Raw genomic sequence first — 57,749 nt, 5'->3', positions numbered from 1 at the left:
AGAGAGTGAATGATAAAACTTCTGTAAAAGCTTCTAAAACTTGAAAACCAAGATTAAATTAAATTTTAATTTAACTTTTCATTTTAAACCATGCAGATAAGATTTGACCTTTCATCTAATGATTAAATTAATAGTTTTACTATTAGGAGGACCTTATTGATATAACCTCACTAGTTTGGGATGTAATTAGAATGTTTTAAAGTTTAGAGACCAATTTAGGATGAAGGTTATAATTTGAGGATATATGTTACAATTAACTCAAAATAAAAATGTAATTAGCGTTTTTCAATTCGGTGAATTCTAATTATGCAACAAATGATGATATTTTTTCCAACAATCATGTAACATTTTAATTTTGGATCAAATGAGTGATGGAACTTCTTTCTTTCAACTCTCAGTAGCCTCAAACACAATATAAATTTAATTGGTTAATTAATGATTCAAGCCCCAACCTAATACTCGGTGAAGAATATAATCCTCAATATAGTAATTTTAATTGAGAGCTAATGAAAGCCAAAGCCATGTTAATCCAAGTAATAACAAGTTTAAATTGATATTTTTTTTTTCATTAAAATTACAGCATAGGGCCCATAAAGGAGGATATCAGCCTACTTTTGTTGGTCGTAAGATTTTACTAATATTAAGCTCAAAGTAATTAACTTTTTTTTAACCAAGTGGGATATAAGCCTCAATGAGAGAGCCTGTTTTCCTTGTAGTAAGATTCTACTAATAATATTAAGCTTCAGTTAATTGTTACAAGAGAATGATGATCTCTATCAATGGTGAGAGACTTCAATTTACTTTAAACTAACAAGTGAGATTCTAAAGTTACATGCACCCAAAAAAAAAAAAAAAAGATACATCATTGGAGGCTGCCCTTTTCAAGCCAGCAATAAGCTGAAGATAGCAAAAATTTAACCAGCAAGTGATATTTTACTGTGCAAACCCCTAACCTAATAAGTTGAACACCATTCAATTAGTATGCTATGCATTATTGAAGATTTCATCATCTATTGGTGTTTCGGTTCTCTTGGATCGGTCAATAGGGCGCCCGTGTTTACTCGATCTGTTATAGATGGAGCAGAATGCATTTTATCTGGACCAAGGGATGGGTTTTCCTTCTTATCTGTTGCCAAAACGGGAGAATCTGTTTGAGCTGCTGCAGACGGGGTAGAGTACATCGGATCTATAACGGGATGTGATGTAGTTGGTGGAGATGGTGATTTTTGGTCTAGATTGTTTTCAATGCTTTCATATTCTGAGAGTAGATCCATGAACTCATTGAGTAAACGCTGAACTTTTCTATTGGATGCCATTGCAGGAAGAATGTCTTCTCTTAAAAGTTTGTGCTTTCTCATTCCCTGCAAACATCCAAATAGGTCAAGAGAAAAGAAACATTGAAAATATTTCAATGCCCTTGGTAAAGCAAAAGCATCCAACTATGATGTCAGATACTGGGGATTCAGGGAGGGGAAAAAAAGTTTACACCTAACAACTTTCGACACAATTTGAGTACAAAACACAAATACGACATGTGAAAATATATGAACATGACATGTATACAGGGATTGTCGAGTCCAGAAATAATATGCAGTCAGGAGTAGTACGAATCAAAAGCCATGCCGGTTTTGTTTACCGGAAATCAGGACCACAAGGATTACAGGTGCTTAAAACAGAAATACCTTGTGAGGACGTCAACAGTCAACCCTCTACAAAGACTTTTAAACTAAGTGAACAAAAAAAGTTATGGAAAATTGCACGTGATATATTTTCAGAGAAGTGATCCTCCAGAGGTATTTCTAGGATTTGATGAAAAAGAATGCAGTAAAATAAATGGAGAGAGTCCCACAAAATGTTATACTTAATGGTAAGGCGCATAACACTTCCATGGAGAGAACTCAGGTTCGAACCCTTGAGATGGCATTGTTGGGAGGGGCAGCCACTAACCCCGAAAGGGTCTTCATGAACCGTAAAACGGACATGAAGAATAACTTAATTATACGAAAAGAAAAAATAAATAGAGACAGTATACATACTTTAAGAGGTTGGGATGAAAGACTTACAAGTACATAGGGATCCCAAGCAGGAATCTTGGAATCTGAAGCCATCCCAGTTGGTGGCCCGAGAAAACTTTCACAGACTTCTCGCAAACGAGACTCATCTGCTTCTCTGCAAACACAAGTATGTATAATTTGTAAATGACTGATTTATTATAATACTTGGATCCAATAGCCTGATGGAGAACATTATTCTGCAGGAATACATAGATACCAGATTCTATTACAAAGCACTGACTACAAACTTTGGTTTGGGGAGTAACACGTTTTTTCTGCTATCATCACTCATAAATGCAGAAGGTTTGGGAAGAGACGAACCTTGCTAGGAAGCGTATGTAGGAAAGAAGGCCCTGGCGATATTCATTGGGGGATTTCAAAGCCAAAGATGATGCCAGCTGAGCTTCTAAATGAGCACGTGTCTGCACTCCATCATCAGTTACTCTGTTGCAAAACAAGATTACTGGTGAAACTCTAGGACCAACACAGCTACTTTGTCAAAGGAATTTTAGTGGGACAAGAATATAATTGAAATTCATGTCACATCTGACTTAGATAAACTGTCAAAAATATAGTGGGTATAAATCTGAAATACGGTTTCATTATTTTAGGAAAAATAGTAATAGTGACAAACCTGGTCCAGCCTGGCTTTCGGGCTAAATATTTCCGTACATCCACTTGCAAGGCGGCCAGCTCACCAGTATGAATTGAACCCAAACTCCAAGAACTAGCAAAATTTGATGCTGGGAAGCAGTCATCTGCAACCCTCAGCCAACACATGAGACTCATGTCAAAGAGAAACGCATGCCGAGTAGCCAAGACAACGAGAGGAAAACCAGATTTTGATAACTTCACAGATATAACCTTGATTATGCCTGAAAAGAGTTATAGAAGTCTCAGGAAATATTATGTCATCTAATATCATAAAAGGGCTCAAATTAGATTTGATTATGCATACCTTTTGCAGATGAGCTAAGGTCCAAACTGACTAGAGATGCCAATGAATCATGAAGGAGACAGTTCCTATTGAAGAGATCCCATAAATACAAAGATCCTTTCTTTGTGACCAATAACAATTTCCAGCTCTCATCACAATCAATAAATGTTGCTGCAGATCCCATCATCATGGTAGGTAATGCGCGTCTTCCACACTTTGTATAAACCTTAAAAAACACGAGGAAAAAAGACTGGTAAATTTGCTGAATAATTAATAAAACCTCACTGTAACCATTTCCAGGTATAATATCATTCAAACATAGCAAAGCCCAAGCCTAGAGCCCACCATTGAATGGAGAAATGCCTACAGAAACCTCATAACACTTGAACCCCCAGAAAAATGAAAGAAGGTGGGGAAGTCATGAACTTGATAATAGAACATGATATCGCACGAGAAGAGGGGCAAAAAAGTCATACAACCATCTTCACATATAAGAGAGGAAAATTCAAAATTTTCCAGGCTAGGATAAAGTGTTTCTTGCTTTACCTGTAGGCACCCATCTTCACATCCCACAGCCCAGAAGTTTGCATTTCCAGCTAAAACAGAAACTTTTCCAGAGATACGATCAGACCAAAGAGTTTGAGACCCTTTTGTGCAAATAATTTCTGTTTCTTTCATCATACATGCATGTCCAACACCAGCAATGTCATTCATGGCATGTTCCCTTAGACAAGCTTCCAAGCAAACTGGAGTCATGTCCTCGCCTTCTTTCTTATCAAAAACACTAATTGAAAGAGATGTGGAAGAGGAAGCAGTGGAACTTGAAGGTCTCATGCTTCCAGACTTTTCTACATTGATGCTATGATCTTGAGCAGCAGAGACTGGAACTTTCTCAATAACCAGGCTGTCAGTAACAGTAGCCCTGGCAGTGACCCCTGAGCGCTCCTTTAAGTCAGAGCTCCTACCAACGGTACCCCTGACAGAAGCTTCTCTCAAACCAACATCAGAAGGAACTGCACCATTATCATTTTTTCTGTGATCAGAAGATCTGATAGGGAAGTCTAGTGCAGGAGATTGAGCATTGCTGCTAATATTTTTCTGCTGAATAGGGACACCAACTACTTCAGGAATGATCCTCTTTCTGCCATCAGCACGTCTGTATTCTCTTTGTTTCACAGGACTAGAAATCCGTGCAGAACTCATTGCTTTATTTAATCCATCACTAGCAGCAAGCCCACTTTTCTTCCCATCATTATTCTGAGGCTCGGAACTTTTGTTTGCGAGCCCCAACTCAACAGGAGGTTTTGCAGGTATCTGACTCTGCTGAACATCCAAAGCTACTTTTTTGCTAGTAGTTTGCTTTGCTGAAGCAGCTTCAAGCAATAACTGTGCTGGGCTCTCTGCCAAATTTGACTGTCGGCCTCTAACGTCACCATAACGACTTCTCTTTAACTCATCAAGTTCAGCATCACTAAGCCTATGGCCAAGTTCTTTAGCTTCAAAATGAAAAGTAGCCACAGTTCCATCCAATGAGCAGGCAAAGAGAGAATAGCCATCAGGGCTCCTGTTATGGAAAGAGATTATTAAGATGAAAAAGCTACCAGAATGCAAAAAAAAAGTGCAAATTGCTCACTAGAATGAAAAGCTTTACCAGGATAAATCCACAACACTTTGACCAAAGAAATGCTTGGCTACAAAGAGAGGTCGAGGACTTGCAGTTGTCCACACGGTTATAGTGCGGTCCTGACTTCCAATAGCAATAACATTATATGGCTGTGATTCTTTACCCCCGATCTTAGCAGCAGCTCCATTTGCCCAGCCAACAGTTGTAGCTTTCACTTCCTGTGAATTGGCAAAATTCCTTCTGAACATTGAGTGATTAAACTTCACTACAATAATTGGGGCATTGTGGCCTAAGAAGTCAAATGTGGCAGCCCATTCTCCTCTCTCTAGAACGGGTGCAGAATGCCTTGGCTTTTGGTAACCATGAGTGGTAGTTATGAAATGACCACAAGGTGACCATCCAAGCCGCCTGAAAAATGTTGATCCCAACTGAAAAGAACATAATTCCATCAGCAAAATGAAACACAATTTATGACAAAAGAAACTTCGAACATCACAGATTAACATACCGATTTCGCCCAGTGGCCCTCTGTTTTATGAGCAAGACTCCAGTCACTCGTGCGCCATATTATGACCGTCTTGTCATCAGACTGACTTGCTATGAAGGACCCAATGGGATCCCAGGCAACTCCTTTAACGAGACTGGAATGACCCCTCAGCACCGCTGTACAGATGCCATTGCTCATATTCCATATATGGACAGTGTTGTCCAAACTCCCACTGGCCAATATTGAGTCATCAGGAGACCAGTTAAGATCCACCTACTTCAAGCGAGAACAAATGAAACTTCCAAGTTAGACTATAGGCAGTGCTTATAAGAAACCACTAACTTAAACTAAGGGCTTACAGTAGATAATTTCAACCATCCATTCTTTCTCCTCTACTTTCTCTCCTACCCAAACCCCTCAGTTCTCAACAAATTGAAGTAAACACAAAATCAAAAGGGTAGTCATTAGCAATTTCTGTAGAGACAAAAAAGGATATAGTAAAACCTGAATTTCTAGGTAAAATACGAAACTTTTCCAAGCATGAAAAATCAATCAACAAGCAGCAGAGCAAACCTAACTACAGGTTAGAGAATTCAGCTCTTATTGCTGGTAATACGACCTAACATGAAATACAATATGATTACCACATCTGCAGTGTGCCCCCTCAGTGTCATTGCAACTTTCCAATTTTCAACATCAGGAGGCTCTCCACTGCCAAACTCAGTGGTTCCAGAACCAGGCTTTCTCTCATGAATTAGAATCACTTGATCATCGGACCCAGATGCAACAAATCGTCCATGCTTAGCCCACCTAACACAGTTAACAGACCCAAAGTGATCACGAAAAGTTGCTAGAAGCCTCTGTGTAGATTCATCATTTTCCAAGTCCCTGCCAACAGATTTCAAGTTCCATATTCGAACCTGCATTTTCCAGATGGTATAAGAACATTGATATTTAAAGATAAAAAAGGTAACATACAATCTAACATACACAGCAAGGAAAGATTCTATCTGACAGCACTCAGCATACCAAAATAGCATCTGCACATATCATTGTAGTATATAAATGCTAACTATGCAACAATGATCACCTCCAACGGTAGAAAACCAAAGCCAAAAGGAAATATAAAGTGCTAAGAAGGAAAGTTTTACCTTGTGGTCACCTCCACCAGTGGCAAACCTAAGACCACCAGGCTGAACATCAACCGAGAATATCTGCATTCCCTCATGCCTAACCCAACTTGGTTTCTCAGCAATCATCTTTCTCTCCTTTTGCTGCTTTGCATAATCCTCTAAATTTCTGCTTCTGGTTTCATTATGTTTGGTTAAAACTCGGGCAAAGACTAGTAAAGTTCGTAGCGTTTCAACGAGAAAAAAGAACCAACCCAAAGCTAAGAATGAGAATTAAAGGTAAAAAAGTTCATGGCACTCAAAACCCAGAGAAGTTTATATATATATAAATAAAAGCCAATTGCGGAAAATGACCAAATCCCAAAGAAAGGGAAACTCTACCTTGTTTTCTAGAAACCCAAGAAAGGGGAAATATGAAAATTTAGGGTTTTGGAGTGCATACAAGCGAAGAAGAAGCTATAGGTCGAGGTACGGTTAATGGCATGAGGAAGCAGAGATAATTTATTTTTTTTTAAAAATTGATTTTTTACCGAATCTTAAACTTAACTAAAAATACTTATAAAGGGGTTTTTGTTTTTGGTAAGAAGGAGTGCCCTAGTTTCGATTAAGAAAAGCCAAAACAAAAAATCTAAAGAAAAAGAAGAGTTAACTAAAAGGATAAATCTCGGTCTTCTTTAACGGTCAAATATTTTTTTTCTTTAATCTTTATAAGCGAGTGAGAAGGGTCACGAAAAGGACTGCAAAAGAAACAGAGACTATTATTAAATTTTCCAAGAAAAAGAAACTAGGGTTTATATACATGAAAAACTTTGAAATCCTTATCAGATCTAATTTTAATATAATTGGTTGACGATTTTCTTAAATCTAAATAATTAAACTAAACTCTATTTTATATAAGGGAAAAGCTAATATTTTATTTTTACATTAAAATAAAAACTTAGAAGACACTTGTCATATCAAACTCATTTGTGGGAGAATAAATTTCAAGACATAAAACAGTAACATGGGAGCGAATTGACATAACAACGATTCAATTGTAAAATGTCTAAAAAGTAATATATTTTTACATTAAATACTTATTACCTACATCCACATGAAAAAAGTTAAATTAAATAGTTTTTCCAACTAAAATTTATTCACCCTCAACCATATAACTAATATTTAAGTACGAAACGTAAGGTTAAATAAATATTTAAAAAAAAAAAGCATCGCTTCAACTTAAAGTAAATTAGCAAAGACATAATCAAACTTAATGAGAAATTAGTTTTATTTCAATTGATTAAATATGATTTGGGAACTTTCTTGAATATATGGCATCAGATTTATTCAAAGGTAATTAAGATTCCATATATTATGCAATTATAGTTCCACCAGATAAACGAAAGATACATCCGTGCCCTTCTTTATGTAATTTTGTATCCCAGAAAAGCATTCCTGATTTAAGTCAGAAAAATAATCAAGCATAAAGCTATGAAGGGGGAATTTTGGGAATTCAGTTATAGAATAAAACACTATACATATTCTGCACCGAATGCCAGACTAGAGGAATTGGGCAATTTTAGACGTCACCCAATTACACCACAGAAAAAGAATATAGTCAAAATCTTTATGCAAGTAATAATATACCTTAAACCTTATTATGACACATTTATAACAATATATATACAAATCATCAAATCCACCCCCCCCCCCCGGCCCGCCCCGTCCCTCTACTTTTCCTCCAAACGACCCATCCAACCATACTACTCCTAACTGCTAGGCAGCAATAGCCAATGCTCCAAATGAAACCTGAAAGTTCAAAAGCATTTAAAAAACAAAGGCCATCAAGTTTAGGTGAAAAAGGGCACAACATATATTCAAGTATTTGAAGTCAAAGTTTTCTTAGCAATCTTCTTTACACAGTAAAAAAGACAAGCAATTAACTTCATTGCGTCCGAATACAGGAAAAGGGAAGTCAAGTCACCTTCCCCGCTTGACGAAGCTAAATTGAGATGATTCCTTGGATGATCAAGCGGTTATTAATAAAAATACAAATTACAGTGATTGCACTCACAACTGGAGAGTAGATCAATGTGACGGTTTCATCAAAGCCGTCAGCCTTCTTCTCCAAACTCATTTGTAAATCTCTCATGGACCTCAAGATCAGCTTTGCTCACTGTTGGCCTCTGTCTCGCAAGCACCTTATCAAAATCTGATCTTGAAATAGGAGGCGGAAGAACCTGCATGATTATTAATCGATGAAAACAAAACTTTAATTACCTCAATCCTCACAAATGACTTGATTATATTTATTGCACAACAAATCGATTTCTCTATTCTGATTTTTGTTTTCCGTGATTATACAGAATTGGTAAATCTCAAGCAAAAGAGGGACCGAGAGACTCATACGTAAGAATTCATATGCATTGTATCTCAAGAAACTCCATACCTGTGCTGCAAGTCCTTTGGCTGCCAATTCCTGCATAGTGATTTGGACAACACCTGCTTGCTTGGGTCCACATGGCATCCACATGTCATTAGGCGTCTTGTAGAAAAACATTGCATCTTGGGTTTTACGAACAGGTTCAAAAAGAACATCCTTAACCTGTCAAGACATAAAGAAAAATAGGGCACAAATGAGTTACTCGATATAAGCCCTACATATTAAGATTCACTGTTAAAACAGAAATTGGAGAAAGAAGATGAGAGAATAATCAAGCATCTCAGACGGATGTTGCGCACTTACACAAACAGATATATCTGACCCAGAAAACCCCTCCGTCCGCCGAGCTAAGCTTTCAAATTCACTTTCAGTCAAGTTGTCAGGAGTATCACCTAAATGCACCTGTTGCAATTTATTGTTTCAAATCAACGCAAACATGTCAACGAAACAAAAATAATGAACGATTTTATAGTGAAAAGGGAGACAAATGAACCAAGCATTTTTCTTTCTTTTTTCCCAATACAAAGCAAAATATCAGGGATAAGATCTAGTACTTTGAACATATGTTGTCGAGCCTTCAAATCAGGGAGAGGAATGTAAATACGCTTATCAAAACGGCGGCGGATGGCCTGTAAGAACAATTTATTAGTAAAAGAAATCCCTCAGCTGATTCAAGATGAATATATGCAAAATATATGATAATATTATCCTTTACCTGATCAAGAGCATAGGGAGTATTCGTTGCTGCAAGCACTAAGACTTTCTGATCACTATGTCCAACACCCTAAAACATAAAAATAACTAGGTATAAAATTCATTCATTAAGCTTGAAAACTTGGAAGGAATCATGTATCTATTTGTCACAATCTAACATAGATTAATAGATATATTTTAATAACCTTTCAACAGTAGACACTTGAAAAGTCTTTCTAAACATACAAGATTATTAAGAAAATTTGGGTCACAACCCCCAAGGTAATTTGCTTATCTTGCATGTCTTTGTAAATGGGTTGAATAATGAGTGTTCTTCAATTTTTTGTTTTCGTGTTATGACTTGTATTATTATATCAACAAAATGATTTTATCAAAAAGAAAAAAAAAGGTCTTAAGACTTAAACATATTTTACAATAGAAAAAACCTGTAGGAGCTAGTGTTAAATATTTATGAAGTGCAAACTATACTTTAGACAGTGTCAAACTTAAAACAAAGATCGTAGAATAGCAGCAAGTCCTTAAGATAAAAATGAAATCTGTTTGGTGATTGTAAGAATGTAAATCATGAGAAAATAATATTTTGAAAACCCTTGGACAAAGAAAATTTATTATTAGCACATTCACCACCCTGATAAATACCTGCATCTGCACAAGAAGTTCAGTTTTGATACGTCTTGATGCTTCACTCTCGTTGCCCTCACCTCGCTGACCACACAAGGAATCTATTTCATCAATGAATATGATGGAAGGAGCACTATCACGAGCCATCTGAAAAAGGTTTGAAACCAGTTTTTCACTTTCACCCATCCACTTTGAGACAAGGTCTGATGAAGAAACACTAGCACAAAAAAGAAGGGGAAATGAATTTTAGAAGAGAAGCAAGCAGACACCTAGTAAACATGCACATAAACAGAACAAAGGCATATAAAAGATTAACTGCCACAAAATCGTTTGAAAAGATATCCAAACATGATTCAAAAGGCAAATTTATTATAGTATATTAATGTATTTTGCTAATGAGTGTCCTTGGGGCAGGCACTCTTTAAGATCATTTAATATTCTAATTATCATATTACTTAATCTGTGGTCAACAGTTAACATGTTGATTCTCTATGCATCAAAAGAAAAGATTGCTTAATATGGCAACCTTAAACTGTAATCTTAAGGTTCTCATTAGCAAAATCTTGTATTAGAATCAATAATATTAACAAATGAAAGCCGAGGTACCCAATATCAAAACCAAGCAACTTGAAGAAAACGCAATTTTCATGTCTTTGAGCTGGCAAAGGGACAGCAACAGTACATCGCACTAAATTATGGAATGAGAAGTATGACAAGAATTGACAGGTAGTGACTACATCCTAGCTCAATGACACAGAAATTGGAATAATTGCTAACATATCTTCAAGGTTACATTAGATTTCCAGAAAACCATCCTTTCTCCCTGACATAAACTGTTTTACAGGGAATCACAAATCAAATAATGCATCTTTTGGCACATGCCAAAATCGAATAATGTAATAGCAGGATACAGCCACAGAGAAACTTCTAACTCCCAGTTACTCAGCACTATACAAACTATGCCCTAGCACCATGAAACCTTAGATTCCAAACACTGAAATCATAATAAAAGACCTTCACATCAATGGATTTTATACATTTTAATTGTATGGCTATAATTATCATACAAGCCAAGGCCCATTCTCAAACACTGAAAAATCCTTATGATTGTTATCTCAATCGTTGCTACTTTTATTGTTGTACTTCGTATAACTGGTTTTACCACTTGACATAATAAAATTTTAGGGGTAATTTGTCAAAACCATTATTTTGTTGGACTTGCGGTAGGAAATAAGGAAAACCTAGTTCCTAGAATACGAGAAAGCAAACTAAGGTAAGTGGATGACATAGCACTCAATGTGATCAGAGTTACAAATAGAAGAATCACTGGAACTAGTAAATCCGGTTGCCAAAATTCTCAGCAGCAGCAAAATTAGTATTTATCAGTTAATTACCTAAAAAATGTAGAGTCTGCTTCAGTAGCAACAGCCTTGGCTAAGTATGACTTCCCGGTCCCAGGTGGTCCATACAAAAGAAAAGCTCTCCATGGCCTTCTCTTTCCTAAAGAGAACAAGCAATGTCGAAATGAGAATGAATAGAACGGTTGGAAAAGCAACTAAAAGGGAAGTGTAGATTAGATTCAGCAAGTTTCTCTCCACCAAATTACATAGTTCCAACAAACATAAGACTTGCTATTCTAGCAAGCCAAGAGGATATCCAGAACATCAATAGGATCAAGGGTGAAAATACATGGACAGGTTAAAGATAGAATTTTGTCCTACTAGTTCACAGAACTTCAACTAATCCCATACATATATCTTAACCCAGCATTTCGCATGAGTAAATTTCAGCCTATAAGGAACATGAGACGAGTTTAAAAATTATAACAAACCATAAAAAAAAAAAAAAACATTAAAAAGCTTTTCCAAAACAAAATAAATTTCATATCATGTAAAATGGAAACAGCTTCAGATGCAAAGGATGCGGACTCTATATTATTGCAAACAATAGTTTCTTACAAGAAAATGTCACTAACAAAGCCAACAAGATCTTAGTAACAGGATGTCAGAGGTTGTTCCTCACATTTTGTGTTACAAGAAGTAAAGCATTAGGATAATGATGATAAGTAGTATTACCAAGATTGACAACTATGATCATCAGAATAACAACAGAAGAAAAAGAGTAATTTCAGATGTCACTATATAGTCTCGTATTAACTCCTTCAGTTTCACAAAGTTTCAGCAGTAGGTAAAATCTTGCTTTGTTGTTAGTAGACTAGTACTAGTCTAGGAATCAATTCAAGCGCTTCCACAAGAATGACAGCAAGGTACGCCACAAGTAGCCATAAAACCTATATGCGAAAGGTTAAACATGAACGGTCCAACAGATAAATAAGAGGAGCTATATTGTTTTGCACAAAACAACACAGAAAGCATGCAGTGTACCTCGCAGATAATTAGAAATAAAAACACAACCTACCATCAGCAGTTAACATTTAGGACTAAAACTCTCAAGCAACAGAATATTCAATAATTTACAGTTGCAACAAAAATAGGGACGTCCATTACGACAATCAGCTTAAACAAACAAGCATGATTACCTTAACTATATCAAATACCAACACCAAAATCATACCTTTCCCAATTCAAGTTAAAACTACCAACTAGCTGCTTTTCTGAATAATATCACAAGCGAGAAACAATAAAATTATTAACAGTTCCATAATCAACATTCAACCCTTTTCACTATGCACTGCGAACTGCCTAAATTAAGCTAAGTCACTGACTTTATAGCTTAAAATAAAAAATCAGCCGTAACAAAGCCTATAAGGAAAACCGCACAATACCATTAAATTCCTTGATAGTTCAACAATAAACAATTAGCAAATTCCTTTACACACCAGAAATTTCTAACGCCACGAATTTCATAGACATAACCTGAAGTCCTCATAAAAAAACCAATAACAGAAGCCCATAAATTAAAAATAAAAATAAATAAACTAACCAGTAAAAAACTGAGGAAACTTGACAGGCAAAATAACAGCTTCTTGTAAAGCCTGCTTAGCGCTTTCTAACCCGGCCACATCATTCCACTTAACATTAGGTTTTTCCCTAATAATAGCAGAATTAAGCCCAGCTCTCAACTTGGCCTGTTCCGGATCCTCCCCGTCACCGCCTTCTCCTCCGCCGCCACCATTCTTGGGCTTATTTTTGGGGCGCGTGGCAACAGCAGCATCCCCGTTAGAAGCCGGCCCTGGCCCACCTTCATCGAGAACTGCACGGATCTCCTCGGCACGTCGTAAATACTCGGTGAATTTCTGGGTAATTGCTTCCCTGATTTTGGGGTTCTTCTCGTATTTCAAATGGGTCTTGAAATACTCGAGCGCGTTCATGTACAAAGGGAACGCTTTGCTGTAATTCCCTGCATTATCTTCTTGTACCGCTTGCTTCACGTACTCTATCGCTTGTTCTTTGAAATTGCTATACATACTTTTATCCTTTTCCTGGAATTTATTTTTCAATGGAATTGCATGGAGATCAATTACAGAATGAACTCTTCTTTTTTAATTTTTCTGCAAACGGGTTTTTGTAGCTTTTGAGACGGAAGAAAGATAAAGAAAGATTCGATTTTTGATCGTCAAAACAGACATCAAAACCGAGCGTGTTGAATATTAATTAGTTTAGAAAGCCTTTAATTATTTTATTTTGTGTTTTATTTATATGGGAATTAAAAGTTAAAATTGAATATAAATTAAAATTAGGAAAAAAAAGAATTATTTGAAATAAATTAAAACGTAATGGTTTATTAAAGTTAATTAAAGTAACGAAATTACAGGTATTTTTGTTTATTAAGAAAAATGTTGTCTTTTCGCTCGTTTTTCTATTTGTCTAGTATGACAGAAAATATCAATTGTATAGTTGTCAACTTGTTTGAGAATTTTTAATGGGAAGCTTCCTTCAGTATAACTTATTACTAGTAAGAATGCCAATTTTCGAATAATTTTGAATTAATTTCTTTTATATGGAGTGGTTTTTTTAAAAGTCGATGTGGGTGGTTCGGAGATGGAATTTTTACACGGGAGTGGTTACAATAATTATTTATTTTCGTTATATTGTATAAATTTATTTTTTATTTTTTATATATATAATAAGAGTAAAAATATAATAATATATTATAAAAATTATTATATTTTATGTTGAAATACTTTTTGAATAATTATATTTAAATATTTATTTGATTTTAAAAATATTAAAATAAGCAATAAAATTTACATTGAAATAGAGTGAAATTTGAAGCAATAATAGATACATCCAACATCCACGAAGATAGTAGTGAATTTTAATATTATACATCTACTGTAAAGTGGAATAAGTAAAGCGGAATAAGTAGTAGAGCAAAACGTGTCAACTGTAAATATTATTATTTATTTTCTAAAACATTTTATGTTATCTCCTACTATATGCAGTTCTCAACACCTACTATATCATTAAATTTGATAAAAAAATCAATAATAAATGGATTGTAGTTCTTCAGATCGCGAGTCATCCCATTCCATAGGATGAGATTGGTGAGGATAACTTAGCTTGGAAATGGTCCCAGACAAGTAGGTATTTGATGGCTACTCCTTATAAGAACCAATTGTGCTTGTGTGTAGATAGGGCCTGATTCCCTAAAATTTTTAGGTATTTTAAAATTTTAAATTAGTAAAGATAAAATTATATAATTACACTTTAACTCCCTTAAAAATGATAAAAATTTAATTTAATATTTTAAAAATTATAAAAATATAAACTATTAAAATAATAAAATTATATTTTTAGCCTCAGAAAAATTACAATTTAATTTTTGCACAAAAATGTGCTTGGGTGGAAGGATGCGCGTTGGTCTATTATAGGGAAGAATGGGAGTCCGTAAAAGGGTTAAACAATTTATGTGGCTGCTTTATAGGAATCGAATTCTGACAAATGAGGAACGACCTCGGCGGTTGATGACCCATGTCGACCTTTGCCCCCTATGTAGAGTTGAACCAGAGAGTAGCATACATGTGGTACGTTATTGCCACTTTGCCAAGAGCATCTGGGTTTGTTGTTGTTCCTCAGGCGATGCAAGCTCGTTTTTTTCTCTTTACCCATTGCCGATTGGATTACATGGAATTTAGAGAAGGCCGATACCGTGTGTACAGGTGAAGGTGATTGGAGTATCTTTTATGCAATCGTATGCTGGCTATTGTGGAAAAGTCGGAATAATTTTGTGTTCAGCTATCATTATTGCTACTAGCAAAGCTTGGACAGCATCAGTTTTAGCTGCTAAACAGCAACAAGCGGCTAGTGCAACAAGGAGGTTAAGGAAGTATAATTCGGAAGAACCCTTGGATGGATGGATGGATGGATTACCATAAACACTGATGGTGCAGGCTCTTTTAAGTTGGGTCGGACTGCTGCAGGGAGGCTGTTGCGAAATGCTCAAGGAGAATGGCTTGGTGGCTTTGCTGGGAGCTTTGCTCAATGTTTCAAGCGGAGGCTTGGGCAGTCTTTGAGGGCTTGTCTTTTGCAGGCAGTAAAGGATACGATAAGGTGCAGGTGGAGAGTGATAACGCTGATCTAATTTCGGTGCTTTGCCAGCGAGTAGCTGAACCCAACGATGAAGTTCTTACAAGGCACATCAGGTTTTAGATGCAACTCGATTGGGAAGTTTGCTTCAAACACATTAACCGAGGGGCTAACGGAGTGGCAGATGCTTTAGCAAACATAGGGATTGGTCTTGGTTTCGAAACAGCTTATTTCGAAGAACCACCTCATGAAGTAGTTAGTGCTTTTATGACTAAGCGTGATACAGTTGGATGTCTCGACTTATTAGTACTTGGGCTTTTTTTGGAGCCCCTTTTATACCCCCAAAAAATATTTTTTGGAAAAATCGAAGATAAGACTACTTTATAATGTGAAGGATAATTTGGGGATGTTAAATAGAGTTAACCCTTATTACAAGTCTTAAACGTCTCTAAAGCCCTTTTTTTTTTTTCCTTCAAGCTCTTCAAGGGGAAAAAGGTGAGTGGAGAGGGCGCGGGGATTTAAGCTGTTTAGTTGGCGGCGGGCAAAGTAAGGGTGAAAAATTGAAAAGAATGGGAAAACGAGACAAGAAACGAAGGCACCAACAAAGATCATCTCTTAGAGGAGCAGCCTCTTATTACTCTGTCCAACACGATGATGATTATGAAGATGAGAGCTCCAGTTTTCAACAACCATCTCAAGATTCTGAAGAAGAACAACAAGAAGAAGAACCAGAACAAGAGGAAGAAGAAGATGACCCAAACCCATCACCGGAAATGCCATCAAAATTCATTCTTTACCAACAATCTGTACAGGTTATAGTCACCCCTCACCCTCCAAATGTTTGATCTTTTTCCCCTTTATGTTGCTGAGAGAAGTTCGGGTAGATAAGCAAAGTTTTGATTTTTGTCTTGCCAGCTTGGTATAAAAAATGCCGCAGTTAATTGCTTTGTTAGCGTCTTGATTAAAAGTCGATGTGTTAGGTAATGTAAAGACGGGTTCTTTCTAATTGTCTGATGTTAATTAATAACTATATATATATATTAATGGAAGTAATTATGTGTTGAATGCAGTCACCGAAAGGAGATATAAGCTATTTGCAGAAGTTCTTTTTGATGTATGTGGGTGGAAGGTTGCCTCTGCATCTTCAAGAAGATTTCTGTGGCACTGCACTTCTTAGGTATGTTCCCACTTATTCGCATCATTTTTTTAGCTAGTGCTGCAAATTAACCGCATAAATTGATAGCATGTGAATAAGTCGAGGCCGCCATCAAATTCTTCATACATTTCACTCCTAGTTTTGTTGTTGGGATTTCGGTTGTGATTTTGTAAATGTTGCTTGCTTCGTGGCTTGTTGAATCTATGGTTAAATTGCTTGAATGCCATCAAACATGTATGCTAGCAAATATGATAATGAAACAGGTCACTTTCTATGTAGTTTATGTTCAGATGTCAGGCAACGGCAAAGGTCTTTACTTTATATAGTTGTCAGTAATTAAATCACACTCTCCTTTTACCCTGTCTAAGAAGTTGCGATATATGGATGCTGTATTTCAGTTAATGAATAAAATGGTAATTTCGATTGTGGATATATTTGATAATCCATCAGGTCATTGGTTCCAAGTCTAAACTGATGTTGTCTACTCTCTTAACTTTCTCTATATTATACTTAGCAATTCACATTGCAAAGGGCAAACTAATAAGTACTAAGAACTTACACTGTTTAACAGTACAGAATGGCTCCGAAGTGATCCAAGGCGGACAGCTTTTGGATTGGATCTTGATCTCGAGGCATTGCAGTGGTGCCTGGAGAACAACATCAACAAAGTTGGGGCTGATGGGTATTCGAGAATATCTCTCTTTCACGGGAATGTATTAAATCCGCATGAGGCAAAATTAGTCAGCTTCAAGCCTCAAGAGCTGATAAGGAACATTCAGTTGGAGGAAAGTGATTATAATTCTGAGATGACTGCAACAGAACCTAACATAAACGAGGGTTCTATCACTTTGTCAAATGAAGAGTCTGTTAAGGCAGATTCCAAAATATCTGCAAGAGACATTATATGTGCTTTTAATTACAGCTGCTGCTGTCTCCATAAACGTGCAGAACTGGTTTTGTATTTCAAGCATGTTCTTGAAGCCTTGTCTAAAAAGGGTGGTATATTTGTGATGGATTTATACGGTGGCACGTCATCCGAGCAGCCCTTAAGACTTCAAAGGAGATTTCCCAATTTTACGGTATAATCTCTCTGCCCATACACCCGTGTTAATGCAAAGTACATAACATATGAAGTTTATTTGGTTTATCTTTCTGTGGCATATTCTGGTTTAGAGGATTTAACTTCTGTCAGGCATAAGTGAAGTTTCATCTTATTTCAATATATGGTTTATGTTCATTTTGGCAAAAGTGATAAGTCATCAATAAGGTGTGAGTCAAAGGTTTTAACTTGCGTAGAAGAAATTAATATTTCTTTCCCGTTTAAAATCTTTATTCCATAACGTTTGAGGTAATATGTGCAGTATACTTGGGAGCAAGCTGAATTCAACATCATTGAACGCAAAACAAGGATTAGTCTCCATTTCCATCTTCAAAAGCAGCAGAAGAAACTTCGCCATGCATTTTCTTACAGTTGGAGGCTGTTAGTTCTGTTAAATTCCTGTTGCATTTTCTTGTTTATAATGGAACATCACTGTTAGGTTTCTCCTTTCAGTTTGATAACATGGTGGCTTAAATGTCCAGGTGGTCATTGCCGGAGATTAGAGACTGCTTAGAAGAGGCTGGATTTCAATCTGTCCATTTCTGGCTTCGGAAGATGCCAGACACTAGTGAAAACAGAAGCACAGAGGGATTCGGCAGCGGGCGAGATGTGAAGTATGAAGAGGTAAAAACTTTCCAACAAGAAGATGCTTGGAATGCATATATTGTCGCGGTAACGAACTAGGGCCTTCAGTTCTATCTTTTTCAACTTACCAACCTTAAAGCTGCTTCCGCCACAAGTTAGTGGCAAACGGCAATGGATATCATGAAACAGCTTGCTTTCATGGTTGAAAAACTGGCATTTTCTCTGATAATTACACTTCCAATCTTTCGTGGCAGCGCATTGTTTGATGAATTATTCTATCGTGTTATATGAATTAGAATCTTTTAGCATTCCAGTGAATGAGTAAGCCATTAATTTTCGCAACAAGCTGTTGAAAAAAATTAGGTAAACTACCTAGTTGGTCATCCAAATAAAAAATATTTATAATTTAATAGCTGTCATTACAATAATTAAACATCTTAGTCGCCCAACTGTTAACCAACTGACAGAGTCTGATGTGGCGTTTTCACATTATCATTTTTGACTCTTTTTTTTTCCTCAGTTATTGTTCATCATCTTCTTTCTCTCCACACCACCCCTGCGTCCACCATTCGTTCTTCTTCTTCCTTTGCTCCCTGCTTCTGGTCATTGCACCATCTCTTCGTTTTACTCACTACTTCCATCATCACCGCACCATCAAGAAGAAATAGAATCTTGGCACGTGCAATTGTAAGCTTATTCTACTGTATGTCCCTCCATCGTTTATCTTTTATCTTCTATACCCATTTTCACCGTCTTATTTTGTCGTCTACTTCAGATTCTGATGAAACTAAACTCATGAGCATTCCACGCGCGTGCTCTTTAGTAATTTTTTGAGGGTTATGGCCTATGAGAGCAAGTTGAATGGGCTGTCATCGATGCCTCAAATGACTTTAGTTTCTTCTTCTTCTTACTCACCGGCCATACAAATACAAAAATAAAATAAAAAATGGGTTTTCTTTCTTTCATTTATTTTAAAGAGCAAAGGAATGAATCTATGAAGAGATGGGATATAAAGAGGTTGAGTTGTTTGGCAAAGTTCACATTCCTCTTTTTTATTTCTTTATAACTTCTGTATTAAAATGAAGTTGCAATCAATACTTAATGCATCCTCTGTTTAAATATCTGCTTTGTATACAAAATCAATTCTACCCAAAAGTTGTGTAAAAAATTGTCAAAATAATTGTATTTTGTTGTTTAGCTGAAACTCTAAACATTGTTGGGAAACTCTTTCTTCTTAACTTTTGGGTGCACAAATGTTGTTTAGGAATACTGTTTTGCGAAGGTGACAATGGAAGTGCTCTTAGTCCTATGGTTGCTTTGTTTCTGGCAGAAGGTCTCCTTCACTATTTTTTTTTTTTTTGAGCATAGATCTCCCCCTCCGCTAGGCTTTGGTGGCTTGAGCTTAAATACTTAGCATTTCCCAAACTATTAAAATTGTAAGGATTGATATGTTTTACATTTTTGGGTCAAGCATACAACTATTAATAGTTTCTACATAAAAACATATTTTTAATATATATACAAAATTTAGAAAGGGAACTACAAGATAAGCATAGGGTAGCAGTGGGTAAAGGAAGAGTCGATGTGGTGGCCAAAAGCATGGAGTAAAGGTAAAAGAAGAAAGAATGGTGGAAGCAAGGGGGGTGTGGAGGAAAAGAAGATGATAAACAATATGGGGTCAAAAAATAGTAAATAAATAATATGGAATGCCACATCAGATTTCATTAGTGGATTAGCTGTTGCGGTTAGATGATTAAAATAATTAATTATAATAATAATAATAATTAAATTACGAGTATTTTTATTTAAGTTACCATAATGAAAGGATTAAAAAATTTTAGTAATCAATTAAATAATTTACTTAAAGAATTGTTTAACTTTTATTTATACATATTCGAAATCGCGTCAGCTTTAAATTTATTTCATATTTTGGCCCCAATTCTGAATTCAGCAATGAATAAGCTGTCACGTTCTAGGGTTCGACCCCCAAAAAAAAAACCCCAAAATTATTGCTTGCATAATTGCAGTTGTATTGAAAATCTTAAAGCTTAAGGGTTAGTGGTTCTTTTTTTTTTTTTTTCATTTAGAGGTACGTGTTGATACTCTGGAAACTGTTCTTGTAAAGGATTTAGCCAATCCTGATATTTCTTGCTGACCAAGATAGAGGCGGATCGGATGTTTATGAGTCGTCCATTCATGTTGTTTTGTTCATATGATTAAAATTTTAGTTCTTGTATTATTTGAAATATTTATATATATACATAGTTTTTATTTTATTTTATGAGTTATTGATAGAATGATAAATTTGAAGTTTTAAAATTTTGATATTTTAAATTTGAGATATATAATTTTTATAAGATTTTTTTTTCATTTTACAAATTATGTTATGGGATTTGTAATTATTTTTCTAATTATATTATTTTCAATATTTATATTTTTTGGGTGCAATAAACATTATATAAATACAGACTTTTATATTAATTTTATTTTGATTAGTTAATTAATTTAATTAAAATTTAAATTATCTTTCCATTTAATTTGATTTGTTAGTTATTAAATTGGTTGCAATGATTCTATGGTAGTATTTTGAAGAGGTGTAAGCGTTGGACACCACTGCATCCAAACACGTGTCTGGAGGAGAAATGGGAATTTTATTTCTAAAATTAGAAAAGTTGCACTTGTTCTTTGCTAGTTCCTTTGTCTATTCTAAAAATATAAATATAAATATAATATAGAAAAATATTTAAAATATATAATAAAATAATGGTTAGCATTTGATAAGTAATGTATTTTTATTTTACAAGTAATTTTAGAATGTGTTTTTAATATTTATTTTTAAATATTTTATTTTGATAAAACACTTATTAATTTTTAATTTATTGTGAAATCTAAAAATCCTATTGACAATATATCAAATATTTTCCTCATAAAATAATTTATAACTTATAAGTGTTTAATATTTTAAAACTCGATTTATTTTAATTATATTAAATAATCTCTATAATAAAGTTTTAAGATTAAATTAGTCTCTCTTTCTTTTATACATAATTTAAAACTATCTATTAGTTTTTTATATACAAAATCTAGATTTATTTATAGTCTCTCTCAATTCATAATCTCTTTCAATTCTCAAATAAGAATATAAATGTATTTCAGCACATTTAAATTCACTTTTTTTGTACTAATAATCAATCGAGCTAAAACTTAGTTAGCATAAAGTAGTCTTTTATTATGGAAAATAATTTAATTACTATGTATATATTTAATATTAAAGTAAATAAGAAAAATTCTAAAAAAAAGCAATAAGATTAGATATTAAAAATTATCATTTTGTATAAAAATATTATTTGATACACAATGGTATAATTTTTAATTTCATAAGTAGATAAAAAATATTAACTTGTCCTTAGTTGATATTTTAAAACTAAACTAAGTATGAATAAAATAAATAGTAATTTCTTAATTTTATTTATAAATTTTAAAAGTTAATTTAATGTAAGAATTAATCATGTAATTTAACCAACAAAAATTATTATATCGAGCGGATGAAAATAGGTATTAACTAAGATTGAATTTTGAAACTTTAAATATCATTTTATTCTGAATAAGATCATTCTCATATAATAGGCACCTATAATTATATAAAGAAGCATATGTTAAATTTAAATTTTAATGCTTACATTTTTCTTTATCAATTTAGCCTTAAATATTTTTTAGGTTAAAATTGATCATTAATTTTAAAAAGGAAAAAGTCTTTTAACAAAAAAATGTTAATAAAAATATTATTTTTTCAACAATGTTTACGTGGTAACTCGCCTAGTAATTCATATGTATTTCATGCTGATATGACATTATTTGTTTTATTACGTCATGTCAGCAAGTAATTGAAAATTGATAAAAAAATTAAAAAAAAAAACCTTACAAGTTCAAAAAATATAAAAAGTTCTTAAAAAAATATAAAGTATACATGTATTGTCATGTGGACTACCATCTTTAAAATTTTGACGTTTTACTTAATATTTTCATTACAAAAAAATAACAATTTAACCATTTTTAAAAATTAATCATTAAATTCAAACTTTTTTAAAAGGTTAAGGGGAGACTTGTCTAATGGCTAAGTAGCTCACCCAACTCGATAGACATGGCACAACTTGATTCGAGCTTGAACAAGGTTTTTTTGCACATCAGGTTGACCCGAATTAAATTCAATTTAAATATATAAAATATTAATTAAAGTTTTTTTTTTTATAATTTAATATTTTTTAATAGTAGAACAGAATTTTGGAGTGGGTCTAATCCAAAACAGGTATGATTTTGAAAGATTGTTGAAATTGATTCCCGACCGGTTTAATTCATGAATATCTCTTATTGAAGTGTAATTTAACTAAAAAATAATAACTATTAACAAAAAAAATTTGATATCATATAAGAAAAATTAGAATAACAATTACAGACATACTGTACTCGTAAAAACTACAACGGTTTAAGAATTATCAGTTGTCATTATCATAACAATTATGAGAAAAAGGGACCCCACTTCCACGGCAACGTTTCGTCATGATTTTCGATTCTGCCGTCCTAACTTTGGTCAAAATTGGAGTTTTAACTTAACTCTCAATTTAAAACAACAATATTAATAAAAAGCCAAACATTTAAACAACAAAAACAAACCTAAAGGGCAGATTTAACGTAGCTTAACGGCTAAGTAGTATATATTATTATATTTATATAATCTATATATAAAGTAGCCTGAGAAGCCCATAGCCACTCGAAATTGTGGCTATTTTAGTTAATATTTTTATTTGGTAAAATTCAATTTACACCGTTTATTTAAGGACGCGTAGTATTTATTTTATTTATTAGACCCAAAATAAAGAAGCCCCAAGAGAAAAGAAAAAGGAGGTGTGTGGAATCTTCAAAGAAGACCAGGAGGAAGAATCCTTCCCTTTCTTTCTTTTTTTCCCCAGAAAGAGCGATTCCTTTCCCTTCCCTTCTAGTTCCTCGTTTACTTTTTCTTCTTCTTTCCCTTCTGATTATAATAAGATTTGGGTTTCGTTATCCTCTGAAACTCTCGTCTCTGGTAAATTTTCCCTCGATTTTTTTTCGGGTTTATTTTTCTTTGTCATGAATCTATGGCTTTTTATTTGATTTCTGTTAAACGGGTTTTTTTTTTCTTTATAGGTTTGAAAGGAGATTGAAAAAATATGGCTGAAGAACATAGATGTCAAGCACCACAGTTATGTGCCAACAACTGTGGATTTTTCGGAAGCCCGACGACTCAAAATCTCTGCTCTAAATGTTATCGCGATCTTCAACTTAAAGAACAACAATCTTCCTCTGCCAAACAAGCCTTTAATCACACTTTCGTTCCTTCGTCGTCTTCATTGCCATCGTCATCATCGGCCCGATCTTCGTTTTCGGCATCCTTGCCGGTGGAGGATGAACCATCGGCGGGAACGAAGGAAACGAAGGTGGTGGAGGGGGAGGAAGTTCAGGTTACGCCAAACAGATGCTTGAGTTGCAAGAAACGCGTGGGGCTCACGGGGTTCAAGTGCAGGTGCGGGATGGTTTTTTGTGGGATCCATAGGTACCCTGAACAACATGCTTGTACTTTTGATTTCAAAGGGATGGGAAAACAACAAATCGCCAAAGCTAATCCTCTTGTTAAGGGTGAGAAGCTTCAAAAAATATAAATAAAATTGACTGAAGGAAAAAAAAAAGGGGGGGGGGATGGGTTCTTTCTGATTGTGTCTGTCAAATTTAAGAATCTGGGTCATCGGAAAACTGATGAAATTTAGATTGATGATGGGATCTAGCCGGTCGATGGCCGGGCAAGCAGTAGGAAGTGTTTTAGATGGTTGTCGTTGTTGCCTATAAATGGTATATTTCTCGTTTTCTTAAATTATATCGTCAATGTTGGTTTTCCATTGAGTCGTCTGTTTGTGGTGTTACAAGGGATTAATCCTTTAATTCCACAAATTTAGAAAGAAAATAAGGAAATTAATTCTATGTCGAGATAAAATGCAGATCCAATATTTCGCAATTCAAATACACAGAGTGTTTATTTTTCTCAAGTCTGGATTCAGTTATTGTTGTAAAAAAATTATATAATAAGATTTATAAAATGAAAATTTTAATATAAAAATATATTCAATAATTTTTATCAAAGATTTATTCAATAATCTAATCATAAACAATTGGTTAATATGGTAAGGTAATATCAGTAATTTTTATTAGTCTTAAGTTAAAGTGGTAAAGATTTGAATTTTAGTTATATAAAAAGTAAAAATTATTATATTAATATTTGTGGGTAAATTAATTTTAATTTAATTTAATGTGAAATTATATATATAAATTTTAATTTAGTGTAGTTATATATGTTGAATTTTGAACACAATTTAAATATATATTTAAAATTTTAATTTTAATTTAATCATATAAATTAAAAAATTTAATTTAATTTTATATTAAATAAATATAATTATTTATATGTGTAATATATAAACATAAAATGATATTATATTAATAGTTGTATTAATAATTTAAAAAATTAAAATTAAATCAAAATTTCATGAAAAATTATATAAAAAGTTTTATTATCTAATATAGATTGTATATTAAAACACTTATTTTTTGCTGTCCGTAATTATTTTGATTAAATGTTATTTTGTTAAATATTAACGTCAATTAAATTAAAATTTGATTGAGATAATAAATTTAGAGAAGTGATATAGCACTGATTTAATTAATGTAATGTGAATTGAAGACTAGAATAATCAATTTTAATTAGATAATACATATATTTATTATTATATAAAATCTGGTTTTAACTTTTAATTAAATCTTGATAGACTATTTTATAATTAAATTAAACTTTTTTAATCTAATATCTGTATTTTCTTCGTTAGATGTAATATTTGTATTTAAAAAATCTATATTTTAGTGTTTAAAAGTATATTTTTTCAAAAATAAAACTTAAAATATTAATTTTTTCTCGCTTTTTTTACAACACTAACTAATAAGAACTTGATAGTGTATTTTTTTGAGTAAAATAAGATGGAAATTTTTTTATTAAAAGATCCAGATATCCAAATAGAAAAAGAGGAATAGTTTGAACAGCAATTCTGTAATTAAACCTTCATATAAAATTGGAATGAATTTAATGAACCTGATTTAACTGATGTTTAACTAATCAAATATGAGTCGGGTCGGGTAAGTTAGTTGCAACCTGCAAACACAATGCTTTCTAAATGGGCTAAGAAGAGAAGCAGAAGATTTTCCCCTCACCTAACCTTTGCTTTTTTATTCCACAAAAACATCTAATCCACTGTCTGCAATTTCTTAAAACTTTGCCCTTTCTTCTTTTGTCTTATAAATTCCTTTGCTTAATAACAAAATTATCTCATATTGGAATAATGGATTTCAAGTTATCAAACAATGCACCCTTCCTATTTTAGCTTTCATCTGCAAATTGCATTTCACTTTGTTGTGAGATTTCCCACTTCAAGATTTCATCTTTCCCTCTTTCTGTTTCTGGTTTTATTCAAAAATAAGAAATTATTTGTTCTTTCATGAGGTAGATCTGATATTTTTTCTTCGTTTCCTGTAAAACCCAATCCTGAGATGAGATGGTTTCTTTTTTGTGCTTAAACCCCTCTTCTCTATTTGGGATGCCAAAATCTACTGAACCTGAAGATGGATCTGAATCCGATACAGATTTATTCAGGATCCGTACTTTTTTCTTATTTTGGCCATACCTCGCAAACCCCATTTATCGTCCCCCCAATGTGATTCTTCTCATGAAGAGGTCGTTCAGACCCTTGATAAGCATTCTAATGCTTGTTGCATTGACCGCAACCTTAAGCTGTCGGATTGCCAGTCCCCGTCGCGGTGTCTTTACTGTTTCAGCTGAGTTGGAGTCAACCACGGTCCTTAGCCAACCCCCACAAATCCAAATTTTTAACTCCACTTTGCTCAAGTTTGCATCTATTGATATAGGTGAAGCAAAATCCAAGCTTGAAATAAAGCAGCTGCTGGAAAGGGACTTTCCTAGTCAAGGAAGGCAAAGGAACTTTGCAACTTCGAGGAGCTTCAGTCATCATGATGCCAAATCCAAAAATTCTAATGGATTACCGGTATTACTCAGGTCCCCAAAATTTTATCGGTATTGGTTAGATTTTAGGAGGAATTTACAGCTTTGGGCAAGAAAAAAGACGTTCCAGTCTGATATCATGATGGATTTAGTTAGCTTAGTGAAGACCCCTATTGATAGACACAATGGCTTGATGAGTTCAGCTAGAAAGTATAAATCTTGTGCTGTTGTGGGGAACAGTGGGATATTGCTGAACCGTGATTATGGGGAACTGATTGATGGTCATGAGATTGTGATTAGACTGAATAATGCTAGAACTGAGAAGTTTGAAGAGAATGTGGGATCAAAAACAAGCATTTCCTTTGTAAATAGCAATATACTGCATCTTTGTGCTAGGAGGGAAGGTTGCTTTTGTCATCCTTATGGAAGGAATGTTCCTATGATTATGTACATTTGTCAACCAGTTCATTTCATGGACTATACAGTCTGCAATTCGTCTCACAAGGCACCTTTGTTGATTACAGATCCTCGTTTTGATGTGTTATGTGCTAGGATTGTGAAGTATTATTCGGCTAAACGATTTGTGGAGGAGACCAGGAAGGCATTGGGAGAATGGGCTTCTACACATGATGGTTCTATGTTTCATTACTCCTCTGGGATGCAAGCTGTTATGCTGGCATTGGGAATTTGTGACAAAGTCAGTATATTTGGCTTTGGCAAATCAACTTCTGCAAAGCATCACTACCATACTAATCAGAAGTCTGAGCTCCGGTTACATGACTACAAAGCGGAGTATGCATTCTACCATGATCTGTTGAAGAATCCACAGGCAATACCCTTCATTTCGGATAGGTTCAGGTTCCCACCTGTGGTAATCTATCTATGATTTCGGCTGTGGTAATCTTATCTCTGATTTCGCCTGAATATGCATCGTATCACGACCAAGTAAAGCATCCGTTTTCAAGGGTCCATCCTGCGATTGTTTCTTGCTGATTCGAATCCATTTTTATTTTGTACTTGTTCTTTGGTCAAAGATTAAATTGTTGTATTCATGTTGTATCTGTAGTTATCCACAAAAGAGCACAAATGATGAAGATCTTTGCTTCATATTCCGGCCTTAAACTATCGAAGGTAGGTTGTGGTCATTTCAAGTGTAAAAATGGAACTGAAAATGTGAAGCTTTGAATTCTTCATTTGCTTTTTGTTTAAACTGATTTTCCCCTCTTTTGAAAGTTTTCGTTTCCGGAGCATATATCTATGTAGAAAAAATTCACCTTGAATCACTTCATACATTTATATTTGTCTATGTTATAAATAGGAGTCTCTTAAACATACCTTCCTTGAGATAATCACACTTTCTTTTTGTTGCATATAATGAGTGATAGCAGGTAATTAATGTCGAGAAGTAACATCTGATTTTTAGGATTTTTTAGCATGATTTTCTATCTACTTCGCTTTCAAGACAACTCTGTCCTTTTATCTGCTCTATAGAACTAACCCTATATTGCTTGCTGCTTCCCATCTACTATCAGACCACATTTGCTTCTTGTTTGTACGATTTTGTCGGATCCTTGTTATTATAAGACCAGCAAAGTAAATGCAACAAAAAAAAAAAGAAAAGGTTTTGATGTCTAGAAGGGATTTAAACTTGAATTGTAAGCAATCATCTGTTTCTTGATTGTAGGCACAAAAGTGGTTTAACTGTGAAAACAGATTCAAATATAGGGGAAGTTTTTACTGTATCTTTATCTGCCTCTTATCATCAGAGATGTTTGAGATGATTATGTACAACAAAAGACATGAACATCCCTTTACATGACCACGTCCCCCCATACTTTAACAACCATCTTCCCCACCATCCCATATTCCAAAAGTCCAGTGAAACTATACAAAAACGATCAGAAAACCCTATCTCGAATTCCCCTCCTTCAATCCTGGGCGTCCATCACTGTATCCTTCTCTTCAAACTTCACTCCGACCAAGAACCTCATGCTCACCTGTTGTCAGGAAAACATAATTTTAGCGGGGTTCCAAACAGTTTTCACTGATAAAAAAGAATCTCCCGAGACACACCTGTTTGGGATCATAGACTGTGTATTCATTATACTCGAGAGGGCTATCCTGGTGTTCTGAGGGGATCAAACGGCCACAAGGGACTTTGATATCATCTTTCCAATCTATATATTCTGATTCATCTGGTTTCTTTCTCCCCAGTCCCTTCACACACACTTTCTTCTCTTCCAATGGCTTAGTATCCTGTGTTGTTTAGTGAGGGTTAACAAATTCAGGATTTCATGACTAAAGTAGTAATGGAATGAAGTGGAATCAGAAACATAGAATGGGAGTTATACCTCCGGTGGGTTCTTGAGCTCCATAATTTCTTCACCTTGTGAAAACACAGCGAGAACCAAGAACCCTTCAGGCCTGTCTACAGCAGTGAAGCCATACCTGGCAGCTTCTGCTGCAGCATCAGAACAAACTATGCCCTTCCCGAACTGTCACAGAAACTTGGAGTTTCAATCGTGTGAATAGCATTTAAAACCTAAATATCAGGAGAAACCGGCTGTTCATTTTACCATATATCCTGGAACTGGTAGAGAACAGCTTGCTGGCAGGAAGCCTTTATGCAAATGCCTTAACAGGTTCGAGCTCCGAGTACCTGGAAGAATACATCAAATGAGAGCATGATCACTCACTCAGAGACTTACTGAAGAGAACTTTCGGAAGGATAAGAGGATTGAAGGCCAGGCTTTCCTTACCGCACCACAGGAGTCTCTTGTTTGGCAGCTTTTTTACTTCATCAAACGAGGGGCCTTCCTTAGTTTCCACATTGAAGATGTTCTCAACTGAGATCCCATATTCCTGACCAAAATTTTACAAGTATATAAGGCTTTGCTAGCGGGTAAAAATGAAAAATCAAATTTGAGCTAAAATATGCAAATCCTGAGGATGTGACTTACAATGTCTGCAAGCTTGACAGGTTCATAAGTTTTTTCCACATAATTGAGGATCATCTTGTAGTCCTCGGAATCTTTATCCAGTGGAGAAATTGAGCATCCTATTTTCTTGTATCTATCAGACAATGGGTCATCAAGAGTATCATCACCCATATGTCCAATCATATGGGATGCCACAACAATGTCTCGAACACACTCGAATGATGCTGCAGCCTACAAAATTCAAGCCCTGGTTTAGTAATAAGTCTTAAAAAAGGGCTGGTATTTAGGTTGAACTACGAGGTTCTACATGATCTGCAAGCTCTTGATAGTCCCTGAAGATGAAGGGCCTGGAAGAATGCATCAGAGTGAACCATCTTTGGCTAAAGTCTGACCAAACTGCCTCTGCTTTAGGTCCAGATTCTTTCATTGATTTCACTTTTTCTATAAACTCTTGTAGAACCTCTTCACCTGGTTTAATTCATGACATTATAGATATGGAAGTATATAAAAAGAAAAAAGAAAAAGATGAAGAGCAAAATAATGGGCTCTTACATCTTTCCAAATGAACATTAGAGAGCATCCCCATTGGTAAATCAGGGGCATCTAAATCCATCTCCATCAGCGCATACCTGTCCAGCGTGGCCGATTAACTCAGATATTGGTAAAGAACACAGATTAATGGCCATAGTTGAAAGAAGCATACTTGTAAATCTCCTGACTGCAAAGAACCTTCATGAAGTTCGCAACCATCGGTTCAAGTTTACAATGTGCTGCTGCAACACCTAGCTGTCTCAGGCCAAGTCCTCCACATCTCACATCAACCCCATCATCCTTATCAATACAGGGAAACTGATTAGGAACAAAAATCATGTGAAAAGAAAAAAAAATACTCCAATACAATTGGAGAGGAACAAGAGTTTTTTTTTTTTTACCATGTCTATGGGATAAAATTTCAGTGGCTTCTTCTGAAACTTCTTCTCCCTTTCCCATGGCTCAAATTCGTTTCCTGTTACTTCCTCAAACAGCCTAACAAACTCCTTCACAGCACCAACTACGTCCTTCCATTCCTCGAGCCGCTCCTGGGCATTAGGATCATCCCCTACTCTCCCTTTCTTGTAGTACAAGTGGAGGTTACTATCTGGTACTTTGACCAGTTGCATAATGCAATACCTATACAAATGAAACTTGGAAATCAGTAACTGCAATAGAGCTACTGATTGGTAGTATCAATCCAGACTCGATAAAAGAACTCATTGGATTACTCATTAATGGCTCCTCCTTGGTCGCAAAGCGAAAAGACACAGTTGTATAATATCCCATCTTCCTCAAATATTTGGCCACCTTGCTCTTGCAATCTGGTATCCTTGTAGACTCCTCTTTTTCCATACAACTTGAGCTGCAAGCAATTAAATCACGGAAAAACAATTTATTTGGTTTGATCTTTTTTTTTTTTTAAAGTATCCTCAAATTTCTTAGAGGAAAGGGCATACTTCAGCTGAAAGTGATTCGATTGCATGTTCTTCAGGAACTTGTTTATCCCATGGAATTCCTTTGCCATCAACAGCAAGATCTGTAACTATGTCATAAGCTTCTAATGGCTGTGCTTCTTGCTTCTCAATGCTGTCAAGTAACCAAGCTTCACTCACCACTCGTACCCCTCTTTCCCTGAAATGTTCCATCCATAGCCATTTAACTAAAGACTTCAATGCTTAAAATCTTCTCAGCTAATAGAATGTCAGATTTTTGTGCCATTAAAAAGAGCTTCTTACATATAAGAGAGGATCAACTGAGTATCAAGATATGTCTATGTATTTATGTCTACTCACATTGCTTCTACCAGTTTGGATGAGCCCCCACGCTCTCGTTCAGCAGGAGAAGCAACCAAGCAAGTTACACCTGCCCCCAGAGTTTTACAAAAGCATTTTATCAAAGCAATAAACAAGAGAACAAGAGAAGGAACCATAAGATCTGAAACTCTGCAATGATGTAAACAACTACCAATGACTGAGTTGGAGACTGTCCCTCCATGTTTCTCTATCTTGGTTTTCCAGTATTGCTGCATCAGAAGAGTTGCAACATGAAGGGTCTTAGCCCATTCAGTCAAAGAACAAAGACTATAAGGTTCAGCAATATATAGAACTGAAGACATTTTCACATACATGTGTGCGACTAAGCCGGCCCATCAGGGAAATCATCATTCCCAAGAAAGGTTTGTCAGTGACCCCTACATATCGGTGAGGCCGGAGTTTTGGATCCTCGTACTTCTTTACCAACTATAGGAAGAAAAAAAAGATAAAGCTTAGTAGACTTGGACTAAAATTTGTATCATACAAACCAAGGAGAATCATTCAGTAAAATTTACTCCAGCAACAGGTGAATTCAGGACAGAATCAGGCAATTTGAATGGTTCTTGCTTCCTTGCTGGACTTCTTGTTTTGTATACACAAGAGGACCACTCACTGTAAGTTCCCTTGCATGAATAGCGGTTGCCATCAAACTCCAAATCCCCATTGCAGATTTGGCACTTCTCCAATGGTCCATAGAACAGCATATCGAGGCTGCCAATAGGAATGCATGTGATTTGATTGCTGAAACTGTTCGCATGTAATGAAAGCAAAAACAGTGATAGAATAGAGACTAACCATTTGATGACAACAGAAGCATCAGAACCAGATGAATCCTGGCCATTAGCTTCAAGGATTTCCCTCATTTGTGCAACAGATAAGTGCTCCCTCACAGATTTACAAAACTCCTCAAACTCTTTAGCCACCTCAGTTGTAGCTTTTCCATTATGTTGATCATTATCAGCCTCCACCTTGGGTTTCTTTGGAGATTCATTTCCTTCATTGCTTTTCAACTGGTCTGCTTTCTGCTTTCTTGTCATGATTTTCTCTTCATCACCAGTTCCGTGTGCATGAGAATGAGACCTCTTTTCATGAAGCTTCACAAATTTTTAGAAGAAAAACAAAAAAGGTTAAAACATCTATTAGACCTATCATTATGACACTTCAAAACAATAAAATCTGCTACAAACCTTCATGATTTTCCTTCCTTTTTACCCTCAATACCAAAGCTACAGATTCTAAACAAAGACGAGTGAAGATTCAAATGTGAAAGAAACTAGAGGCTTAGCAACGGCAGCCTGTATGGGTTTTCCTACAAAACATGAGAAGCAAAATCCATTAATTTGGCACTCTTTTCTAAGACTAGGAAGTCTTGTACTATATAATGACACAATGACATACATGGAATTCTTGCAAGTCTCTAAGATGTTCTGTCTTCCCCAGAACAAAACATCTGTTTTCATGCAAAGGATATCAAGCCACGTGTCTAAATGGGTATTTTTCACAGCCTAAACCGTCGACAGGTGGTAGTCCAATACTCTAATCTTTACATGATTCAACAAGTACTTTCTGGCTTTTGCTTCATTCTCTTTATTACATGCAATAACTGACGTATACAGTCTAATCGTTTCAGATCCAATGTTTTTTGCCTTGTACTACTTGGCACCTCCTAATCTTCCTGGACTGACACCTGGAATTTGAGAGCTGGGAGACCCAAAATGCTACATCTAGGTTTCAACCTTCTTACCTGATTCATTCTTAACCTGCAATATGGATACAGACATAAAAGAGGCCTCAGATTTATGTCCCAAATAATTAAAATTCAACATATATAGGAAAACAAATTTTCTTGGAATTGTGTTTATTGAACTCTCCTTAGTTCTGCAATATAATGAATATGAAGCCATTGATTTTGCAGACTTGTAACTAAACAGAATTAGATACAATGGAAAACTTTGGTGGTTCCAATGAACTTGGGGGCCCTCGATATTAGATTTCTACGCTGAACTACAACATTATACATACAATTAAGATAAGAATCGAAGAATGATTATAAAGGAAGGTAAAATATTATGAAAAAAATTACATTTTGCTCTTATCCCTAAAAAAATAGATAATTAGTTCCTATATCTTATATTGAAAAATAAATTTATCATTTTATTAAAATTTTATTCATTTTTACGATTTAAAACAGGTTTTTGTATGTTAACAGGAGGTACACATTGTATGTTACCTGTAATAGTGTAGTTATTATATCAATCACGCTGATTTTTAACTGTATAAAATTTTAAAAGAAATGACCAATTTACCCTTTAGTCTAATTTTCAAAGATTAATTTGACTACTTTTTAATAGAAAGATCAAAATACAATCTTATTCTTAAATTTTTTATTGATAATAAAATGTATTTAAACTTTAAAATAAATTTAAAAACATCTATAATTATATATAAAAAGAAAACGTAAGTTTTAGATATAAGACCTCGAGCTTTTGACACCTGTCTTTTCTCTTTTATTATGGCATGTGGACGATGGGTGAAGGAAGAAAGAGAAGGAAAAAAGGAAATAAAGAAAGAAAGAAAATTTATTTGTGTTATTTTAAGGATAAAATATTTCATAGGTTTATTTTATATATTTGTGTTATTTATCTTGTCTTTAAATAATGCATTAACTATTTAATGTTATGTTTAATCTACTATCGTGATTTAATTTAAAGAAAAATTATGTGTACGTGTTCTTTAATCTATAATTATTTAATTTTTAATTATTTAAATAATTCTTCTTAGTAATTGAAATTTAGAGAAAATATTATATTACTTAATTAATTTAATTTTAATGTTATAATTTTTGCATTCATTAACATCAAATCATGTTTTGATTTCATCTATTATATTTTGTCAATTTCAATTTATCTCAAACTGCATAACGTTTCACTATAAATTTAGCCATCAGGCCATGCCATTTTTTTACTTAAGTACTTAGAATTTTTGTCAAATATAAAATTAAAATATCAAATTCATCTCATTTTACCTTACATATAAAATGTCAATAAAAACCTGTCACATGACATGTTTTTATTATTTGGTATTTTGTTGTTGAATAAAATAAAAAAATATTTATATAATATAATATATTATTTAATTTAGTTTTAATTATTTACCTAAAATATAAAACATATTTAAATAGTTGTTATTAAATATAACTAAGGAAATCTAGTAAACACTTTAAAATCTCAACTTTTATCTTTATTACTAAAGCTTCTATTGAACACATTTTCCTATTGCTTTACTTGTTTCCCACCGTACTTTTATTGAAGGAATTGATTAATAATAATGTTGTTTTGGGATAATGTGAAGTCATTTCAAGAAGACAACACGTTCCGCCGTTCTCTCTTTCTCTCGCTCAATCCTTTTTCTCCCTTTAATTTTTAGCCTTTTACATCATTTAAGAGCCATTGAGCAAGAGTGCTATATTATATTGTATACATCATTAAAAATAAATAAAATAATAAAAAATAGTTCCATAATGCACATTAAAATTAATTTTTACAAAGGATTTAAAAACTTACCTCATCTAAATTAAGTAGCTTTCATAAATTTTCATTTTGCATGCCTACATATGGCATGTTCCTTGTCAAATTACATGACTCTTACTGCTTATTCATTGGCTGCCTAATTGGAATCTCCATTTCTTTTCTTTTCTTTTTTCATCAAAAGTTTGAGAAATGATTCTGTGATTGTTGCACCATCTGCAAGTCTGTTGTTTGGCATGAATGGTCATCACTGATCAAGACCCTACATCATTTGAAATGATAAAAAGAGTAACAATATTACATTTAATTACACATAAATTAAATTATAGTAAAGGGAAAAGAAACATACACAAAATCAAGTTAATATTTTGGATGTCAAGAAAACCATGAATAAGAGTTTGCCTTTCCTTTTACTGGAAATCGTTCTATATTAATTTCACGGGCGCAGGGTGACTTGCGTCGTTCCGCCCCTTAAAGTAAAAAATTATATATATACATCCTTTAAAAATTTTAAAATTTTAAAATTTAATAAAATAAAATTATACTTTAATTTTTTAAAAATAATAAAAATTTGATTTAATTATCTAAAATTATAAACTAGAATATAATTTAATTTCGGTCCCTTAAAAACTTTTCATTCCTATTATTTGAATATTAAATAAATGATAATAAAAATAAGATCTTACTCAGGAGGTCCATGGGATGTCCAAAGAGAACTAAGTGCTTGTAATCGTTGATTATACTCTCCGATCACCAAAAAACATCGAGCTGTTTGTCTAACGGTCAATATCCGAGGCAATTGGTGAAGAATTTGCTGTCTTAAATTATCAGCCTACAGTTATGAGCTAGTTTAATTCATTAAATCAAACAAAAATGGAATAAATGAGCAAGATTAACTCGTCCATCCAACCGAAGAAAAAAAATGCACAACCAACAAAATTTAAAGAGCTCTTACCGCAATGCCAGAAGATATACATGCCAATTCAATTATTGCACGAATATTTAAAATTTTGTATCTTTTTAAAAATACTAATCAATGAGTTTAGTTGGCTAAATATAAATTTTTTTACTTGAATTTCATTTTAGGTGTACTTAAATTTGACTTTAATATTCAATTTGGTACTTAAAATTTATTTTGATCTAGTTAGACACCTGAATTTAATTTTTTGGTTCAAATTGGCATATGAATTTGACTTTTTAATCCAAATTAGTACTTCGTTATTTGAATCAATTTAAACCAAAAAGCCAGCTCAAGTACCTAATTGGATTAAAAAAAGTTTTAAGTACCAAATTGAACCTTAGGCCAAGTTTAATTAGGTACCTAATTAAACCTAAAAAAAATCCTAAGTACCAAATTAAACATTATGACCAAATTCAGATACCAAAATGTATATTTACCTAATTCAGTATTGCGAATCTATACATTCCTCTTCAAAATTTCAGCCAATCATAAAAAAAAAATTGCTAAAAGGAGGGTTTTTATTTCATCATACATACATCACTATCAAACCACTTTTTGATAGAAATATTTATAGATTAAAAAGGATATCATCAAATCCATAGCTTTCAACAGATATCATTATCAATGAGCTTCTTTTACATGTATAATTACCCATAAAATACAAACAAAACAGAAAGAAGGCTCGCCATAGACGTGGCAAAGAGTAATTAGGCAGTTTAATTAAAGGGAAAAAAAAACATAAAACCATAATTTTTTTATATAAAAATAACGTAATCCACGGAACTAAATATATTGAAATTTAAATTCAAAATCCATTAAATATTACTCTAAATTCATCTATATTTACTATTTTTTAAGTGTTTATTTAAATTGATATCACTCTTTGAATTTGATTAAAATATTATCAAAATTAATTTTTTACAAAATAATAAATATTATCACTAAAATATTTTAAAATACTTTTATATAAATTCTAAAATTATTTATATAATAAAATTTAAACTTAAAATACTTGACTTTTAATATTTTAACTTTATCTTTTCGGCCAGAAGTTAATTTTATATTTATAAATAAATTTATTAAATAAAATTTTCACCCGTATATATGAACACTGATGTCAAAACGAAATCCATAATAATTAATCGGCCAAATTTAAATGAATACATACAATGTAAGCGATTAAATTCTTCACCTTTCCCGCATATATAGCAAAAAGTTGCGGCGCAAATGAAGAAAGATGTAACGTATAATATATTATTGTATATGTGTTATTATTATAAAAACTAAAATGAAATATCTTCAAAACAAAATAAATAAATGAAATGAAATGGACAATAAAGGAGCAATTGAACTACGTAATAGAATATCGTGTACTTGCACTCTCGTGTGCGGGCAACATAGGGTTTAGTGGTGGTAATATGAGTAGGAAATACCTGGTGAAGGAAGCCTTCGAGATTGGCAAGCTTGCTTAAGGCAACAGCCATTTGTTGCATTTCGTGGATGACCGGACCACCAGCAATGGAGTCGATTAGAGAGTGGTAGAGCTGTTCAAGGCCTAGGGTGAGTGCCTCTTCTGCTTGTTGTGAAGAATGTTGGAGATTGCAAATCCCCATCACTTGATGTTCTGTTAATGGGTCTAGTTGTGATACTAGCATCTGACCAGTTATTCCCCAACCCATTTTAGCAAATATGCATTGTTAATTAAAGAATCTTAATTTACGTGGAAGATATTAAAAAAAAAAGAGTAGATTTGGGAAGTTCAAACCTTGATGAGCTCAGAGGGCCTAAAATCACCTATCCAAACAAAGCAGCGCTCCACCGGCGTCATCCACATCCCGGTTATAAGGTGTAAAACATCGGATTTTGCAGCTGCTTCTTTCAACCGGAAAATTTTATCATAATGTGAAATGTAACCGTCGACGATGGTCTGAAGATCGGTGTCGGGAAGGTGAGCATGTAACCCAGTTCTAAGCTCCGACAAGTGCCTGTGATCATCTTCTAACCATCTTGAATATTCCATGTCAAACATTGCAGCTCCTACACGAAGACAACCCCAACTTTGAGTTCTTTGTGTTTCATAAAAGAGGATTGTCTTAGTTTTTGATGGAACAGTTAAATTAAATCAGATCAGTTTTCTTTAACAAATTTCCAAAATCGACTAAAACTTTGAGTAATTGAAAATAAATAGCAACCATAAAGTAAAAGTTGTGAAAATTGCCATTAAATTAATAAAATAATCATATTAAAATATGGGGCAAAATTATAGTAAGGACGTAAATGATGAAGTCCTTTTTTGGTAAAAGAATAGCACAAAATTAACTAATCTTCTTAGAAACTTACCTGAGCTGATATTTCCGAAAGCAGCAGCACACCCACCCACGAAAAATCCCTATCACACAAAACCCAGAGATCTAAGCTCATATATATAAGCCCACAATCATAGGAATTAGAAAAGAGAAAAAAGGAAGTAGTAAAAATCAAAAGAAAACCTGGGATCTTGTTCTCTGCAGATCTTGTTCAAGTTGAGCTAGCTTTATTCTACTTGATTCTAGTTGCTGAACGTAAGCCTGTTTAACAATATCAAAACAAAACTAGTTTCTTAATTAGTTTACAGTCACCTTAACAAAAAATTATTTAAAAAAAAACACATGCAAATGTTTCCGCATGTCATCTTTTTCCATGTTATATAACCTTCTTTCTAAGACGGCTTTTTCTTGCAGCTTCTCTGTTTTGAGCTAAACGTCTTAGTGTCTGAAATAAAGAAACAATATGAAACATATTTAACTCATTGTTAGAAGTATTAAGAACCAAAAGAAGATTGGGGTTTTTTATTTTATTGTTTGGGTACCTTAGCATCTAGCTGTTTCTCAGAAGAAGATGAACCTCTTCCCTGCAACATTATGAAAAAGTGTATGTATTACTAACAGATGGATAAATGAAGGGAAATTATACCCGTTTAAAATAATTTTATAATAAATGAAAAAAATGGATAAAAGTGATAAAGAGAAGCGGTAGTCGGTGGTTTAAAAGATTCTTATCAAGAATAGAAAGAAGCTGGCCAGGAAAATGAGAGCATTTGGCAGTTGGTAAGCTGGGAAACTATAAAAAAGAATTTTTCATATATATATAAACATAATTAACAAAGATGCTAGTAACTACTATAGAATATTTGGCAGAAGAAAATTATAATAATTAGAGAGATCTCACAAAGTTTCTGGGAAGAGTTGCTGATTGCTGATTGTTATGTGATTCTTGTTCTTGTAACTGCAGGTATTCATGAACATGATAAGGGTAGCAAATTAAATCATCAAAATCTGTCATTTCAATTTTAGGTTTGTCTTGGGCGTAGGTTTTCTTCTCTTTTTTTTTTACCCCCTAATTCCAAGACAAGACTTTCAAGACAGATTTGTAGAGCATGTAAACATGAAGTTTGTTTGTGAGATATAGGGACTGAGATTGAGAGATGGTTTTATAGTTAAAAAAAGAAAAGAAAAGTGAGTGCAGATTCTCTCTTTGGTTTCCAATGTGTTGTACAGCTCTGCTCTCTCTAATTTTCATGTCAGATATTCATCAGAAAATCGGTCAGGACTCAGGAAAACTGTAACCCTTTGATTCTCTGTATTGGGATCTGTGCCTTTGTTTATTACAAAGATATGCTTAGAGAAAGAGAGAGAAAAGGATAAAAACAGTAACAATAACAAAAAAAGAAAAAAAGATTCCTGAATTGGTGGGGGGGAGATTATTAGTAGTATTAACTATTAAGCATGAAACTATAGTTTTAAGCACCTTTTCTTGTGCAGCTGATTGATTCAGTGATGAGATATCACTTGCCATCTCTAGCTGCTGTTGTTGCAGAGGCTTGTGGTTGAAAAGTTGATGATGATCTGCAGAAGAAGATGCCTTTTGACTGATAGGAGATTCTGGTTGCAGCTGGTTGCTTGGGAGAGTGTTCACTGCTGATGATGATACTGAGTCAGTGCTTTCCCCTCTTGAATTCCAACTTCCCTGGTTTGAGCCAAAGTTTCCCAGGTGAGATAGTGGGAGTCAAGGGAATAATCCCAGAAAATAATTCTTTTAAACCCTCTCTTCTCACAAGAAAAATAAGTTAGGAACTGGTTTACAGTCAAGCAAGTTCTTTTTATATAGAAATCTAATACAACTCTTGAATCCCAAGCACAAGGTCAATCAATGGGGGAGAAGAAGAGGTTAAGAAACTACTCTTGGGGTTTGCTGAAATCTCAATGACCAATTAGAAGGCAACATCTCCAGAGCAGCTGAAGAAGGTCTGCTTCTTGTGAATACAGCTGCTGACAATCATAAAAGTAAAATCTCAGAGAATGATATATATATGTTCAAAGCCATAGAGGTTGAAGCCAAAGGCAACCAAATGATCATGGTATGGCTAGGCAGGTCTTTATTTCTATGTTAGTCACACCATAAGAGTGTCTTGACCCAGTATCATTACGGTATTGCAAATGGTAATCCCTCTCGGATACAAAGAATTTCGACAAATAAAAACGAAGGATTAGAGAGGAAAGGAACATACGTGCTTTAGCTTCATCATTTGTAAGTTCCACTCCATGAGGAACAATTGCTTCTTCTAGCTCTCCAAAACCGAAAGCAGGTCCATTTTGATGGCTGATGGATAGGAATCGACAACCCTTTAATGAGAGATTAACAATGCAAACATGTTGAAAGCATCAATTTCTATTGAAAAGTACATACATGAAATTACTACTAATAGGAGCATTCATTCCATGAAGAACTGCGTGATGATGGTAATTTGAAGAAGGTCCTGAGTTTGTTAAACCTGTCTTTCCAATTCTATGGTTCTCCATGCAAAGCTTGGTTCTTTAGATCATCCTCGAAACAAGAAACAGGCTGAAAATAAATATATTTTGCAGAAAAATGAAAGGGGAGAAAAATAAATGTTGGCTTTAAAAAGCAGAGGAAATGGAAAAACCGAGTTCCTACAACTTGGTTATTTAAGAGCTAAAGTTTTACTTTTTTTAAGGTGAAACACAAAGAAAGAAAGAGAGGGCAAAGAGACAAAAGATCAAAGCTTTTTCCTGTCAAAGTGAATCTACATAGAAACAAATTAAAGGGTCCAGTCCTTATCTAATACTCGTTGTATATATGATCTTCACCCTTTGGAACAATTTGATATATCCTTTGTTCATGGGTATCACTTTCTTCTGCCTTTTATCTCTACTTCTATGTGAAGAAACCAATCTGATTGAATGACTACTCTTTTTTCTTCTTCTTCTTCCTTTAAAAACAATATTTTGGAGTCTTTTTGCTTTATTTCAACACCAATTCCTCTTCCAAATTACAGTAAATATTTGTGTGAATCAGGTAGTGAAACCCTTTATTGATCTTAGTACACGGAAACTTGTCCTTGCAAATGCAGAGTCCTGACCTGACCCTGTCCCTCATCAGGGGCTGCACATCAATAACAAAATAAAAATAATAACGACTGTGAGTTTCAAACATTGAATATTAATTTGATGACCGTAATTAGAGAACTCCAGAACAAGCTAAACCCATTTTGTATATTAAATCATTGTTTTGACATTTATCAGCACACTTTGTTGATGGGTCAACATCCACTTCCCTGTCATTACCTAAACCCATGGCTACATTCAGATTTCTTTCCCTTAATGGAAATTTGTTTATTTGGGAGGGCCTCAAAGGCTCATTTCCTGACTAAATGTCGCATAAACCCCTAAGTTGAGGGATTAAATTTCATATTTTGTGAGGTTTCTGTAAAAGATTTTGGTATTTTATTAAATGTTATTAAATTTAGAATCGAATTTAACACAATTTGTTAATATTCTTTTCCTTATCTAATCTAAAATTTATGTAAAAATATTTAACTTTTTATCACTCAAACTTCATAAATAAAGGTAATTTTTCAACTTTGTCTCTAGACAGACAAATCAAAGCAAAGCTGGTCGTAATCCTAGAAGCTAAAATATTGCAGACTGTCTATATAATAACAATATTTCAACTACAGGAAATGTTTAAATTTTATTAATTAATTTATTAAAAATTATAAATTAATAAATATGGCACTCTTCTTTCATTTCTAATTCTATTTATAAATATTTACCCCAAAAACTTATATAATTCACCAACGACATTAATAAAAAATTTATCAACGACATTAATATTTATTTTGAATTCATACAATTGTAGGATTTATCATTAAAAAGTATATTTTGTATTTTTAATAAAAATTGTAACTGTTATGTAAATATAGTGCACCTTTTTTTATATAGAAAATTACATTAACTATTAAAAAAATTTTAGTATCATTAACTATTAATTTTAATTAGGTATGATAATAAAAAACAGAGATAGATTTAGTTAAATTTATTATAGTGTTTCATTATTACAATTACTTCCAAAATTTACTTATTTTTAATATTACTTTCATGATTATTAAATACATTTATAATTAATTTTAAAATTGTCCAATATATTAAATCCTAATTGTGGGATTAAATAAAATACTAAAAGAAAATCTTATATAAATCCGTGGGATTAAATGAAATACTAGCCTAAAATATACTTTTCACAATGCTCAAGAAAGCTAGTAGCAAAGAAAGTCATCACACCAGACAGCGAAATCATTGTGAGGCAGGTTTTTGCTGAAAATTTGGATGGTGAATTTTTATTGATTACGGTTACAATTATTAGGTATTCTTTTCTATTTATAGATATTGAATTTTATAGGATGAGTTTCAAATCCCATCAGTGAGCGATTCGCGAAGAGGATTTTATTATTAATTATCATCACATGAATTTAATTTTTTTTTTGAAGAACACATTAAGTTAAATATTAACACGCTTCAAATGATTCAGCTAGATTTGTGGTAATTTGTTGAATTTTAAAATTTCTTTTTTATGAAAAATTAATTACAAAGATTTTAATATTGTTCAAAACTAATAAGCTAATGATTTGATTGAGCTATTTAGACATTAAGAGATAAATTTCACGAAAAATAAAATGAAATGATTGATTTAAAATTTTCAAAAATAAATTTTTGGGATTATGTTCTGGTTTTTAATTGCTGATATCAAAAGTATTACTTATCGTGCTTACAATTTTGGAATCATGCTGAAAATTTTTACTCAAAATTCACTTCCTTTAGAATTGCAATCATTCATGCGTTAACTCGTTTATTTATTTACTATAACGCTTTCCACCTAAAACACTCCTCTAATATTGTACGGACTAATTCAAACCATAGATGAAAAGAAAATATAAAAGATTTATGAGTTGTTTTAGAGACATAAAGACAAATTTGGTAATGAAAAGCTTATTTTAATATAATTATCCTACTGATTGATTACCTACTGTTTCGAATTTCAAGCTCTTTTTTTTTTATTTTTATGGGTTAATGATGGAATGACATAATTTTGCTTGGGTTCTCAAATTTATGCGTAGGCAGTGCTAAACAAAAAACAAGAATGTTCACAAATGAGAACATTACAGACAATCAAATCCAACCAAACCAAAAGCATTAACAGACCATTTTTTTGTTTCTCACACCAACACTATGAATTCCATAATAACATGTTATATAAATATTTCATGAATTTTCTAAGACATATTACGGTTTAAAATCATGGAATAACATAAATTGTGTTTGTACTTTCAGCTGCTCCAGCTGGAGTTTGTTCATTCAACCAGCCTATATAGCTGAAGGCTTTTTTTCATAATTCAAACGTCAAATTATGCTATTAATTCTTTTGTGAATTTAATTTATTTACTTTAATTTAATCAATTTTTTTTTTTAATTTTGAAATTTCAATCTTTACCCAAATGGTATTATACATAAAGTTATAAGCTTAGTTTATGTTATTCAATTGGATTATTCTTATTCTCTACACTTTTGAATTTTAAAATTTCAATATTGATGCTAACTATAAACTCTAAATCTATTATCTATTTTTTTTGTGTGTGTGTAATGTGAAAATAGAAAGCTAACATGATATCACAAATATGATAATTAATATATTTATCACATTAGATTTTTAAAATGAACTTAATGGTTATAAGTAACATTGAAAATTTAAAACTCAAAAAATATAAAGCTTAAAATTGACTAAATTAAAGAAGGACTAAATCCACAATTTAAATATGGTATATAAATTAGTAGTAGAATTTAATTGAATTCAAAGTACATTTCTCAACTTTTGTGTGGTGAAAAATATATTTTTACACTAATTTTGACCTAAAAATTTAGGTGTTTTTTATTGTTTCTACTACACTTTCGAAAGCTAAAACTAGTTAAGAGTTTTAACTTCATTGTGTATTAAAAAGATTCTTCTTCCACCTTTTAAGAGGTCTACATTAGCTAAAGTTTATAGCTTTCGGACATTGGAGGATCTCAACTAGAAATATTCATTAGTTGCTAAAGTTTGATTTCAAAAAATTTGTTAGGATTCACCTAAAAAATATTATATTACTCTTAAAAATAATAAAACAATTCTTTTATATTAATATTTTTATATTTTACAATTAATTTTTAGTTAAATGTTTTTAAAATCATTTAATTTAAATTCAAGTTAACTCAGTTTAATCCAAAGACAAAAAAATCCTGTTCAAGCCCAGTATAAATTAGACTGATGAAGCACCTAACTCATGAATAGGTTTAATTTCAACCTCTAAAAAAGTTTAAATATTATAATGATAAGCAAGTTAAATTGAAAAAAAAAGAGTATAGAATAAGGAGTAAGATAAATTAAATATGTATTATACTCTAAAGGTTAAAGATGATACATTATTTAGTGGATAAAATTTATAATATGCAAATTTAATTGTACTAGATTAAAATGTTTAGATATTATATCTTAAATTAGTTTGTATTTTCGTGTAATGCATGAGCCAATTGTTTATATTAATTTTATAATATTCTTTATGACATTACTTTCTGTTTAAAATCATTGATGAAATGAAAAAGTAATATAATTACAAATTTAAAATATTAACTAATTTAAAATTTATCCTAAAAAATTTAATATTAAAACAATACAAAAAATTCATTATAGTTTTAATATTAATTTATTATAATTTAAATGAAATTATTAATAATTTTACAGGTTTTTATTACGTATATATTGCTAAATTAATTTGTTTTTAATGTTATTTTTTAATATTCATTTTTATAATTTTATAATTATTTTTACTATACTTTGATCAATAAATGTAATTAATTCTTATTATATTTGAAAACATATAAATATAAATTAATAAATATTATTAATATATGTTTTTAAAACTATAATTTAAAAATTCAATATTGAGTAAATTTGATATTTTAACTTTAAAACTTAATTTAATTAAATAAAATCGTAAAATGAAGAGATATTAATTTAAAATAAACTTTAAAATTAATATATAAAAAAATTAAAATAAATCATACATTAAGACTAAGTTCAGATGCGAAATTTTGCAAATGGATTTACTTTTTAAATTTCAATTAAGGATATCTAGGGTTTTTAACTTAAGAGGAAAATGTTAAATAAAATATATAATTAAATAATTAATTAAAATATATTATGTTGATTTTATTTTTAAATAAATTATTGAAATAATTATCAATGTGTGATGGTAAAATATATTATATTTTTAAGAGGAGATGTAAATTTAAACCTAATAAACTAACATATTGATAATAACAACCACAAACTTCAAATAAAAGAATAAAATAAACTTGAAAATACCAAAAAAACACTTACGAAATATTTGTCTCATAAATCAAAACTTATTATCAATTGGAAACTTTATTTATAACAACTTTAATAATAATATATACTTTTGCACATTATTTACATACAAATATACACGAATTAGTTTATCCTATCCAAATATAGTTTTTAATTAAAAAAACGTTTCACCTGTAATGGCCATTTTCAAATATTCATTCATATTAAATAAAAATACATATTCATTTATAATTTCATGAAATATAAAAGCAATCATTTATACTTAGCAAAAAAGAAAAAGAGTAAGACGCAGCGTTTTGATGACCACGCACTATAAGTAAACGATGCGTTTAAAGTAGCAATAAAGGATGAATCTCTTTCGTTTAACAGCTTCCGTTCCATCCCGGCTCTGACACTCAAGTCTCCAGCTTTGGGAAGAAATGAGTAAAATGGAAGCTCTGAAACTCAGTCTAATCATTATATCGCTGTTGTTAACAAATTTACGATCCATTGCATCATCACCACACAATCACCGCTACAATGTAGGAGATCACGTCCCTTTATTTGTCAACAAAGTTGGTCCCCTCAACAATCCCAGGTACTGAATTTTGAAAACTCCATCTTTACTTGAAGTTTCAATTTTCTTTCTTGGGAATTTAGTATTTTACGTGTTTCTAAGAAATGGGTATTGCTTAAACTGATGTGGAGATCAATATACTTTGATGGGTTAGCGTCTGATTTTCATTTTGTTTAGTCAACTGTCTGTAAAAGATTTTTGGGTTATGAAAGTGTAGTAGTTACTTTGTAAAAGCATGTTGAAGGGTAGGATCTGAATTATAATTAGGCAATGACCTTGTTGTTTATGTTAGTTTCCGGTCAATACTGGAACGCTCGAGCCTTTTTGGTGTTTTGGTTATTGAGATATCAATTCAAATCCCTTTAAGGCCTTTTAGTGATTAATGGTCAAAATAACTAAAATTTGAAGAACATAAGACTGACAATAGAAATAAAAAATTATTAATAATTTTGAGAATGTTGAACTTTTATTATGCAGTTAGACTTTGATGTTAGATTGGTTATCTTATAACTGCTCCGGGGGTAGAACTAGAAGTCTAGAACTTAGACTAGAGCGACTCCTTAGGACACTCTGCCTTGGGAATGAGATGAATGTTTATGGTCCTAAGTTAACATTTTGTCCTTAGCAGAAAATTTACCTCAACTGCTAATTTCCATTTCCCTTTCTGGCTACCAATTCCTTGTGGTCTTACTTTTTATCCTCAAACTGTTTTTGTACTGCAGTGAGACTTACCAATACTACGAATTGCCGTTCTGTGGTCCAGGTTAGCAATAATCATCAGAATTGCTTCTTAAATTTGATATTATGCACCCTAAAGAATTTCATAACTGATTCCATGGTATAAACTTGGAGTAATGTGAACTTGGTATTTATTAACATTTTTGGTTAAAAATCAAATTATCCTACATTTACAGTGGATGAAGTTTCTGAACCAAGTTTTTCTAAATTCTGGGCCCTAGGATTTATAGTTACATTGTGGAACTCACAATATTATCACTTGAATGTTCTTTTTCTCTGCCTATGCCCCTATCTCTTTTGTTTTGTTGTCTTTTTATTGCCAAAAGTTAAACGGTAGCATTGAGGTTTCATCTATTCCAAATTTTGACCTTGTGTAGTTTGGAGTTTACTTGTAAGTTCACACTTTGTGGTTTGCAGACCCTGTAGTAAAAAAGGAGGAGTCCCTTGGGGAAGTTCTGAGTGGTGATCGTCTGACTACTGCTCTATATAAGTTGAACTTCCGAGAGAACAAAGTTGCAGAGACATTGTGTCACAAGAAGCTTGAAGGAGATGATGTTGCAAAATTTAGAGATGCTGTCATTAATGATTTTTACTTTCAGATGTACTATGATGATCTACCATTTTGGGGTTTTGTTGGGAAAATTGAAGAAGACAGTTGGACACTTGAGAAGAAGTCACTCAAGTATTTTCTTTTCAAACATGTACAGTTTGATGTGCTTTATAATGGAAACCAAATTATAGAAGTACATGCAATTGGTGACCCAAATCAGGTTGTTGATATAACAGAAGATGTAGGGGTTGATGTTCAGTTCACTTATTCAGTCGTCTGGAATACCACATCAGCTGCTTTTGATACCAGAATGGATAGATATTCAAGGGCTTCATCCCTCCCAATCCACCTGAAAATTCATTGGTTTTCATTCATCAACTCAGTTATCACTATTATGCTATTGATAGGATTACTTACTTTACTTTTCATGCGGCGTCTGAGGAATGACTTGAGAACGTAATGCCTTTTGTTATTGTTTACAATGCTGACTTATTTTAGACCTACAAAGTTGCTTTTTTGTACTTTGAGGCTAAGGTTCAATGCACGAATAGCAGGTTTTCAACTGGAGATGAAGAAGATGACAAGGAGGTTGGTTGGAAATATATTCATGGTGATGTATTTAGATATCCTCGAAATAAGTCCTTGTTTTGTGCTGTCATGGGCGTGGGTACTCAGCTGCTAACCTTGTAAGCCACTCACTATTTTTCTCCTATCTGCTTGGCGTCTTCTTCATATTTATTAATTACTTGCTGATTTCGGATAAGTACAACAAGAAAAAACAAAGTCTTCTCCACTTCATGTGGTTGGCTAACGACATACGATTGGTATGATACATGCACTAGAATCAACTGCCTCTTGCTGATTAATGACATATTTAATTAAACTAAACCTTATTCACCTTCATATTCTTCCTTTTCCTCTTCCTTTTGCATCCTTCACGTTGCCTTCTGTTTCTACAACTTATTTACACTTTCATATCAGTGGCATCTGTCCTCATAAAGTGTAACTTGGATGCTTTCTCTATGGAATCATTATTGCATATTTATGATACTTTAAAAGAATTGCCGTTATAGAATGTAGTTTTAAAATAAAATCAGATTCAAAAGTTCTTCCTTTCTTGATTTTCGTGGTGTTATGCTAAGTTTATTGATTCTCAGTATCAAAATTTAAGTTTTCCTTTTAACACTGTTGGGTTTCCTTTCAGAGTTTGCTCCTTATTTGTGTTGGTGTGTCTTGGAATTCTCTATCCCTACAATCGTGGAACACTATGCACTGCGCTTGTCATTTTATATTCTCTGACATCTGTAGTTGCTGGATACACTACAGCTTCCTTCCACTGTCAGTTTGCTGAAACTGGATGGGTATGTTTTTAATATTATCTAATGTTGCACACACTAAAGGAGCCTTTTTGGCTTGTTTGTTAAATAAGAACTGTCGGATTTTCAGGAAAGGAGTGTCCTGCTGGCTGGAATCATGTATGCAGGTCCCTTGTTTGTGATTGGTTCCATTCTTAATGTGGTTGCTGTATCTTATGGGGCCACTGCGGCACTCCCTTTTGGCACCATCATGGTTATCATTCTCCTATATGCTTTTCTCACCATTCCATTACTTGTGTTGGGTGGGGTGATAGGATACCTCTTTAGGTCCGAGTTTCAGTCACCTTGTGCTACTAAAAGATACCCGAGAGAGATTCCTCCATTGCCTTGGTATCGAGATACTCCTTGCCAGATGTTTCTTGGGGGTTTCTTACCATTTAGTGCTATCGTCCTTGAGTTACAACATTTATATGCTAGCTTGTGGGGATACAGGATATTCACTCTTCCCAGCATTTTGTTTATTATGTTCATCATCCTCATCCTGATCACTGCAATATTAAGTGTTGGTTTGACATATATTCAGCTATCCGTGGAAGATCATCAATGGTGGTGGAGGTATGTTATGTTGCAATTTTATATGCATGGACATTCACACACATGAATATGCACAGTGAATGCAACTATGGGGTTGATTATGGAGATTAGTGTCTAGGTTTCTTACCTCATATTAATAGGACTCGTGATGATATGAGATCTCACAGATCTCATGATTTTGCAATGCAATTTTTGATTGCTGCCTACCTTTTTGGAAAGTTTGCAGCTCTTATGCACAGGTAGGATTTTATGTGTTTAGGACCTATGTTACTTAGAATTCATTTCTTTTTTGAAGTAAACATGTTTGACACACAGTTGGACACGGGTCTTGGGATATGATCCTCTGAGGACAGTCCTCCATTCTTGGAATCTTGGAAAAAAGTGTACATACCCATTTTGAGCACAGACCTATGCCCAACATTCACATCCAAATTCAAGTAACATAGTTTAGGGCTAGTCAATGTTTAAAACTGGCTTCAAAATCTCAATCTGCTGGGCTTTTTTTAGTTAGTAGAAATCTTGTATTACAGATACTTTCAAATAAATTTTCAATTTTTCTTCAAGAAAAGCCCCTATACAAAAAAAAAAAAAAAAAAGGGAAACTTGTTGGTTTTGTTGTATCTATTCAAAGTCTAGGAGCAAAAAAGTGGGGGTCTTTTTAACAACATATGGTGCTGTTGTTTGTTGGAATTTTTCCTATTTTTTCCTTCCACTTTCTGCTTCCTGGAACTGGCTAATGTAGCTCGGCTTCATTTTTGGAAATAAGTGCTTCATTCGTTTTTTTCCCCCTATAATTCCCCTTGCATTGCCATAACATTTCAAACACTTGGTGTTTTGGCTTGATGCAGATCTGTGTTTTGTGGGGGCTCAACCGCTATTTTTATGTTTGCTTATTGTATCTACTTCTACACAAGGTCAAGCATGAGTGGCTTATTGCAGTTCTCATTTGTTTTCGGCTACAATGCCTGCATGTGCTATGCATTCTTCTTGATGCTTGGCACAGTAGGCTTCAGTTCTTCCCTTATGTTCGTTCGCTACATTTACCGAGCTGTTAAGAGCGAATGACTCTGCCTCTGCACATGTTCATGGGAATGGCATAACTTTCTTGTCTTTCTGTCATGGTGCCATCACTGGAACCCCTTTTCTTGCTAACCATATTATAAAAATCGAGAAAGAAGAAGACATGGAAAGATTGTGAAGATTTTGATATGAACAAATATTTCATCTTTGGTATGAGAGAAAATCATGGCTAACTTTTGATGCAAATTTCCCTATTGTTCCCCTCTCTTGGTTAAGAATTGTTTGCAGTTCTTCATTTATCTGTATAACAATTATGTGTACATTATCCACAGGTTTATCATTTTTTTTGCTGAAGAAAGAATTAAAACATATTTTCCCTTTAATGGATGATTTCTTATGATATAAAGCAACCATGCTTTATATATGATGCATAAGCCTTTCTTCTTGCAAACTTGATAAAACTTAGAAATTTATTATGTCTATTTGTTTGACATTGTTTATTCTGTTTTAATGTTTTAAGGTTATTGAGGATATCAACCGTCCAAAACGGAATCTGGTAAAATAAATTCCTAAATATAAAAAAATATTTACAGAGGTGGTTTTTTTTTTTCTCAAAATTCCTCCATACAAAAAAAAAATATATATTCAACAAAATATATACAATAAAAAGTTGAAGAAATTTCAAAGGTGAAAATGTAAAAGAAAATATCTGAACCTAGTTTTGAGTCTGACCACATCTTTAGCAAAGGAGAAAATCAAGCATATGTGATGGTGAGCTGAGTTTTGAACCTCAAAAAGCACTCTAAAATCCAATACACCAAACCCCATTGGAGGCCCCCATACATTGATTGTCGACCTTTCACCTTTTCTTTTAAGGCATAAATAAAATAAGTAGGAATAAATCAAAGCCAATATCTTTCCTAATCAACTCCTCAACTCAAAGCCACACAATTGTAAGACTCTTAGCTTTGATGAAACGTTTGTGCATTGAAAGCCATAGAAAGCCATCATTTGGTGACGTGCACTTCAATTCCCCCACACCCATTTGCTTGCACCAAGACCCATCTTATATATATAACCCTTCTACACTCTCTCCCTTTTGTGCACTTACATCACCACCACCATCATCAAGCTAACATGTCTAGCATTAGTCCCAGTTCCCGGAATCATAATCCGTCGAAGCCCGTTAGCGTCCGCCGGGTTTCCAACAATATGCCTGGTTTAGGACATGAAGAAGAAGATGTCATGTTGTTGCATGACAAGTCTTATAGTTGCAGTAATGGGGGTGTTCTACAAGGGTCAGCTTTGGTTCCTAGAGGGCATTGCAGTGATGGAAATGACAAGGATTCGGGACGTGAAAGGCTTAAAAGACACCGAGAAGAGGTTGCAGGACGAGTTTTGGTACCAGATAAATGGGGTAAAGAAGAGTTGCTTAAAGACTGGATGGATTATTCATCGTTTGATTCATTGTTAGCTCCCACTGGACTTGCTTCAGCTCGTAAAGCGCTTATGACTGAGGGAAGGAGTAGTTCTCAACGGTTGATGAGGATTCAAAGTATGTGTTGAATTATTTGATGTTGATTTTCTGATATTATTATTGGGGCGAGAGCTATCTGTTTCGGATCATAAAGTCTGTAAATCTCTTTAACTGGCCACTGTTTTTAGGTGCTAATATGAAGTTTGATTGATAAAAAATGTTTATGCTGTTTTTAGCATTTGCACTCTATCAATCCATTACTGCTGAGATCTGATTACTGAGTCAGCCATATTTATCTCTCTTGATTGTAAAATATGCTTATAAATATATATATATATCTTTCTTTTCTGAATGATGAACTCAAAAGAGATTAAAACTATTGCAGCTCCTAACGTTGTATACTTTTCTCAAGAACCAAGTGAATCATGATTCTAGCTATTAGGATATAATTGAAACCATGTTTTTTTACAGGCAATAGTAATATATAAATTATCAAAAACTTACAGTAGCGTGATCTATCTTTAGCTCACTGCAAATCTAGTTATCTTTATTTTGTAAGCCAGGTCGACTGAAGGCACAAAAAAAGCTTTTCTTTATACATATTTGATGTGTAACGGAGATCCTATAATGTCTTTAAAAATAAAACTACGTCATCCCGTGTTGTTACTCGGTCTCACCACCAACATTGATTTTGATGAGCTTAAACCTCCTCATTAGTCTCCATATATAGCTACTCCTATGTGTGCAGTTCTTCCGATTCTAAACACTGTTTTGCCTTTTTCCCTTGCATCACTTCTCTTTCCTGTACATACAATAGAAGAAATTAATACAATTACCCTTTTAGCATCTGGTCTGAATTTAAAACTTTAAACAATTTAAAATTTAATCGATGTGAGATAACACTGGTATAATACATGCTGATGCAAGAAAAGGTGATTGTTTACAAGATTTAGACAATATTGATAATTGGAGGGATGCATTTCTTTCCTTTGAAAAGTTTGATATATGGATATTAAGTTCACTGGACATATAAAATCAGTACCCCTGGGAGTCTCTCAGCTGCTGAAGCTTCCTGATCCACATGCAAGATGAGAAAGGCCAAAAATCAGTAAGTAATACATAGCAAATAGGGAAAATATTGTATATTTTCTCAGTTTCTTGCCAAGAAGAAACATGGGGTCTCTCACCAGGGAAAGTAATTTCTTTAAATGTGCATTCTCATTTCTCAATTGCTCCACTTTTTCTTCCAGAAATCTTGTATGCTCCTCAAAACAAGATCGCAGCCTTAGTATAGGAAAACAGTTACATCTGTGGAAATTAAAATCGTAAGAACTAAGTTCCCGTTTCAGCTCTACTAATAAAACAGGAAAAAGAAAGGAAGAATTGTAATTTTCGACTAGTATGCTTGCATATATATACATGCTGCCTTCTAGATATGACTGTATGGAACAACTTGGCTAAGTTTGGGGCTGTATTCTAGATTCTACTACTACTGCGCACACATACGCACCTGAGACCTGGCTCGAGATTTTGCAGCTGAAATTCTATTTTTGATCTTATTCTTCCTCTTCTTTTGCTCAGCCTCTTCAATGGCTTCTTGTATTTTGTTCCTCCCTCTCTTGTAAACAGGTAAATCATTCATTATGAGCAACTCTCCACTTCCTGAAGGTGCGTCAGCAGCCAAAACCTGCATTCGAGACCTATATGGGAACCCTAATGGATTAATCAAACACCCTCCATTTCTGATAATCTTATTCTGATCATTTAGACGACAAGAAGAAGATCCAGTTTCTTTCACGACATTATGAATCCCTATTTCCTGCTGCTGTGGTACACTGTTGTAGGTTGCATTAGGAATTTGCTGCTTTCTTGCGGCTGTTCATCTTCTGGTTTCTCAACTTTGACATCATTCATTAACAATAAAATCAATTCATCAGAGTCTGGTATTCCACCAAGTAAACTAGCCCAATCCAATGAGTTATCACCCATTATTCTCCCTTAATCACCAAAGTTATACAAAAATAAAAAATAAAAATTCAGATAGTTTAATTGCCAACTAATTCATAAACTATGCGCGTGCATATATATATATATATATATTGTGATCAAGTCATAATTGCTGAGAAATTAAAAGTACATAAATTTTTTATCTTTGCAAGACCTTGAGTGTCATGATTAATCGAAGAAGTTAGCCAAAAGTTAAGATTTTTACCAGGAAAAATGAAAATAGCAATTTGAGTTAGTATCATGTCAGTAATATCATTTGAGTTAAAAAGGCTAACAACAAAACACTGTAAGGATTGTTGTTTGTAGTCTAAAGCACAACAGGTTTATGTTACAAAGATTCGAATGAATGTTGGATTTGAATACATCTTGAATATGAGTATATTTAATTTTTTCCCAAATCTTTCAATATATTTGAAGAATTATATTTCTGTACTCATATTTTAATATGTACCAAACAATCATCTAATAAAACAATGCAATTTTATACAACGAGCCAAATCTACATAAAAGAGAATATTAGTTTAAATTGAAAAAATGAATAATCATAATATGATACTAACAATTATCAAATCTCAATCAGATTTGTAAACAGACCAATTTGTCCGGGCCCAATGAAGAACTAAAACACAATAAAAAAATAAAAATTAAATGTCCTTTTACAATCCATCAGTCCCAAAAATTACTACAATGGCCCATAGCCCATTTACAAAACCAATCCCATGATCCATAGACTAACCCAATACCCAAAATGATCCCAAACGGCCCAAATACTAAACAAATTTTGCCAAACCCTAGCCCTAGCAGCAGACGCGCCACAACCAGACAGCAGCCCCAGCCTCCGTACCCTCCAGCAGCCACGCTCGTGCCCCGTACTCCGTACCTACAAACGAATGAGGCAAAGACAACAGCAAATACAAACAAAGAACAAATATAGTATTTTGATTATTCTTATTTATTTTTTGTCCTCTTTCTTTTCGGGTATAAAGTCAGATTTTAATCTTTGTAATCGGTTACGCACACAAAACAGACATCATTCGCATATTGAATACAAAGAAAAAGCAAAGAAAGGTGATTTCTTTTATCGCTTTCATTCTTTGAGTTTTTACAGATATTCCATCGATTTCGTTTCAATATTGTTTTTTTAAAAAATAAAAATAAAAGAAAGAAGGAAGATGAAGCCTTACCTTGCGAAAGTGCCACGGGTTCCATCAGCTTCGTTGAAATCGGAGTATAGAAGGGATCCCACGGCCGAAATAGTCGTCCTTTGAAGCCCGAATCTGTTTGTCTCTGCTGATAGACGCAGATCGACGCTTAAGGGGGAGTGCTAGGGTCAAACGAGAGGGAGATAAGAGGGGCTAGGGTTTGGAGGAATGAAAATCTGGCATAAAAAGGGGGTTTTATATGTGTGGGAACGACGTCGTTTGAGGCTTACTACCGTGGTCTTAAAACGACGTCGCATAAGCCTATTCGACCCGACCCGGTTCTTTGCCCCTGGGATCCGCGCATTTTCGCAGTGAGGGGATATTTGCGCGCCAGACCCTCCCCTTTCGCATGCGCGGTCGATCGCGTCCAATTAGTCCTGTTTCACCTTTTTTAATTTGGACTTGTAGTTTGCGCTTATTCGCAATCGGATCCGCACCTAAACGCAGCACTTTGGGATCTGGTATATTACCAGTTTTAGTCTCTATATATTCGAGCGCGTTAAGCTTTAGTCCTTCTTCTAATTTCAGTAACTCATTTTATTAATTAATTGTCCTTTTAGTTTTATTTTTGTTTCAATTGAGTTTTCTTTTTATTTTTTTCATTATTTTCAGCATTTTTATTCTTTGAAACCCTTTTATTTTTAAAAATTTACTTATTATTCACCATTTAATATATTATCTTGGAGTATTTTATTAAGTTTTGCACGGTCTTATTTTGTTATTCATACTTTCATTTATATACATGTATATATATCTATATGTAACTATATATATCTATTTATTTATTTTCTTTTAAATTTGTTTGTTTAAAATGTTCTTTCATATATATATATATATATATATATATATATATATATATATATATATACTTTATAATAAGATTCATTTTATTTTATGCATATTATTAATCCTATATTATTTTACACATATAATTTCTTTTAAATTTATTCTCATCTTTTATTATATAATCTTACGTAATATATCTTTTAAATTATTATTATTATATATTTTATTGATACCTATGTTTGATCTATATATATATATATATATATGTTATTAAATTTATGTATTTTATACATATAGTTTTCTATATATATATATACATAGGTAGGTTCTTAAAACTATTATATAATTTGTTGTAAAATTAACTTAATATCGTATGTATTTCTATGTTTTTTTTACAAATGATTATTTTCAAAGTTATTTATGTATATATTTTGTAAATCTATTTTGAGTATTATATCCCATCATGTATTTTATTATCCCTTTATATTATACATAAATTATTTAAGTTATCATGTACGTTGTCAATTTTCAAAACAATTTGTGCTTAAAATACTTAGCATATTATTCAATTCAAATGCTTTACTCTATAATATTTATTTCAAATAATAATATATCTCTAGTTTTTCATGCAAATTTGTCAACCCATATATTATGTGTCTATTCATTAGTCATTATTTTAGAATAGTTTTATACCATATTGCTTCTTCGATTTCAATTTTGTTTTGTGCATCTAATAGTAATCATTTTTTTTATTATGCCATGTATGTTGTCGTTGCATATTATTTATTCATTTTATTGTTATGTCAATTGCTCCATCTATGTTTAGAAGTTCGATTACATTCGTCTTATATTAGCCTTGCTTGATTATTAGTTTGTTAATTGGCATTGTATTGTGCGTGTGTATTATCCCATATCATGGTTTTCCACTTGGTTTACGAAATTTGGTTTTATAAGGTCCAAATCTTTAAGATTAATTTTGTTTCATTTCAAGTCGCATTAATGCGTTTTAAGCTAGTTTTATGATTATTCATTTAAAAATTCTTTAAAACGAAGGCGATGTGTTCGGCAATTCGCGGAATCGTGCCCTAACGTGGTGGGTTGCAATTTCTCGTTTGCTCAAGATAATCGAAGGTCTCTTTAGAATTTCATTCATGTTTTCTAAAAATTCTTTAAAACGAAGGCGATGTTCGATATTTGGCAATTCGCGGAATCGTGCCCTAACGTGCTGGGTTGCAATTTCTCGTTTGCTCAACATAATCGAATGTCCCTTTAGAATTTCATTCATGTTTTCTAAAAACTCTTTAAAATGAAGGAAATGTTCGATGTTTGGCAATTCGGGGAATAGTGCCTATCGTGCTGGGTCGCAATCTCCTGTTTGTTCAAAATAATCGAATATCCCTTTGGAATTTCACTCGCGTTTTCTAAGACGAGGCAATGTTCAATGTTTGGAAATTCGAGAAATCGTGCCTTACTGTACTAGGTTTCGGTTTTTCGTTGGACTAAATAGTTGAGTATCCTTTTGTAATTTTTTGAATTATAAACTTTCGGAAGTCGAAACAAGAAGACTTAGACAACCAACTCGGGTTATTCAAACGCTATTAAAAAGAACCTCATTTCAAAAAACATTTTTAAAATTTTAGACATAAGGACAACATCTAATCGATTTGGTACCAATTTTGAGCGTAATGAGGGTGATAATCCTTCCTCATACATAACTGACTCCCGAACCTGTTTTCTCAAAAGTTCGTAGACTAAAATCGTTGTTTTAGTAAACCAAAATGTTTTATTAAAATAACCAAATTCAGGTGATCCGATCATACCAAAATAAAAAGATCGGTGGCGACTTTATGTTTTATTTTCAAAAAGTCGATTCCCTATTTTTTTCATTAAACATAAAAATTTTTGAAAAAAAAAGATGGTTTCGACAATATTTTTTTTCTCAAACTATTTACAGAGACAATCAACATTTTTGTGATTCTGGGAAACCAACATTGAATGAATCAAAAGATTTTTAAGAAAAGAGAAGAGGAATCAATCGAGCTCACATGATGATATTCTTGCAGAAGATCAAGGGCCGAAAA

At 33.2% G+C, this 57,749-nt stretch overlaps 10 protein-coding genes across 18 annotated transcripts; 5 read left to right on the top strand and 5 right to left on the bottom strand.

Moving 5' to 3' along the window:
* Positions 1 to 704: 704 nt before the first annotated feature.
* Positions 705 to 7,169, bottom strand: LOC108453082 (protein HIRA). Of its 3 annotated transcripts, XM_053027714.1 has the most exons (11): positions 6,614 to 7,169; positions 6,254 to 6,407; positions 5,747 to 6,022; positions 5,124 to 5,375; positions 4,643 to 5,043; positions 3,538 to 4,555; positions 3,013 to 3,217; positions 2,689 to 2,929; positions 2,376 to 2,498; positions 2,064 to 2,169; positions 705 to 1,361 (listed from the first exon to the last, which is right to left on the bottom strand). In XM_053027714.1, the coding sequence occupies exons 2-11, from the start codon at positions 6,359 to 6,361 to the stop codon at positions 1,011 to 1,013; spliced, it is 3,081 nt and encodes a 1,026-aa protein (XP_052883674.1). In that variant the 5' UTR covers positions 6,362 to 6,407; positions 6,614 to 7,169; the 3' UTR covers positions 705 to 1,010. The 3 variants fall into 3 exon arrangements, with proteins under 3 accessions (XP_052883674.1, XP_017606473.1, XP_017606474.1); XM_017750984.2 differs by having other exon boundaries at positions 6,254 to 7,167; XM_017750985.2 differs by lacking the exons at positions 6,254 to 6,407; positions 6,614 to 7,169 and having other exon boundaries at positions 5,124 to 5,378; positions 5,747 to 5,869.
* A 545-nt stretch (positions 7,170 to 7,714) lies between these two features.
* Positions 7,715 to 13,638, bottom strand: LOC108453083 (protein SUPPRESSOR OF K(+) TRANSPORT GROWTH DEFECT 1). Of its 3 annotated transcripts, XM_017750989.2 has the most exons (9): positions 12,933 to 13,638; positions 11,384 to 11,489; positions 10,008 to 10,206; positions 9,370 to 9,438; positions 9,209 to 9,283; positions 8,958 to 9,056; positions 8,661 to 8,816; positions 8,286 to 8,451; positions 7,715 to 8,020 (listed from the first exon to the last, which is right to left on the bottom strand). In XM_017750989.2, exons 1-8 carry the CDS (start codon positions 13,414 to 13,416, stop codon positions 8,326 to 8,328), a joined length of 1,314 nt encoding a protein of 437 aa, XP_017606478.1. In that variant the 5' UTR covers positions 13,417 to 13,638; the 3' UTR covers positions 7,715 to 8,020; positions 8,286 to 8,325. The 3 variants fall into 3 exon arrangements, with proteins under 3 accessions (XP_017606478.1, XP_017606477.1, XP_052883676.1); XM_017750988.2 differs by lacking the exon at positions 7,715 to 8,020 and having other exon boundaries at positions 8,061 to 8,451; XM_053027716.1 differs by lacking the exons at positions 7,715 to 8,020; positions 8,286 to 8,451; positions 8,661 to 8,816; ... (3 more) ...; positions 10,008 to 10,206; positions 11,384 to 11,489 and adding an exon at positions 11,896 to 12,279 and having other exon boundaries at positions 12,933 to 13,636.
* A 1,086-nt stretch (positions 13,639 to 14,724) lies between these two features.
* On the top strand, positions 14,725 to 18,663 carry LOC108450057 (uncharacterized). Of its 3 annotated transcripts, none has more exons than XM_053028648.1 (5): positions 14,725 to 16,290; positions 16,549 to 16,655; positions 17,206 to 17,713; positions 17,996 to 18,118; positions 18,216 to 18,663. In XM_053028648.1, the coding sequence occupies exons 1-5, from the start codon at positions 16,048 to 16,050 to the stop codon at positions 18,234 to 18,236; spliced, it is 1,002 nt and encodes a 333-aa protein (XP_052884608.1). In that variant the 5' UTR covers positions 14,725 to 16,047; the 3' UTR covers positions 18,237 to 18,663. The 3 variants fall into 3 exon arrangements, with proteins under 3 accessions (XP_052884608.1, XP_017602981.1, XP_017602982.1); XM_017747492.2 differs by having other exon boundaries at positions 17,996 to 18,123; XM_017747493.2 differs by having other exon boundaries at positions 15,703 to 16,290; positions 17,996 to 18,114.
* A 4,420-nt stretch (positions 18,664 to 23,083) lies between these two features.
* On the top strand, positions 23,084 to 24,340 carry LOC108450078 (zinc finger A20 and AN1 domain-containing stress-associated protein 3). Its single transcript, XM_017747525.2, has 2 exons — positions 23,084 to 23,398; positions 23,500 to 24,340. The coding sequence occupies exon 2, from the start codon at positions 23,523 to 23,525 to the stop codon at positions 24,009 to 24,011; it is 489 nt and encodes a 162-aa protein (XP_017603014.1). The 5' UTR covers positions 23,084 to 23,398; positions 23,500 to 23,522; the 3' UTR covers positions 24,012 to 24,340.
* Positions 24,341 to 25,453: 1,113 nt separating this feature from the next.
* LOC108453234 (beta-1,6-galactosyltransferase GALT29A-like) lies at positions 25,454 to 27,642 on the top strand. Its single transcript, XM_017751225.2, has one exon. It carries the CDS (start codon positions 25,947 to 25,949, stop codon positions 27,294 to 27,296), a length of 1,350 nt encoding a protein of 449 aa, XP_017606714.2. The 5' UTR covers positions 25,454 to 25,946; the 3' UTR covers positions 27,297 to 27,642.
* A 464-nt stretch (positions 27,643 to 28,106) lies between these two features.
* LOC108453233 (protein ADP-ribosyltransferase PARP3) lies at positions 28,107 to 33,207 on the bottom strand. 2 transcript variants are annotated; one of them, XM_017751224.2, is made up of 19 exons: positions 32,595 to 33,205; positions 32,384 to 32,505; positions 31,992 to 32,290; positions 31,712 to 31,907; positions 31,509 to 31,622; positions 31,348 to 31,405; positions 31,176 to 31,245; positions 30,840 to 31,014; positions 30,612 to 30,745; positions 30,282 to 30,519; positions 30,053 to 30,180; positions 29,902 to 29,978; positions 29,657 to 29,817; positions 29,371 to 29,580; positions 29,170 to 29,272; positions 28,987 to 29,069; positions 28,762 to 28,905; positions 28,484 to 28,666; positions 28,107 to 28,407 (listed from the first exon to the last, which is right to left on the bottom strand). In XM_017751224.2, exons 2-19 carry the CDS (start codon positions 32,387 to 32,389, stop codon positions 28,339 to 28,341), a joined length of 2,448 nt encoding a protein of 815 aa, XP_017606713.1. In that variant the 5' UTR covers positions 32,390 to 32,505; positions 32,595 to 33,205; the 3' UTR covers positions 28,107 to 28,338. The 2 variants fall into 2 exon arrangements, with proteins under 2 accessions (XP_017606713.1, XP_052885106.1); XM_053029146.1 differs by having other exon boundaries at positions 31,176 to 31,405; positions 32,595 to 33,207.
* Positions 33,208 to 34,663: 1,456 nt separating this feature from the next.
* LOC108450417 (transcription factor TGA9-like) lies at positions 34,664 to 41,228 on the bottom strand. The gene is made up of 12 exons (XM_017748031.2): positions 40,410 to 41,228; positions 40,231 to 40,322; positions 39,903 to 39,991; positions 39,471 to 39,689; positions 38,533 to 38,574; positions 38,376 to 38,435; positions 38,174 to 38,251; positions 38,025 to 38,073; positions 37,450 to 37,721; positions 37,118 to 37,339; positions 35,410 to 35,555; positions 34,664 to 34,985 (listed from the first exon to the last, which is right to left on the bottom strand). Exons 1-12 carry the CDS (start codon positions 40,520 to 40,522, stop codon positions 34,901 to 34,903), a joined length of 1,467 nt encoding a protein of 488 aa, XP_017603520.1. The 5' UTR covers positions 40,523 to 41,228; the 3' UTR covers positions 34,664 to 34,900.
* Positions 41,229 to 45,753: 4,525 nt separating this feature from the next.
* LOC108450546 (transmembrane 9 superfamily member 5-like) lies at positions 45,754 to 50,579 on the top strand. The gene is made up of 7 exons (XM_017748222.2): positions 45,754 to 45,999; positions 46,701 to 46,741; positions 47,134 to 47,722; positions 47,821 to 47,952; positions 48,471 to 48,627; positions 48,713 to 49,197; positions 50,025 to 50,579. The coding sequence occupies exons 1-7, from the start codon at positions 45,842 to 45,844 to the stop codon at positions 50,239 to 50,241; spliced, it is 1,779 nt and encodes a 592-aa protein (XP_017603711.1). The 5' UTR covers positions 45,754 to 45,841; the 3' UTR covers positions 50,242 to 50,579.
* A 623-nt stretch (positions 50,580 to 51,202) lies between these two features.
* Positions 51,203 to 52,025, top strand: LOC108452541 (protein BIC2-like). Its single transcript, XM_017750340.2, has one exon. It carries the CDS (start codon positions 51,334 to 51,336, stop codon positions 51,760 to 51,762), a length of 429 nt encoding a protein of 142 aa, XP_017605829.1. The 5' UTR covers positions 51,203 to 51,333; the 3' UTR covers positions 51,763 to 52,025.
* Positions 52,026 to 52,130: 105 nt separating this feature from the next.
* Positions 52,131 to 55,085, bottom strand: LOC108452574 (uncharacterized). 2 transcript variants are annotated; one of them, XM_017750369.2, is made up of 4 exons: positions 53,184 to 53,811; positions 52,861 to 52,981; positions 52,716 to 52,745; positions 52,131 to 52,475 (listed from the first exon to the last, which is right to left on the bottom strand). In XM_017750369.2, exons 1-4 carry the CDS (start codon positions 53,309 to 53,311, stop codon positions 52,410 to 52,412), a joined length of 345 nt encoding a protein of 114 aa, XP_017605858.2. In that variant the 5' UTR covers positions 53,312 to 53,811; the 3' UTR covers positions 52,131 to 52,409. The 2 variants fall into 2 exon arrangements, 1 of the variants encoding a protein (XP_017605858.2); XR_008283073.1 differs by lacking the exon at positions 52,131 to 52,475 and adding an exon at positions 54,865 to 55,085 and having other exon boundaries at positions 52,731 to 52,745; positions 53,184 to 54,560.
* Positions 55,086 to 57,749: the final 2,664 nt, after the last annotated feature.

Source organism: Gossypium arboreum, chromosome 5 (assembly GCF_025698485.1).
Source record: "Gossypium arboreum isolate Shixiya-1 chromosome 5, ASM2569848v2, whole genome shotgun sequence".
Lineage (NCBI taxonomy): Eukaryota > Viridiplantae > Streptophyta > Magnoliopsida > Malvales > Malvaceae > Gossypium > Gossypium arboreum.
This window is presented reverse-complemented; position numbering and strand designations above follow the sequence as displayed.

Bases quoted from the DNA above. Each gene is read 5' to 3' on its own strand.
- LOC108453082 (XM_053027714.1), bottom strand. From the start codon at position 6,361: ATGATTGCTGAGAAACCAAGTTGGGTTAGGCATGAGGGAATGCAGATA. The intron at 5,044-5,123 runs GTATGTTAATCT...TGTTCTTTTCAG, and splicing joins AGGGCCACTGGGCGAAATCG to TTGGGATCAACATTTTTCAG. The intron at 2,499-2,688 runs GTTTGTCACTAT...GTTTTGCAACAG, and splicing joins CGAAAGCCAGGCTGGACCAG to AGTAACTGATGATGGAGTGC.
- LOC108453083 (XM_017750989.2), bottom strand. From the start codon at position 13,416: ATGTATAGCAATTTCAAAGAACAAGCGATAGAGTACGTGAAGCAAGCG. The intron at 11,490-12,932 runs GTTAGTTTATTT...TGTTCTCTTTAG, and splicing joins GTTTCCTCAGTTTTTTACTG to GAAAGAGAAGGCCATGGAGA. The intron at 9,057-9,208 runs GTACTAGATCTT...AAATTGCAACAG, and splicing joins CTCGACAACATATGTTCAAA to GTGCATTTAGGTGATACTCC.
- LOC108450057 (XM_017747492.2), top strand. From the start codon at position 16,048: ATGGGAAAACGAGACAAGAAACGAAGGCACCAACAAAGATCATCTCTT. The intron at 16,656-17,205 runs GTATGTTCCCAC...ACTGTTTAACAG, and splicing joins TGTGGCACTGCACTTCTTAG to TACAGAATGGCTCCGAAGTG. The intron at 17,714-17,995 runs GTATAATCTCTC...TAATATGTGCAG, and splicing joins GGAGATTTCCCAATTTTACG to TATACTTGGGAGCAAGCTGA.
- LOC108450078 (XM_017747525.2), top strand. From the start codon at position 23,523: ATGGCTGAAGAACATAGATGTCAAGCACCACAGTTATGTGCCAACAAC.
- LOC108453234 (XM_017751225.2), top strand. From the start codon at position 25,947: ATGGTTTCTTTTTTGTGCTTAAACCCCTCTTCTCTATTTGGGATGCCA.
- LOC108453233 (XM_053029146.1), bottom strand. The intron at 30,746-30,839 runs GTATGCCCTTTC...AATTGCTTGCAG, and splicing joins TCGAATCACTTTCAGCTGAA to CTCAAGTTGTATGGAAAAAG. The intron at 30,520-30,611 runs GTAATCCAATGA...TCATTTGTATAG, and splicing joins CAAGGAGGAGCCATTAATGA to GTATTGCATTATGCAACTGG.
- LOC108450417 (XM_017748031.2), bottom strand. From the start codon at position 40,522: ATGGAGAACCATAGAATTGGAAAGACAGGTTTAACAAACTCAGGACCT. The intron at 39,690-39,902 runs GTAGTTTCTTAA...GGCTCAAACCAG, and splicing joins GATTTCAGCAAACCCCAAGA to GGAAGTTGGAATTCAAGAGG. The intron at 38,252-38,375 runs GTTATATAACAT...ATTGTTAAACAG, and splicing joins AAAGCCGTCTTAGAAAGAAG to GCTTACGTTCAGCAACTAGA.
- LOC108450546 (XM_017748222.2), top strand. From the start codon at position 45,842: ATGAGTAAAATGGAAGCTCTGAAACTCAGTCTAATCATTATATCGCTG. The intron at 46,000-46,700 runs GTACTGAATTTT...TTTGTACTGCAG, and splicing joins GGTCCCCTCAACAATCCCAG to TGAGACTTACCAATACTACG. The intron at 49,198-50,024 runs GTATGTTATGTT...GGCTTGATGCAG, and splicing joins GATCATCAATGGTGGTGGAG to ATCTGTGTTTTGTGGGGGCT.
- LOC108452541 (XM_017750340.2), top strand. From the start codon at position 51,334: ATGTCTAGCATTAGTCCCAGTTCCCGGAATCATAATCCGTCGAAGCCC.
- LOC108452574 (XM_017750369.2), bottom strand. From the start codon at position 53,311: ATGATTTACCTGTTTACAAGAGAGGGAGGAACAAAATACAAGAAGCCA. The intron at 52,746-52,860 runs GTGAGAGACCCC...CATGTGGATCAG, and splicing joins TAAAGAAATTACTTTCCCTG to GAAGCTTCAGCAGCTGAGAG. The intron at 52,476-52,715 runs GTACTGATTTTA...TTGTATGTACAG, and splicing joins CAGCTGAGAGACTCCCAGGG to GAAAGAGAAGTGATGCAAGG.